This window comes from Physella acuta, unplaced genomic scaffold (genome assembly GCF_028476545.2).
Source record: "Physella acuta isolate Inbredline_101_S28 unplaced genomic scaffold, ASM2847654v3 ptg000305l, whole genome shotgun sequence".
In the NCBI taxonomy this organism is placed as follows: domain Eukaryota; kingdom Metazoa; phylum Mollusca; class Gastropoda; family Physidae; genus Physella; species Physella acuta.
Window position 1 is genome coordinate 166,747 of NW_026731824.1, and position 69,320 is coordinate 236,066.

The 69,320-nt window shown below is 34.2% G+C and overlaps 2 protein-coding genes across 3 annotated transcripts; one reads left to right on the plus strand and one right to left on the minus strand.

Moving 5' to 3' along the window:
• Nucleotides 1-8,348: 8,348 nt before the first annotated feature.
• Nucleotides 8,349-17,912, minus strand: LOC131939956 (uncharacterized). The gene is made up of 5 exons (XM_059298484.1): nt 17,774-17,912; nt 12,897-12,947; nt 12,144-12,262; nt 9,066-9,280; nt 8,349-8,833 (listed from the first exon to the last, which is right to left on the minus strand). Exons 1-5 carry the CDS (start codon nt 17,904-17,906, stop codon nt 8,590-8,592), a joined length of 762 nt encoding a protein of 253 aa, XP_059154467.1. The 5' UTR covers nt 17,907-17,912; the 3' UTR covers nt 8,349-8,589.
• A 22,904-nt stretch (nt 17,913-40,816) lies between these two features.
• On the plus strand, nt 40,817-59,353 carry LOC131939964 (uncharacterized). Of its 2 annotated transcripts, none has more exons than XM_059298493.1 (13): nt 40,817-41,074; nt 43,646-43,724; nt 48,186-48,301; nt 49,111-49,140; nt 51,180-51,230; nt 51,755-51,839; nt 53,819-53,934; nt 54,806-54,832; nt 55,042-55,132; nt 56,480-56,546; nt 57,120-57,168; nt 58,015-58,059; nt 59,181-59,353. In XM_059298493.1, the coding sequence occupies exons 1-13, from the start codon at nt 41,017-41,019 to the stop codon at nt 59,255-59,257; spliced, it is 891 nt and encodes a 296-aa protein (XP_059154476.1). In that variant the 5' UTR covers nt 40,817-41,016; the 3' UTR covers nt 59,258-59,353. The 2 variants fall into 2 exon arrangements, with proteins under 2 accessions (XP_059154476.1, XP_059154477.1); XM_059298494.1 differs by having other exon boundaries at nt 43,700-43,724.
• The last annotated feature ends 9,967 nt before the right edge of the window (nt 59,354-69,320 follow it).

Consider the following 69,320-nt stretch of genomic DNA (forward strand, 5'->3'; position numbering starts at 1 on the left):
TAATACTTTGAGTCTCCTTATGCAACTTGATTTACGCGCTTAGGCCCTATCTAGATCTAGATCTAAGTCTAGTAACTTTCAAATTAATTTTTTTCTTAAATTAGCCAATTCCATAGCTAAACAAACAAAGATTTTTATAAAATAATTAATGTCTAAAATAGTTTTAGAAACTCATTATTATCTAGATCTAGATAGAATTATCTAGATTCTGTGACTCGTTTGCTTAAGTCTAGTTTTTGCGTAACTCTTGCTAGATCTAGGTTAGACCTATTCTAGATCTAGATAGACAAATCACAAAGACTTATATCATATATTTAAGGACTAAAGTAGTTTAATAAAGAAACTCACAAGTGTATTATGATTTTAAAGTGGATTGTATTTTTAACTAATTATTCTTTGGGTTGACCTAGACTCCAGATCTAGATCTATAAATAACTTTCTTGGACAGATTGTAGAGCTAGAAAAATTTATTGTAAAACTAAATGAAAAAGACAGTTGAAAATGTATATAAGTGTTGGAACGTAATAAAAACAGCAAACGGACATATTGTTAAAGTTATAGCCGACATAAAATTGGCTAAAGAACGCATTAAAGATCTGAATAAGCAACGAAATTTTGTATTGGAGCCGCCATTTATTGTACTAAAAAGTAAGCAAATCACGTGACGTCACTATTCACTCAAAATAAAGTCGTTTTTCTAAACTTTTAAAATTAATGTGTATAATTTATTAATGAGTTAATCAATAAACTAATTAACGTCTTTAAATAAATTTGTGACAAACTGTCTGAAAACAAAAATTGTTCTCTACCTACATACTATTTAACAGCTCTACACATAGTGCAGATTCTCTCCAGTAGCCAATCAGACAAACAAACAAACAAATAAATATTCAAACATGTAAACACACTTGAGTTTTAGTAGTATTTATATGTGTCATTCTTTACAATTTATAACTTATATATGTAGCCGCACCTAAATGCAATCTGAGGTTTTTATTTTCGTTCATTCTGTAGATGAACTCTACACGGATTAGTTTATTCGAAATACTTAAACTCTGGTTTTGAAAAGAAATATTTTTTTTCGGTCATAGAAACAAGCTTCTGACATAGCTATAATGCGTTCTCTGTTTCTTTATCACATTGCAATAGAGCTTGACTATTTCTAGTTGCATGTGTGAAAGAACTGCAAGGTCGCGAGACTTAATTTCCTCCAAACCTCTTAAGGTAGCTACTAGACCGTGTAGACTTCTGCTTGTATGGTGTTGAATGGCAATCTAATATATAAAGCTCAATTCTGTATGTAAAAATAAATATGTTTGTCGTTGACATACTTCCATGGATTTAAGTGTTAGATAATTAAAGTCCTTACGGTCTAAATTTATGAGTTAAAAAATTAATATTGAAAGTTTTGGGAAATAATTTTCATTTATCAAACTGAAATTAATAATTTTCGGCATGTTCATTAAACACAAGTTTTAAAAACATATCATCTTTTACAAAAATTCTAATTATGTCTTTATTTAGTCCTATAGCACTTACCTCCCTTTGATAAATTAGGAAAACACAATTACTTCCCTGTATAAAACCATTGCATTAGTCGAAAAGAATTTACTTTTTATTACTTTGTTTTGGTGTTGGGAAAAAAATAATTACATAATTAGCGGGGATTGATCAATTGCAAGTGTTGTAGGTATTTTACGGATAAGCTTGGAGTATTAAAATTGTTCATTAAATTGAAACAGGCGCGTTCGTTTAAGTGAGTGCAAAAGACTATGAATACGTTGGGGCACTATAGTCGTTCATTAAGCTAAAACAGGTGATTCCGCCCCGGGCGTTTATGTTCGCGTTAGTGTTTTCTTTGTGTTTAGGTGGGTTTGCGTTAGTGGTTACGTTTTGATTTGGTTCGTTTTTGTTCTTTCTTTTTTCGTTTTTGTTTGTGTTTTTTTCTTTGGGTTTGTATTTGTGTTTTTGGTTGGTTTTGCGTTTGGATTTGGTTTGTTTTCGTTTGCTTTTTCGTTGTTTTTTTTGTGTTGGTACTGGTGTTTGTGGTTGTGGTTGGGTTTGTTGTTAGTTTTTTGTTTTCGTTTGCTTTTTTGTTTGTTTTTTCTTTGTGTTTGTATTGGTGTTTGTGGTTGTGGTTGGGTTTATTGTTAGGTTTTTGTTTTCGTAAGTATTTGTAATTGTGTTAGCGTTATGTTTGCGTTTTGTTGTTTTGGTTTTGGTTGGTTGTGGTTTGGGTGGGCAATGCCGGGTTTATGATGATTACTAAACACACAGGTAATGGTATTTAACAGAAAAGTTTTACACAGAAGCCAGAGCAGGGCCTGGCTGGGACGGCTAGTTTTAAAATAAACTTTAAAAACACAAAAGAAACGAGGCGTAAATTTTCAAAGCTGTTTGCGTGTATGGTTGCACTACTCCCGGGGTCGGGGGTAGGGGGTGTGGAAGAAATATTATTAATCAAAACCTAGAAAACAATTTTAGTTTTATTAGTAGTCATCATCCACAACACTCTAAGAATGTCGAAATAAATGACTAATCATTTATACCTAAGAGTCAGTGCCGTCGTCAGGTTATATAGCGCCCTAGGAAAAACTTATTAAAACGCCCCCTTTGACACAAATTAATTGTATGTATATGTATAAATATGTATAAGAAAAGAACAATTTTAAGGTGAAATCTTAATTTATTATCAATTGCAAAACTTTACAAGTAAATTCTAAAATTTAATTTTCGTGCCTTCTTCCTCGCAAAAGTTTCTAGGTCTTCCTTCAACTCCAGTGTCGAAGCTGAATCATGTTCTATTGAAATAGGGCTGGTAAATAGGTCACCAACCAGTACTATGGCTTATGCAGGTTTTATTGAGCCGTAGAACTGGTTGATGAACTACTTACCAGCCCTATTGTTGCTCAGTCCACGCGTCTACATTACGACATAGTTGAAAGCAAGTAAGTTTTGATTACTTTCATTATTGACGGACACTGGAAGTGTTATTATTATTCTTAAGGAAACAACAACATTGATACGCAATCTTCCAATGTCGGTTCTACTATGTAGAAAAGCACATCTGATGGTGACATAGGCTTTTGAAGCCGGGTCTAGGATATTATCCTCACCCCGTCAATTACCACCCGACATTACCCCTCTGTCAATAACCCCTAGCCCATCCTGAAAAACCCAGACACTAACCCTAACCCCGATATCAATTTCCCATTTTGGGCCTCCCTATATAGACAGCGCCCTAGGCGACCGCCTACTTGCCTTATGGGTAGCTCCGGCTCTACTAAGTGTTGTATCACAATTACAATTCGATATCAGCTATAAGCTTCTTAGTTTAACCTAGCGCTTTTCGCTAAATTAATGTTTAGGCATGCAGATACTTTTGAATAGGGGTGGTAAGTAGGTCACCAACCAGTTCTACTGCTCAATAAAACCTGCATAAGCCATGTAACTGGTTGGTTACCAACTTACAAGCCCTATTGATGCCTGCTCGACCATATCGAGGGTACGTACAAGTGGTCTATTTTAAGTTAGATATATTTTACTTTCCTCGCTGACTAAATACAAGCTTTCATTTATATGTTCAAATAAACTCCTCTTCCCTTGTATACTCAGTCTTCTAAGCAGTGTTTCTTTCAGACAAAACTTCGCGGAGAGGACAGCTTGATACTTTCTGGTAGCGGGGTGGACTTAAATTTTCAACAAAAGGGGGGCGGGAGGCTTAAAAGAGGATATTTAGAAAGAAAAGTAATCAGATATAAGTTTTCAATGGACATCTTACCGCACTTGACACAAACCTATCACTACTGGTGGACGAAACTAGATATAAACGGTTTGCACATCTCGTAATGGAAGGCCGCAATAAATGTGAGATATATTGTTTTAGATATATATCCCAATTTTTGTCTGATATATTTTATCTCATATATTTCTCAGGTCATTTGTCTTGTGATCACTTATCATCAAGAATATTTAGATCTATATTAAGATATGCATCAGAAATAACTTCAGTCAGTAGGCAAGAAGATGTTGGAGCCCAAAAATGGGAGCTGTTAAAATCAAGGGCGTAGCGAGGGGGGGGGGGCGAGGGGTGCGGACCGCACCGGGTGACACCATTTAGGGGGGTGACACCAAGGCAAAAAATAGCAAAATATATAGAGAAAAACTCGAGGGGGGGGTGCAAATCGAAAGTTTGAGGGGGGTGTAAATCGAAAATTTGAAAGTTTGTCCCTGGGAAGGGTCTCTATGCCTCTGGGGGGGGGGGGGTGACACCATTAAGTGCCGCACCGGGTTATACCCGACCTCGCTACGCTGGTTAAAATACAGTTACAGCTTTCGACGACTGCGTGCTCGTGTTGTTTTATATCGGGTGCGTTTGAGAAAATACATGTTTATAAAGAGATGGCCAAGCAGGATTTAATAGATGCAGATAATATACGCCGCTTAAATCAATGTGGAAAAATACCAATCATAACCGAGTCCATTGTTGATGTTAGTGGGTTATCCTCCATAGAATAAAATTACAATTCAAATGTAGGCAATTATAAATATACATTTTAATATGTTTTACTTCTAACGAATTAATAGTACAATCCAGCCAAAATAGCCCTGACGAAAGGACCCATACATATTGATTTCTGCCAAATAGGCTCCCGACAAATTGGTCGTCGACATATAGTGTTCCGACACATAGACCACCAACCAGGGGCGGAACTACAATGCCGCCAGACTTCGCAGTGGGAGGAGGGGGTGGGCACTGCCGACCATAATTAATATTTTTTTTTAATTTTTAATTTTTTTTTCTTGCATTTTTTCCTTGATATTTGTTTTGAAAAAGAAAAATACTGTAGCTGCGGTACGATTATCTTTATTTTACAGTCAATATACCACCCGCTTCCGCAAACACTAAAATCCATTACACAAACTGTAGTGTAAAATATATGCAAAACTTCACATTTTAATGAATTCTGAGACTCGTTGCTCCCCTTCGACTGTTAAATAGGGAACACGTAACTGTACGACCGATCCTCCAAAGTGTACTGTGGCATATTCGTTTGTTATAATTCTAAGCCACGTGTCTGTGGAATTCACAGCAATACTAAATAATTATATTCAAAGGTTTTCCAAAGCCAAAGAAATAAAAAATGTAAATGTTTCGAAAAAAATTCAATTTCAATATTTTATACAATAATATATATATAATTTATAGGTCAAGGTCATAATCACAAATGTAAAAATACTACTTCACACCCCTTAGTTAACATAGATAACCATTGTTTCACCATAAATAACCATTTAACATAAACATTTACGTCTGTGTTTCTTGCTAGTGTCCTATAAACGGGATTTGTGTGCAACAATCTACATTGGGGCATTCGATGCTAGCGTCCCATTTATTGTAAGCTTGTTATACACTTGATATAACAAAGTAGTTTAAAAAAATGTTACTCTAAAATTTGTATTGGATAGAACGATGGTACTGCTGCAATTTTAAAATGTATTTTTCACTTAAAATATTAATATTTAAGAAGATATGCACTTATTCGTGTGCGTGTTTTCTTTTTATTCCGCCATTCTGATAAATCTTGCTAAGCCGTTTTTTAAATTGTTTTCTAAATTAATTTTTTTCACAAAACATACACAAATTCAATAGTTCAACCATTTCCAAACAAATGGAAACATAATTTGTGTTTTAAATTGTTGTTAATACATTTTAGCAATTTTTTTCTCAAGCGTTCCAAAAGTGGAACGGCGCCCGGTTCTCACGGGCGGGGGTCTGCTAGTGTGTCAAGAATAATTTATGAGCTTTCACAGTCATGGACTGCAGCCGGAGACCGGCGTGACCGGACCCTAGGTGTGAGCATTTTTTTATATTTCGATTTAATGTCCTGTCTCCCCAATGGCCGCCTCCCTTAATTTATGTGTCAGATAGGGTCAAGCGGATGGTTTGAAAGGATGGGGAAAAGTTTGGTTGGAATCAGCCTATAAAAGAGGGAGGTTGGATAGTGTGAGGTCTCTTACACACACTTAGCCATGGCTAGAGGCTATTCGAGGCCTTATGGTAACAGCCTTAGGGCTGGCTGCAGTGGCCCAGCTGATGTATTGTTGATATGGCCTGGTGTTTACACCAGCGGCCGAACGTCGAGTTCTTGTAAATATTACGTGCTTCGTTCTTGTGGCTATTATGGTTATTTGCTGTGGCCTAGATGGTTGTGGTATGTGTGGCCAGATATTGTACCAGAGGCCGATGTCTTTTTCTCCAGTGGTTGAAAACCCTCTTGCCACTTGAGTACGATGTTTGTACCAGATGTCCGATGTCTTGTTTCCTTGATTGGAAATATTGCTGCTGTTCTAGTGTCAAACTAGGTTGTTTTGAGTATCGCTGAGTACTCATTTTTAGAAGGATTTAAACCAAGGATTAGTGGAATCAGAACTAGGGATATTAGCATTTTCAAATGAGATTTTGGCATTAATTAGCAGTGCAAGAAATAAAATTAAGACTAGTAATAATTACATTGACAAGTGTGATTCTGAGATTATGTAACAGTGCGAGAAATGAAATTAGAATTAGAAGAAGTAACATTTACGAGTGTAATTCTGAGATTACCTAAACAGAGCGGTAGTGTAGGACCTGAGGAAATGACGTTTACCTGTGTAAATTTGAGTTATGTAAATGTCGGTTCATTATTCACACTTACATGTTTTTTTTAATGTTATGTAACCAAGGTGAATAATTCTGTATGGCGTTGTAAGTTTAAGGATTTGTTGTCATTTTTTATTTGTATTAGGAATTCAAGTGATGTTTCCTTGAATATGATAGACTGGCCAGGTCTTATTTGTGTTGTGTCTTTTGCTTTTGCTTTTACATATAATATATTTGTTACGTCAAAATGAAGATAAATAAATGCATTAACTGTGTGAATAAGATCACCTCTCGGTTCTCCCCTAACACTTATAAAAAAATATGTTCAACTGAACTGAAAAGTTAGTTAAGTTATCGTGTTTATATACACACTGACAGACTGACAGGGTTGCAAAACTAAGCTTTCCGGCTTCAAAAGGTTATAAAACGTTAAAATTTGTCAAAATCTCGATTAAGAGTTTTGTACGATTACAAAGCATCCTTTACTTTCTCTATAAGATTAAACTGGAATGTGTAAAACGCCGAAAACAGTTGACATGTCATTTTCTTTGGTATAAGAGAAAGTAAATATATACTTTAACCACTGTCTGCCCCTCGTAAATTTAAGTGTTTCCCCCACCCCCAACTTGTCTAGTACCCCCAAAGACAAAATGTCTGTAAGAAACCCTGATTGTGACAGGGGGGTCCAGGACTGTGTGATCCTCTAGACAGACCGTTTTGTAGTTTATTTATTAACATTATTTACAACTAATCATGGTTATTTATTTCCGTAAAACTAAGTTTTATCTTGATTAATATTAATTTTAACGACAAAATTGTTTTGAAATAAAACTTATGTAGCGACTTCTGAGAGTAAGAAATGGGAGACTTTGCGTCATTATTAAAGACAAACTCAAAGTAACTGCGTCATCAGTTTTATGGCTACCTAAAAAAGATTATTTTAGTGTGGTGAGAGGAATTTAAGATCTAAAGCCTTTTGAATACTTCACCTTGTTTGGCACATAAAAGTAAATATTAAATAGCAAAAATAGGGTTGAAAATTGTTGGTTGTCAAGGAAAGCAAAAAAATAAAAACCTCCGCCATTTCGAATTTTTCGGTACTTTTAAAAATGGTAGGGTTTTTTTTGTTTATGCGCTTACATATATCAAATTTAAACTGCTTATATTTCAGTATATTTCAGTATATATTAAAACTTTTATCAATACATCTTTTTGAAATTGCTACTAGTAAGAACTTTACAAGTTCTAAAAAGGTGTACCTTTTTTAGTATTCAAAAGTTTCAAAAATATTATTCAAAAACTTATTTACCACAGACGTTTTTTTTATGAAAGTCTTCACAATTCCCCGTGACAAATGTATTTTTGCATAAAGAACAATTACTGAAAATATGGTGGGCATTGTTTAACAAAAAAAAAACGTAGTGGGCTTTTAAGTGTTAAAAACCCGCGAACTGAGAAAAACAGACAAAAGTAAAGAAAAGTAGGTGACGAAAATACAATATCCGTGTAAACTGCAAATGCGATAGTAATCGTTGGGTGTTTTCGTGATGATGAAATTTAAGATTATCAAATATATGAGAAATCCAGCTTTCCAATGATGCCAAAATATGATGATTGATATAAAACATTTCGTAGAGAACTTGTAAGATTGGGGAAAATTGGTTAATTTTTTAATTAATAGCATACATACATTATAGAATACAAAGCATATTCCTTTAAGAGGAAAGAACAATCTATGAGTTAAAACTTTCCAAGAACAGAGCGATGTCTTTTTACTACATGCTCTGAATCTACCTGCGAATGTAATGGACCTCATAACATTTACTTCTTAAGGTGGGAAAATCCGGTATCTTTATATCCCAATTTGCATTTTTATGTGACAAAAATCGTTTAAATCCAGCATTTTCCAAAAGCTGCATTGTTTTAAGCTGTGGGAGCAAACGAGATCAATATAAGTAAGAGAGGTGATACTCCACCAGGAGTTGTCGCACTTGGGATAACTGACCAGTGGTTATCATTTCGGGAATTGCATTCCACTCATACTGTTCTATGTCCATCTTAATAACGTCTATGATTTTGTCCTGATGTCCGAGCATTTTTCTCAGATCTTCGTGAGTGTAGAGCGTCCAATTTTTGACAACTTGTGTTTTTGAACCCAATCCAACTCTATAAAAGTGGACAAACTCTGACCTTCAAACGTAAATAATTATTTTTTTTAAAAGCTATCATCAATTAAGCATAGCTTATCATAAAATGGTAGATTATCAAATTACAAAGAGTGCTAACAAATCTTAATACAGTAGCAATCATCGAGGCATCAACTTAGCACAATAACTTGTCCTGACAATCCAAGTATAAAATGACCACTAATTAGCTACAATTTTTATCATTTTTTCTAGCTCTGCACCACCATTGCATTTACCTGTTGACCTGATTCCCCATTCTGGCCATGCTAGGATCAAAAGAATAAACATGGCAGCCGTACACTCTGGCTGCGTCATCGTCAAACGAGAAATCGTAGTTAATCCCGTAAGAATAGATGATACAGGGCGCCGTGGGGCGCACATCCGGGTCGTCACAAATCTCCCACCCTCCGTCTCCAAGGTTACCCATACGCACTTTTCTTTCACAAATCGTCTGGGTATAAAAAACAAAACAAAAAAAAATGTTGGTAAAGTTGTACAAGTTCCCTTTATAACCTCATTGAACTTGGCATACGAAAGTATATTATGGTGAGCAATACATCCACCCACCTCTTCTCTACCTAACGTGTGTCGTGTACCAGTCAGAGCTGGGTGGACAAATGGAGTTAAACAGACTTGAACTAGGATTCAATCTCTTGACTTTCTGGTACGACTTCCTACATACGTAATAGGTTTTAATAATTTTCTTATCTTAGCAGTAAATTACGTTTACTGATGTATTTCCTATAGCCGCAATGATCAAAATGATCCTTGAATTTTCAGTCGGGCCCTAGGTTATAAACCTAAAGGACATAAGCTTCCCGGACATAAACCGCCCGACATTAACCGTCGGACATAAACCCACGTCATATACCCCCCCCCCCGCCTGGACACAAACACCCTGCGACGTAAAACCCTTAGAAACTATCCCTTCCCCCACGTCTCCCTCCCTGATTGCCGTTTATATAAGGACATACCAATGATGAAGAGAACTAAAATATTAATTAAAAGCAAAACAAATAAAAATAAACCGGTAGTATCTCCCCTAAACTTTCTCGAATATTCTTATATAATGACAACTCGGGATATAGGCAATATTTTTAATCCCTTTTTAATTACTTAAACTTTTTAAAATAGAATAGAATCTCGTAGAAAAAAGAAATGTTCACGAAGTGAACGCCAAATAAAATGTGTAAAATAGTGCGAAATATTATTTGTACTTCATAAATACACATGAAAACGGAAAGAGCGTAAATTACTACTTCCGGTCAACGGAAGTTACTCACAATTTAATAGAAGGCAGAGAATTAGATCTTTTACTTATATGTGAAATTTTCATATATCTATCTGAAATAGTACTCAAGTTATAGGCTTTTTAAAAATTGAAAGTAGAAAAAGTTCCATTTCCGGTTATCAGAAATTGCTGAATACATAACAGAACTACAAATTTGATAAAATACTTATATAAGAAATTACATCAACCTAGCCGTAGCGATACTCAAGTTATTTTGTTTACAGACACACACAAACACTCAGACATACGGACAAGATGGCAAAACTATGTTTTTCCTACTCATGGAGGTATGAAACGTCAAGATTTATAAACATCTCGATTCTTTTTTTACTTTCTCGTATATACGAAGTAATGAGAGAGCATTGTAATCGTGCAAAAAAATCTCTTGAAATTTTAACAATTTTCACCGTATTACACCTCAGTCCTTCATCACATCCGAAGTATAGAGGACTTATTTTAATCGGGCAAAAATTATCAATCCAGATTTATCAAAATTAAGAGGTTTTATGCGTAATCCATTCTGAAAAATTGGGCTTTGCAATCCTGTCCGTATGTCTGTGTGTCTGTGTAACTGTGTGTGTGTGTGTAAACACGATTACTTGAGTACCGTTACAGCTAGGTTGATGAAATTTCCTATATAAGTATTTTATCAAAATCGTAGATCCATATCAACTTTTGAGCGATTTCAGATAACCTGAAGTGGTACTTTTTCTACTTTGAATTTTTCAAAAGCCTATAACTTGAGTACTATTTCAGATAGATAAATGAAATTTCACATGTTAGTAAAAGATCTAATTTTCTACCTTCTGTTAAATTTTCAGTAATTTCCGTTGACAGGAAGTAGTAATTTACGCTACTTCCGATTTCTCAAAAAACGAATGTAAATTTTTAAAGTACTAATAATAATACGCACTATTATGCACTTTTTTTATTTGGCGTTCACTTGGTGTGAGATTTTATTCTATTTTTAAAACTTTAAGTAGGCCTATTTAAAATGGATTAAAAATCATGTCTATAGCCCGAGTTCCCATCCCCTGTTGTTTTATATAAGAATATTCGAGAAAGTTTAGGGGAGATCGCTCCCGGTTTATTTTGCAAGATAACAATACTTTTTCTATTCTTTGTATGAGAGAAAGTAAAAAAAGCGAGCATTTTATTAAAATTGAAAATTATTATAAAGTTTTAATTTATCAAGAGCGATTGAAAATACTCTGATGTCGTTTAAATCATTAAAAACCTTGAACAGCAGTTGCAATTCAAGGGCTGCTAACAATTTATGCGTGTGTATGGTTTGAATGAACAGGTATCCCTAGTTGGCATACCCCGTTGTGTTATAATAGAATATTAGAAAAAGTTTTTGTTTTTCTAAAGTTAACGGATTTCCAAATATTAGGATAGTAGCATCCGATATTTGAGTGGGAAATTTTGTGTTGTTTTGTTGTTGTTTTTTTTTTTTTTTGTGCATGCATGTGTTATTATATATAGTATGTGGGAAAAAAACTGTTTATCTCCGATCCTGACGTTGTGACAGTAGTCATCGAAATAATCTGCAGTTGGTGATGGTTCTAGGAAAATAATATTTTAATTGGTCAAAGGCTTTACTAATGATTTGGCACAAAAGCTAAAGCAGGCAGAATTCTTAGCATAAAAACCCGCTCTTTCATTTAATATAAGTATTGTCACGCTTTGACGGCCAAATGACATTCTTTTAAGCAGAAACTGTTTTGTTTGTAAAATATAAATTGAATAAATTATATTCAAAATTATATATAAACTATACATCTTCTTATGGCTAATTTTTGTTAGTATTAGTATTTCTTTACATAAATATCAATCCGAGGGTGGTGGGAGGGGGGGATATTGTCTTGGAGAGTTTATGTCAAGGGGTTTTTTTTGGAGGGGTTTAAGTCACGGGAGAGTTTGTCCAGGGGGTTTATGTCCGGGGGGTTTATGTCAGATGGTTTGTTTCCGGGAATTAATTTATTTTTCAGGGGGTTTCCTGTAATTAAACTTGTTTACTTACATCAATGTTATCCAAATGACTGTGTATGGTCAATAACAGCTCTGTTGTGGTCATATTGTCCAAATCCAGCCCCACCAATCTGTTCACTCGACCGTGTTTCCGCACAAAAGCCAGAGGTCCTGCATTTTACAATGTCCTCACTAATTTAAATTAATTGCAATGTTAGAAGTTCGAATTTATGCTATTTTTAATCAATTATTCCGAAAATAATTTCTACATCATGTATAATATTATTGTATATTCGTTTGTGTTTTGTAATAAAAAACGATTTTAAAGACAAATTTAGTTGAAATTTGCTCAAGAAAAAAGACGAGACACCTTATTTTTTGTAACTTTACTTATGTATGAAGTTTTTAAATGTGAAAATATAACATGAAAGTATAAATTATATGAGAAATAGGTAAATTTTAGTATTTACTTTTAAGACCCTGCTGTCTATTATAAAAGATATTTAAAAATTTTTAATAATTATTTGATTTTCTCATAAAGTTTGTTAAAAATGTGTGTTTATAAAAACTGAAATAACAATATTTTATCTATAAATTTAGAGTAAAATCAATCAACAATCATCCAAATGTTGATTATTATAAACTGTTTTTTTAAAGTATCTTTTTCGAAGTATTTCTTTTTGTAAGGCCGTACTTATTGATTTTAACCAATTTTAAAGTGTCACTTTCATTTTTTTCGATACCAGAAATTACTATTCATTCTTAAGTAAACATTACAAAAAATATTATTTAATCAATGAATTACCTGATCCAAAACCATAAGATCTCTTCTGCTTATTTTCAAAAACAAAAGAATCTAAAAAAAAAGTATTAGTAATAATGATAAAATAGACAATTGACGATTTCATGTAAACAAATACTTACACATGCACATGCACCTGCATAAACACAAACACAAACACAAAAACAAACACAAACACAAACCTAAACCTAAACCTAAACCTAAACCTAAACCTAAACCTAAACCTAAACCTAAACCTAAACCTAAACCTAAACCAAAAAACCTAAACCTAAACCTAAACCTAAACCTAAACCTAAACCTAAACCTAAACCTAAACCTAAACCTAAACCTAAACCTAAACCTAAACCTAAACCTAAACCTAAACCTAAACCTAAACCTAAACCTAAACCTAAACCTAAACCTAAACCTAAACCTAAACCTAAACCTAAACCTAAACCTAAACCTAAACCTAAACCTAAACCAAAACCAAAACCTAAACCTAAACCTAAACCTAAACCTAAACCTAAACCTAAACCTAAACCTAAACCTAAACCTGAAACCAAAACCAAAACCAAAACCAAAACCAAAACCTAAACCTAAACCTAAACCTAAACCTAAACCTAAACCTAAACCTAAACCTAAACCTAAACCTAAACCTAAACCTAAACCTAAACCTAAACCTAAACCTAAACCTAAACCTAAACCTAAACCTAAACCTAAACCTAAACCTAAACCTAAACCTAAACCTAAACCTAAACCTAAACCTAAACCTAAACCTAAACCTAAACCTAAACCTAAACCTAAACCTAAACCTAAACCTAAACCTAAACCTAAACCTAAACCTAAACCTAAACCTAAACCTAAACCTAAACCTAAACCTAAACCTAAACCTAAACCTAAACCTAAACCTAAACCTAAACCTAAACCTAAACCAAAACCAAAACCTAAACCTAAACCTAAACCTAAACCGAAACCGAAACCTAAACCTAAACCTAAACCTAAACCTAAACCTAAACCTAAACCTAAACCTAAACCTAAACCTAAACCTAAACCTAAACCTAAACCTAAACCTAAACCTAAACCTAAACCTAAACCTAAACCTAAACCTAAACCTAAACCTAAACCTAAACCTAAACCTAAACCTAAACCTAAACCTAAACCTAAACCTAAACCTAAACCTAAACCTTAACCTAAACCTAAACCTAAACCAAAACCAAAACCTAAACCTAAACCTAAACCTAAACCTAAACCGAAACCGAAACCGAAACCTAAACCTAAACCTAAACCTAAACCTAAACCTAAACCTAAACCTAAACCTAAACCTAAACCTAAACCTAAACCTAAACCTAAACCTAAACCTAAACCTAAACCTAAACCTAAACCTAAACCTAAACCTAAACCTAAACCTAAACCTAAACCTAAACCTAAACCTAAACCTAAACCTAAACCTAAACCTAAACCTTAACCTAAACCTAAACCTAAACCTAAACCTAAACCTAAACCTAAACCTAAACCTAAACCTAAACCTAAACCTAAACCTAAACCTAAACCTAAACCTAAACCTAAACCTGAACCTGAACCTGAACCTGAACCTGAACCTGAACCTGAACCTGAACCTAAACCTCAACCTGAACCTGAACCTGAACCTGAACCTGAACCTAAACCTAAACCTAAATTTAAATCTAAACCTAAACCTAAACCTAAACCTAAACCTAAACCTAAACCTAAACCTAAACCTAAACCTAAACCTAAACCTAAACCTAAACCTAAACCAAAACCAAAACCTAAACCTAAACCTAAACCTAAACCTAAACCTAAACCTAAACCTAAACCTAAACCTAAACCTAAACCTAAACTTAAACCTAAACTAAACCTAAACCTAAACCTAAACCTAAACCTAAACCTAAACCTAAACCTAAACCTAAACCTAAACCTAAACCTAAACCTAAACCTAAACCTAAAGCTAAACCTAAACCTAAACCTAAACCTAAACCTAAACCTAAACCTAAACCTAAACCTAAACCTAAACCTAAACCTAAACCTAAACCTAAACCTAAACCTAAACCTAAACCTAAACCTAAACCTAAACCTAAACCTAAACCTAAACCTAAACCTAAACCTAAACCTAAACCTAAACCTAAACCTAAACCTAAACCTAAACCTAAACCTAAACCTAAACCTAAACCTAAACCTAAACCTAAACCTAAACCTAAACCTAAACCTAAACCTAAACCTAAACCTAAACCTAAACCTAAACCTAAACCTAAACCTAAACCTAAACCTGAACCTGAACCTGAACCTGAACCTCAACCTGAACCTCAACCTGAACCTGAACCTGAACCTAAACCTAAACCTAAACCTAAATTTAAATCTAAACCTAAACCTAAACCTAAACCTAAACCTAAACCTTAACCTAAACCTAAACCTAAACCTAAACCTAAACCTAAACCTAAACCTAAACCTAAACCTAAACCTAAACCTAAACCTAAACCTAAACCTAAACCTAAACCTAAACCTAAACCTAAACCTAAACCTAAACCTAAACCTAAACCTAAACCTAAACCTAAACCTAAACCTAAACCTAAACCTAAAGCTAAACCTAAACCTAAACCTAAACCTAAACCTAAACCTAAACCTAAACCTAAACCAAAACCTAAACCTAAACCTAAACCTAAACCTAAACCTAAACCTAAACCTAAACCTAAACCTAAACCTAAACCTAAACCTAAACCTAAACCTAAACCTAAACCTAAACCTAAACCTAAACCTAAACCTAAATCAAAACCAAAACCAAAACCAAAACCAAAACCTAAACCTAAACCTAAACCTAAACCTAAACCTAAACCTAAACCTAAACCTAAACCTAAACCTAAACCTAAACCTAAACCTAAACCTAAACCTAAACCTAAACCTAAACCTAAACCTAAACCTAAACCTAAACCTAAACCAAAACCTAAACCTAAACCTAAACCTAAACCTAAACCTAAACCTAAACCTAAACCTAAACCTAAACCTAAACCTAAACCTAAACCTAAACCTAAACCAAAACCAAAACCTAAACCTAAACCTAAACCTAAACCTAAACCTAAACCAAAACCTAAACCAAAACCAAAACCTAAACCTAAACCTAAACCTAAACCTAAACCTAAACCTAAACCTAAACCTAAACCTAAACCTAAACCTAAACCTAAACCTAAACCTAAACCTAAACCTAAACCTAAACCTAAACCTAAACCGAAACCGAAACCGAAACCGAAACCGAAACCGAAACCGAAACCTAAACCAAAACCTAAACCTAAACTTAAACCTAAACCTAAACCTAAACCTAAACCTAAACCTAAACCTAAACCTAAACCTAAACCTAAACCTAAACCTAAACCTAAACCTAAACCTAAACCTAAACCTAAACCTAAACCTAAACCTTAACCTAAACCTAAACCTAAACCTAAACCTAAACCTAAACCTAAACCTAAACCTAAACCTAAACCCAAACCCAAACCCAAACCCAAACCCAAACCCAAACATAAACACAAACACAAACACAAACACAAACACAATCACAAACACAAACACAAACACAAACACAAACACAAACACAAACACAAACACAAACACAAACACAAACACAAACACAAACACAAACACAAACACAAACACAAACACAAACACAAACACAAACACAAACACAAACACAAACACAAACATGGAATGTGAATGTGAATGTGAACGTGAACGTGAACGTGAACGTAAAGGTTAACGTGAACGTGAACGTGAACCTGAGCTTAAACGCGAACGCGAACTCGAATTCGAATGCGAATGTGTATGTGAATGATATTCGGATGTATTATTTGTTTTTAAATTTTTTTTGGAGATAAAAAAAATACCAAAAATCAGCTAATTTAAAATTATTTTTCTGAATTTGTAGTTAAAATTATATAATTTTGAGATTAACATTATTAAACAGTGTATTTCTTTCTGAGCAATCATCTTTTTATCAAATTATATTGTTTTCGATATCTTTGCTTCCTATAAGGTTTTTAATAACATTATACTCTACTTTGACACGATGTATGAATGTGTACACATTTACTAATTTGCATAATATTTGACTGATGGAGAGCAAATCTGGTACACATCGTGAGTACACCAAAAACGTAATGGTCCATACATTAAAAAATAATTTGGACAGAAATCCCGAGGCCGTATCGGAAGGAGATATGCAATTTAAACAAATAAACTCTACATTATCTGCCCCATGCGGCGGAATTCGGCAATGACAACATATTAATAACAAACCAAGAATAATTTAAGTGACAAGTTACTCGAATGATAGAGCAAGGAACACCTTATACTTGTTATGTTGAACCTCGCAACAACACACTTATTAAGCAGATACTGTACATAAATATTATCGATTTGTGTGATAGCTTAGCTACTGGGTGTTTTGATAACTCAATAGCATGTAGTTATTTTTTAAGTATACCTCTTCTAGTTCCAATCTTGGTATATAGGCACACCTATTTTAATTTAATTAATTTAGTTATTCATCACCGATTGTTCTTGCTTGTTGTAGACGCTACTAACAATATTAGCAAACACTTAAAATACAACTGTTTTTGAGGGTAAAGCCACATCTCTAACGGGAATACATTTAGCAAAATGTAGTAAGCTCTTGAATGCTGCATCACTGTTAGTCTATGTTTAACAATCAATAAAAAGTTGTAGCGTCACAATTTGCATCAACATAAAATATTATTATTTAATAATGACAAAAATAAATTAGGTTTTGGTAATATTAACGCGGACTTTGATCATAGTGATGGGCGTTTATTTATTTAATTAACCCTAACGTCGGATTGTAATTGATAGTATAAAAGGAATTTAAACAGATACTTAATCACCTTGAATCCCAACCTCTGTAAATTTCTGTTGTTCTACTTTGAAGTAATTCACTGTGTACAAAGTGACGATGACTACCATCGATGTAAAGGCAACCAGGGCGAAAAATTGAAGAAAACATTGTTTCCTGTTCATGGTTGGTTTTTGTCGAGATGTATTTGCTTTAGTAGACGATATGAAACAAGAGTATACCTTACAGATGTTTCACTATATTAAATCATAATAGAGAACGAATTTGCCTAAAAGAAACAAAAATTAGTATTAAATCATAATTACGAAAACACGTTGCATAAATAGAAAATACTAGAATACCCGTCATCCGTTGGATAACTGTGGGTTTCGGGGGTCATCCATCAAAAAACATCACGTCTGTCACTCAGAGGCATAGCGACCCTTCCCGGCGCCCGGTGACAAACTTTTCGATTTGAACCCCCCCCCCAAGATTTCGATTTGCAACCCCCCCCCCCCCCCTCAAACTTTTGATGTGCACCCCCCCCCACTCAAACTTTCGATTTGAACCCCCCTCAACCTTTCAATTTATTTTTTTTCCAAACCATTGTGGCGCCCCAACAAGTGTCCCCCCCGCCCCCCCTTCCCCCCTCCACCCGCATCCCCTTTCCCCCCCCCCACGCCTCCCCTACCCCTCCCGCCCCCCCCCCCCTCCTCACTACGCTACTGCAGTGTCACTTATCGTCACAAAAAACAGACCCCACATTCAAAAATATGTTTTTTATCTTTTAAAAACACCGAAAACACCGATTTCGGACTATCCCTTCATATACTGACGTCACATGTGACCTACTCAACTCTACTTCACCTGCCCAGTGTCCCGCCAAGTCTCAGACAACATGTTTTTATCGTTTAAAAAACGATTCCAGCCGAGCATGTCTCTGACCACACTATCCTTTCATATGCTTAGGACAAAGGAACAGATGAACTCTACTTCACCTGCCCTGTATCCTGCCAAGTTCAGATAGGCAACTTTATCATTCACATCTAAAAAAAAAAGTGAAAAAAAATATCATTGACATATTGGTCTAGAACCTGTGCCACCCGCATGAGAGCGGACTACGCTACCAACTTAGCTATTTACTCGTGACGTCACAAATGAATTTTTATACTATACTTTTGAGTCTCCGCGCATAGATCTAGATCTAAGTCTAGTAGTAGAATCTAGTAACTTTCAAATTAAATTTTATCTTAAATTAGCCAAACAAAGATTTATATAAAATAATTAAGGCCTGAAATAGATTCTAGATGTAGAATTTACATTAAGTCTAGATCTAGAATTTACATTGAGTCTAGTGACCTAGATCTAGGCTAGATCTAGATCTAGGCTAGATTCATAACTTTCCTTCGACAGCTGATCTTTAGATCTAGAGAAATTTATTGTAAAACTAAATGAAAAAAGACAGTTGAAAATTGATATAAGTGTTGGAACGTAATAAATACAGCAAACGGACGTATTGTTAAAGTTATGACCGACAGAAAATTAGATTTAGAACGCGTTAAACTTTTGAATGGGAACACAATTTTCTTCGATAGACGCCGCCATTTTATTGTACTAAAGAGTAAACAAAAACCTGTGACGTCACTATTCCCACAAAGTTTAGTCAATGTTTTAACATTTTTAAAAAAAATGGGTTACTCTACGTATGAATAAATCAATAAATTAATTAACGTCTTTAAATAAATGTGTGATTAACAGTTTGTCTGCATTAAAAAAATATTCTCTACCTACATACTATTTTACAGCTCTCCAGATAGAGTCGAACATATCACAATACTCGATCGGACAAACAAACAAACAAAAAAATAAATATTCAAACATGTAAACAAACTTGACTTTTAGTTGTATTAAGATAGATTAATTCGGGTTTTCATGACAACCGAAATTGTTTTTAACCCACTTTTTTTGCAGTTGTATACTTAATTTTATGTGACAAAAATGGTTATAGTATTCGAAAAGATTTAGATCTTAAATTTTAAACATAACATAAAAAACAATAGACCATATCACCTTGGTTTCCTGATATATTCGAATTTATCACAAGTTTGTTTAGATTTCCAACATTGAATCGCACTATTAAATACTAAGTCAGCCGCATTGTGCAAAAGCTAATTAAAAAAAATTCATTATTAGTATAAATAAGAAACATCTATTAGAATATTGATTTTTCAACCATTTGCATTTTTACATTTAGATCTAGTCCCATTTCAACCATTCAAATGTGTTGTTGTATTGTTAATTCTCTAAACCTTGGGGAAGAGGGGGGAGGGGGTGGGGGGGGGGTAATATTTTTTGAGTGGCCTTTATTTAAGAAACTAACTTGTTAGTTAAGCATCACATTTATTGTTTGTAAGAGCAAATTTGAAACCCATGAACATGCTGCTTGTATGAATGCTTGCAAGTGAGATATAATAAACAGTGTAGACCCAATGCCTAACATTTGCAATTTATTTTTAGTAACTGCCTCACTACAATATCAGGCGTTGTCTGACTAAATGACTTTACTGCCTTTTTTACTTTCTCGTAAAAATAGTGTAGAGATAGTATTGTAATCGTGCAAAAAAAAATTAAATCACATGATTTTTTTACAGTTTTTACAACTCAGCACTTCATCATATACGGAGTATAGGAGATTTATTTTAATCGGGCAAAAATCAAAATTTTGGCGTTTTAAGTGTAATCGATTCGAAAATAACTGGGCTTTGCAATTCTGTCCGTGTGTCTGTGTAGATGTGTGTATGTCTGTGAACACGAAAAACCCGAGTACCGTTACTGCTAGGTTGATGAAATTTATATATATGTATTACATCTAATTAATATTACTCTATCAACTTTTCAGCTATTTCAGTTAATTAAAAGTGGATGTTATTCTACTTTTGGTTTTTCAAAAGCCTACAACTTGAGTATTTGTCTGAAATAAATAGATCAAATTTAATATATCTAAAAGATCTACATCTCTGCCTTCGGTCAAATTTAAAAAAAAAATCCCATATAACGACAAAAACGCATATGAATTTATAAAGTACTAATATTCGACACTATTTTACACACATTTTTGCTGTTTACTTGGTGCGCAATTTATTTTTCTACGAGATTCTATTTTTTTTAAATTAATGAAAAATGAATAAAATCATGTCTAAACACCGAGTTAAAATCCTTCGTAGAACATTCTTCAAAGTTTAAGGGAGGTCACTCCCGCTTTATTTTAAATAGGGAACAATCGTATGCCCTAAACTTATTTGTCAGAAGTCTGCTGCTGTTCGTGGGTTTCTTTTAACTCTCATAATAAATCCACTATTATTGACATGAGCGAACTGTGGTCTATGTTATTTTAGGCTTAGAAAAATAAGCTTGTGATTTGAACGCTAAGCAATAATTATTATTTAAAAAGTAGCAATTAGGCTGTTAAGTGATATTTACTATGGTTTGTAAAAGAAAATTTGTGGGTCCCTAAAATTCGGGATCTCCCGCCTGCTGCCCAATCACCCTCACCCCCCTCTCCTAAATCCGCCACTGTAACTATAGACACTTTTTATTTAAAAGAAGCTAAATGTGTGAATTAATTTTTAACAATTTGTTTGACCTGATTTAAAGGTTAACCTGACACAAACTGCGATCTACCCTAAGCTAACAAACACATTTTGTCTAATAGTTACGGTATATCGCAAATACATTTATTGGTATTATTACCGCATATTTGAATTTTAGTCAAGTATAATTAACCAAGTCTATTTTAAATCATTTCGAAATTTTCAATGGAAAAAAATGTAAGATAAAGACCTTCAGCTAAGACATTTGTAAAATTCGTAAGAAACAAATACTTTATATTTAAAATACACTGTACAATGAAATAGTTACCGTTTATAAAGATCACTGAAGTTAAAACAATTTGGCAACAACAAAATTTTAAACATAAGTGTAAACGTTAATACATTTTTCAAGTTTTACTTACCTTTAGTAGATGCGAAATAAAGATTGTCTGCACCAAATATTTAATCCTAACAATTTAACCTGGATTAGGCCGGTGTCAGAAAAAATCAGCCAACCTTGTCAGTAGCTTGAAACATGAAAGCACAACACGAAGGGGTCTTGTGGTTATTAGCCAAACATCCAGCAGTACATTTAACAAAAAAAAATGTGTTACAGTAAAAAATACTTACGTCTACATGCAAATACAAGGAGGTTTATTTCGCTGGTTTATTTCCAGGGAGTTTATTACTGGACACCAATAAAAGGAAATTGACTATGATGGTATAAGTATAGATGATAAAATGTCATAGGATTACGGAACGGAAAAACATGTGTATAACAGCTCGAGCAATAATAGTGAAAAATAAGATTCGCACAATTACAAAAACAATGAAATTTAAACACATTGGCATGTAAAGAATGACGACGCGGTCTAATGGTAGAGCAGTACACTGTTATTCCGAAAGTCTCGAGTTCGAATCCAGGTTTTAGCCAGTAGATCGTCCTTGCGTTCACCCAGTTCTGATGGATAACCAACTCACGTTAGGGAAAGTTGGCTGGGTATAGTGCAGATCAAGCTTTCCCCTTGTACGCCGAGGTTTCAGAAACAAGTAACACTACTTGACGTGCTCCATGGTAGAAAGGTTCAAAAAGGGAACTTTACTTTTTTTTAGGGAAGGAAAGTGGTATTTTGCATGTTAACACAGAAAGCATTTTCTTAAATAAAATTTTTTTAGTGTGTAAAAACAAACGTTGGCGGCAATATTCATTTTGGCTTATTATTACCTGCGTTTATGCTATAACAAACACTGACGGCAAAAATTGATTTGTTTATAAGTTTATATATTAATTTGTTTGACTGTATTACTCGATCAGAGCATTATTTTAGTTGATAACAAACACGTCAATTATTTACTTATTTTCACAACAAACATGGCTTCCAATGAATATTAGACCATAGTTGCCAATTTAAACTTTAAAAGCACTATAAAACTAAAATTTCCTTGTTTTTAAATTTAATGATAATTATGATTGTTATTTTACTATTAAGTTCCAACACGATCATCAATTTTTAATAGGATATGTTTCACAGATAATCTAATTCGAGAATACAATGAATTTATCTAGAACTACCGATTAACTAGGCTTGAGCTAGGTTTAGTCTCTCGGTTAACAAGAAGAATTTATGTAGAATCTAGGTCAATCTAGGTCAATCACACAATTAAAAATTTAGTTTCTTAACTAAACTATTTCAGATCTTAAGTATTATATATATATATATATATATATATATATATATATATATATATATATATATATATATATATATATATATATATATATGTATGTATATATATATATATGTGTGTGTGTGTGTATGTGTGTGTGTATGTTTGTTAGAAAGGGAATTGGCTAAATTAGCGTATAATTTAATTAAAAATTACTTATTTGGCGTATATTTATTTTATAGTGAAGAGTGGTCTCGGAGAGTGTATAAAATAATACAAAATATTTTCACTCAATGGTGCCTAGCTGGCCGAGATGACAGTGCCATGGTGACGCTGTAGATGGTGTGGGTACGAGACACACGTTTTAGTGTTACATTTTTTTGTTTTAATTTTCCCTCATAGAAAATGCACACTGGGAAATCACAATGCACGCGAATAATTCTAACTCTTTATTTTTAGTTTGGCGTTAGCTGTAATAATACATTCATTTATTTTTCATATGAGGTTCGAGTTCAGAAAACATTATAGAAAGAAACCGCTGCTTTTAAAATATAAAAAATGAGTACGCTGAGTTGTGATATCCCGTTAGAATGACCAGAAAGATGCGTAACTTCAAAAATGCGCAACGTAAAATAGTGCAAGAAAAAAATTGCGCAACGGAAAAAGCGCAAACAGAAATTTGTGCACAAAGAAACGGGCGCACACAGAAAAATTCAATCAAATTTATATTGCTTACATTTCAGTATATATCAAAGCTTTTATCACGACAACTTTTCAATATGGCTTAGGTTAGGTTTGCCTGTCGTCCCTACTGGGACATTGGCCGCTGACAAGAGCTTTCCAGACGTCTCTGTCCTGGGCTAGTCTTAATTCTTAATTAATTCTTAATTTCGCAAGGGCGGCGCCACGGAATGGTGGGATTTTTCTCAATATACGGTATATAAAAATAAAAGACTATTGCGTTTCGACGCAATTCATCCCGGTGCCATAAAACTTGAGGGAGTTGATGAATACTCCCGAGAAGGTTTCTTGGGTGGGGGGGGGGGGGAATAGGGGTAAGGGTGTGGTGGGGCAGGGGATTTAATTTTGCCATGGTCTTTCCCGTGAGCGCTCTGGCGAATACGTTCGGTTTAAACAGTATGATAGACAATGGATAGGATGGGGCGTTACAAACGCTTACTAAATTGAATCAGGCGTGTCCTCTGGCGCCCTGTTAGGGTGCGATTAGACTGCAAATAAAAATGTCTGTTTCGGCCCCCAAAGGCTCACATGGGTCGCAGAGGGCCATGTAATACGTTTTATTTTAATAATCAGAAAAATTAACCAAGGTTAGATTATTAACTGGGGTGTTTCTTTTTGTCAGTAAAAAATCCAAACAGTTTGGATTTCAGTTTGGGTTGAAACTAAATTTTTTGTTTGCAGCCAAATCGAACCTACCAGGGCGCCGGTGGACATGCCTGTTTCAATTTAGTGAGTGTTTGTAACACCCCACCCTATCCATTGTCTATCACACTGTTTAGAACGAATGTATTCGCCATAGCCCTCACGGGAAATCAGGGCGCCAAATCGCATCCTGTCGGGGGGCCACCCATGCAACATTAACTCCTCCCACCACCACACATTAAACTATCGTGAAATGGTAAGTTTATCTGACTTGCTGCCCTCAACTCATCGCAACAATAGTTATGATTAGTGCAACCACCTTTACTGCCCACGTGTATCACGCTCATTACATAACAAAGCATATGATCAAAACAGAAAGCCGACAATCCTCAAAGGCTGTTATTGACACAAAACGTCCACAACACACAATATGTTGTGTGACTGAGGCCGACTGAGGAGAGACCAACCAGAGAATAGCCTACGGCAAAAGATATGCAAAACACGTTGTACCTAAAAAAAAAAATTATAATTAGCTTCTCTTCCGCGTATTTAACTAAATACTAACAAAAGTTGAGATTGTTGTGTAAATTATCTTAGAGTGTTTTACTTACAATTGTTTTAAAACCATAATGCTTTTAAAGGCTATAAATAATATATGCTATCAAAACATACAACCCGCAACAATAAACATAATTTTTTTTTTTATAATTTTCAACAAATAAATCAAAATATTTTTGAAAATATTTTTTTTTTTACTTTTTTTTGTGACTTTATTTCTGTGACATTTTTTCCGATAAAATTTTTCCATTGTGACTTTTTTCCTAGCAAAAACTGACTTTTTTTCGCAGTAGTTATGTGTGCCTAATGACGAGGGTATTACTATACGGGGGGGGGGGGGAAGGGGGGGTTGATATATGGTGATCTTGAGAGAACACGAAACACAGCTTATAACTTGTTCACACGAATCCATTCACCACTTGAAGATTACAGTGCTGTCAAGCGTAGGAAGCGGGCAAGAAGTCAAGCATGTAAAGCGACCGTGTGACACTAATACAGCAAGCGACCATATAAAACTCTGCAGGCCTGCAATAAAAAACCAAAATAAAACCACACTAGTCAATACACAATTTTTTTTAACAGAATTGCAAATATAATGTAACAGATTTCAACCAGGCAGACTACAACCTTGCAGCACGCGAAAATACAGTTGTACCTTGTATTTAAAAAAAAATGGTGAATCAATAAATTACCAGTGGCGTAGCTAGAATTTACGGGCTCCTATGCAAAAAATATCAGTGGGTCCCTTCGTCAGCCGTCAGGCTACAACGGAGTTTAATGTGGGCAGCGAAGAAATCGACTCGTACTTATGATGGAGGGTTTTAAATAATATAAAAATTATGTTCATTTTGTAATCTATACGTCCTGATTGTGTATTTATACAATATCATTATGTTGGCCTACTATTGCTAGTACTCTGTAGTTTTGTAAAATGTTACAGGCTTACAGTTCATTTGAAATTTAAGTAACCAAACACAGTAACACAGTAGCATCACAAGACGGGGCAGAGGTGTGTGAAACCTTGACAAAACGTTGTACAACTTACTGTCTAAACTAGAATAATAAGAGATTAGTGAGCGAGGGGTGACACCCCACCGAAAATCCTAAATTGTTGACACCCTTTGTAAACGCGTAGGGTAACACCTGACCTTTTGATTCCACAAACTAAGTACAATTTTTTTAAAAATGCTTATGATTTATTGAGATCTGTTTTTTATACTTTTAGTTTAGCAAAATGATTTTTTTAAAAAGTTCCTTGAGATCCATTTGAACCGTTTCTGTATGTTCAATACCTAGAAGTTACTGACCCAATGGTCATATCTACAATTTGTTTCATAACAAATCAATATCAACATAATGAGCAAATAATGAGATTAAAAAATTCCTCCACAGACATCAGAATCTCCTTCCCGATCACAAAAGGGAATGTTAAAAAATGTGTATACGTAACTAGCGTACCCGTCCGCGTTGTTACTTTTTAGTGATCTAACCCCACATACTAGGGCAGCGAAACAATTTGTAAAGTTTTCATCAACGCGTTATCAACGCCTTCTTTTCTAAACTGAGATAGTTCACACGTAAACAACGCCGCTGCTGTATATTTTTTTTTTGCTGTCTTTTGTACGCCGTGGCATCGAAAGCCATCCCTGTTTGATCGTCGAATAAGTAGTGCCCTTTACTCTTCAGGACGCGCAATCAACGGATTCCTTACACCTGGGTAGCCGCTTTGTAACTCATGGCACTCAACCGTTAGTATTGCTGATGCGCTGGAAAACAACCTTAATTCTATTTAGTAATCGATTTTAGTAGTGCTCCGTATTCCTGGTGTATGGCGCTCATTAAAACGAATATAAGGAAAGCCATGGCGCACCGGGTTATACGACCGCCGGGGTGCCAGCTGACTTGTCTCTGCTATTTAACAGCTGAATCAAGTAGTAGCGCAGACTCGCTGCGCCGCACAACCATCAACGGACCCCAGGTTAAAAAATAGCCACTGGGAAACTGAGTGGCCTTACTGACCTCGAAATAAAATAAAACTTTAATAACAGAAACGTTTTCAAAAGATAGAGTTTCTTTCAGGAACCTTATCAGAAAAATGTCTATTAAAACAAAACACTGAATGAAGTATTCTCAACTACTTTCCAAAGTTTCTTGGCGATTATAAAAATCAAACAGTTAAAAAAAATGTTAGTTGCGCCGTATTGATTAAAGATTTCTTAGATCAACACATGAAATGTTATTAAGGTAAAAATTAGTAGAAAAACAAATGTTGGACTTTCGGAAAGGGCAGATAATTGGGAGGTGCAAGTCTGTGGGGTGGGGAATTTCCCAGTCCGTTGAGATTTGTAGAGATGCGTGTAAATTTACGGGTGCCGGATGCCAATCTCACAAATGGGTTAACGTTCAAGTTTATGTATAGGCTTGTACGACAATGCGACAATGTTATTATTAAGGATGGGCCTTGTTTGGAACACCCTGCACCCCACCCCCTCCACTGAATGCCACTGCTTGTATAGTAAGAAAAGTGGGGGCCCTTTTGGAACTTTTATTTATTTCTATAGTAGAAAAGAAAATATATCGCCATTTAAAAAAAAACATTATTTATATAAAACAAATGTTAAAATTCCGATGTGAAAGTGTTAACTTTCTAAAAGAGGAAAAAGGTTCGCTGTTTTCCTTGGGCCCCTATGCCTTGTTTACGCTAGCTTTATGGTAGCTACGCCACTGGATTCGGCGCTGGTAGATTTGGTAAAATTCATGCGGCCGCATCTTATGTCAAAGATTAGTTTTCCCTCCATACATTTTTATATTAACGTTGTAGGGATATGCATTTTTTTTCAATGCAAGTTGTATTACAAAAATAGAACCCTTTTTATTCCGTCGCTGTTTTGAAATGAATACTTTACCAGCCACCGCACATACAATTGGGAGGCGTGGAGGGGGGTTGGCTTCATACATGTCAACAACTATTTTATCTTACGTGTGATCTTTTCTTTTTAATAGGTTACGAGGTATGTTAAATCGCCTATTTGAAATTAGTACTTTGATATATATTGCTGTAAAACAGTACGTAAGACTGGAGAATCAATAGCATTGGAGAATATCTTGGCCAGCCTACAGGACCATCCAGGCTGGACTATACACTGAAGGCAGTAGCTGTACCGACTTTAATCAGAGTGTTGTGTTTGTGTTGTGTTTGTGTTGTGTTTGTGTTGTGTTTGTGTTGTGTTTGTGTTGTGTTTGTGTTGTGTTTGTGTTGTGTTTGTGTTGTGTTTGTGTTGTGTTTGTGTTGTGTTTGTGTTGTGTTTGTGTTGTGTTTGTGTTGTGTTTGTGTTGTGTTTGTGTTGTGTTTGTGTTGTGTTTGTGTTGTGTTTGTGTTGTGTTTGTGTTGTGTTTGTGTTGTGTTTGTGTTGTGTTTGTGTTGTGTTTGTGTTGTGTTTGTGTTGTGTTTGTGTTGTGTTTGTGTTGTGTTTGTGTTGTGTTTGTGTTGTGTTTGTGTTGTGTTTGTGTTGTGTTTGTGTTGTGTTTGTGTTGTGTTTGTGTTGTGTTTGTGTTGTGTTTGTGTTGTGTTTGTGTTGTGTTTGTGTTGTGTTTGTGTTGTGTTTGTGTTGTGCTTGTGTTGTGCTTGTGTTGTGCTTGTGTTGTGTTTGTGTTGTGTTTGTGTTGTGTTTGTGTTGTGTTTGTGTTGTGTTTGTGTTGTGTTTGTGCTGTGTTTGTGTTGTGTTTGTGTTGTGTTTGTGTTGTGTTTGTGTTGTGTTTGTGTTGTGTTTGTGTTGTGTTTGTGTTGTGTTTGTGTTGTGTTTGTGTTGTGTTTGTGTTGTGTTTGTGTTGTGTTTGTGTTGTGTTTGTGTTGTGTTTGTGTTGTGTTTGTGTTGTGTTTGTGTTGTGGTTGTGTTGTGGTTGTGTTGTGTTTGTGTTGTGTTTGTGTTTGTGTTGTGTTTGTGTTGTGTTTGTGTTGTGTTTGTGTTGTGTTTGTGTTGTGTTTGTGTTGTGTTTGTGTTGTGTTTGTGTTGTGTTTGTGTTGTGTTTGTGTTGTGTTTGTGTTGTGTTTGTGTTGTGTTTGTGTTTGTGTTGTGTTTGTGTTGTGTTTGTGTTGTGTTTGTGTTGTGTTTGTGTTGTGTTTGTGTTGTGTTTGTGTTGTGTTTGTGTTGTGTTTGTGTTGTGTTTGTGTTGTGTTTGTGTTGTGTTTGTGTTGTGTTTGTGTTGTGTTTGTGTTGTGTTTGTGTTGTGTTTGTGTTGTGTTTGTGTTGTGTTTGTGTTGTGTTTGTGTTGTGTTTGTGTTGTGTTTGTGTTGTGTTTGTGTTGTGTTTGTGTTGTGTTTGTGTTGTGTTTGTGTTGTGTTGTGTTTGTGTTGTGTTTGTGTTGTGTTTGTGTTGTGTTTGTGTTGTGTTTGTGTTGTGTTTGTGTTGTGTTTGTGTTGTGTTTGTGTTGTGTTTGTGTTGTGTTTGTGTTGTGTTTGTGTTGTGTTTGTGTTGTGTTTGTGTTGTGTTTGTGTTGTGTTTGTGTTGTGTTTGTGTTGTGTTCGTGTTGTGTTCGTGTTGTGTTTGTGTTGTGTTGGTGTTGTGTTTGTGTTGTGTTTGTGTTGTGTTTGTGTTGTGTTTGTGTTGTGTTTGTGTTGTGTTTGTGTTGTGTTTGTGTTGTGTTTGTGTTGTGTTTGTGTTGTGTTTGTGTTGTGTTTGTGTTGTGTTTGTGTTGTGTTGTGTTGTGTTGTGTTGTGTTGGTGTTGTGCTTGTGTTATGTTTGTGTTGTGTTTGTGTTGTGTTTGTGTTGTGTTTGTGTTATGTTTGTGTTGTGTTTGTATTGTGTTTGTGTTGTGTTTGTGTTGTGTTTGTGTTGTGTTTGTGTTGTGTTTGTGTTGTGTTTCTGTTTCTGTTGTGTGTGTGTTGTGTGTGTGTGTTGTGTTTGTGTTGTGTTTGTGCTGTGTATGTGTTGTGGTTGTGTTGTTGTTGTGTTGTGTTTGTGTCGTATTAACTTTTGAAAGAGACAAAAATCTGTCCTAAAACTAAATTGTAAACAGGTTTTCTAAAACTTAAGCAATGTGTGTGTGTGTGTGTGTTAGTGTTTTATTCATTACTACTCCTTTATTCGATCGCCATAAAAGTTTGGGAAAATGTTGAGAATACCCCTCGCACGATTTTCGCAACAAAAAAAAACACATTTCAAATTCGCAGGGGTGGCGCCCCAATTGAGCGCGATTTCATTTTTCTCTATATACAGTATAAAAAGTCGATTGCGGTTTGACAACGTTCATCCGATCGCCATGAAACTTTTGGGGAATTGATAAGAGCACTCAAATGAAGGGTTCTGTAAAAAAAAAAGAAAAATTCGCAAGGGCGGCGCCCCGGGTGGGTTCGATTTGTCTCATTATACAGTATATTAAAAATAATAATTGGTTTAATTTATTTTGGGAAATTGTTGAGAATATTCCTTTGAAGTTTTTGCTAAAAAAAAAAGAATTTCAAATTCGCAGGGGTGGCGCCCCAGCAGGGGGTGATAGAATTCTTCTCAATATACGTTGTATAAAAATAAAAGTCGGATGCCGTTCGACACCGTTCATCCGTGTGACATGAAATTTTGAGGGAGTTGATGAGAATTCTCGGGAAAAGATTTCTGCCGGGAATAAATTCAATTTTGCACTGGCGGCCCCCGGCTTGGTGCGATTTCCCATGAGCGCTTTGCCGCCTACGCTCGTCTGAAACAGTGATATCGACTATGCATAAAATTGGGCGTTATAGTCTATCACTAAATTAAACCAGGCGCGTTCGCCCGGTGCAATTCCCCGTGCTATTCCGTGAGATATGGCGCAAACGTTCGTTTAAAAATATGTTATAGAATATGGATAAGAAGTAGTATTATAGTCGTTTACTAAATTGAATCAGGCACGTCAGCCCTCGTAACGGCAGGGTGCGACTTGCTTCGGGCTATCATCGGACTTTCTTCTAACCCCGAGGCAACGCGCGTGGACGGACACGCTAGTAATATATGAAAAATACACTTCTACGCAACTAAAGTTTGAAAAACGATAAATGAAAACTTATTCACGTTGCTTTTCATAAACATATCAATATTACGTTTTTAATGTATTATAAAATGGCATTTCAACATTTATTTCTGTTAACTTTTGAAAATTATTTCCATCCCAATGGCCTTAGAACATTTTTTAGCCTTTCCCTGGAGAAACTTGCACAAAGACATCTAACCATGCAGTATTAGCAAGTCAGTATTTCTTCATATTTTATATGCCTTTAAGCCTCACTGATTTTCTATCTCTTTTAGAATGCGCACCATGCTGTTTTATGATATAGCCGAATGTTAAAGTTTGCAAAGGCTACGAAATCTTTCTCATACCGCACCCTACTGCTGCCTTTACATTTATAGTTTCTTTTTATGACATGCCTGCTAGCCCGCATGATTAAATTTTCCGTGCTGCTTAACTTGCGTTTAAAATGCTTGGATCCATTTTGGATCCATGTTTATCCTCGTACTCCATGCCCCTTTGGTCAACAATGTTCAGTTATAAAATGTAACTGCAGAGGTCTCTTAAAACATTAAGGGGGTGAAATATGTTTGCATATAATTAAATGACGTCTCATGGTCCATAATAGAACATTCCATTACAGTCTTAATAAGTACTTTGGTCATCAATTTAATATGTTGCTTCTAGCTAATCATGACTATATTTTGTGAATAGTCCACCAATATAAAAACGAGTTTAAGAAATACAATATAATCAGGATCGAATAATATTATAATGTGTAAAGTATATAAAGATTTGTATAAAATAAGGTTCAATTATGTTAATTTTTAAGTAGCTTTTTTAACGGCGACAGGAAAATTGACCTCACGACAAATTATTTCAGAACAAATTATCTCAGAACAAATGATCTCAATGACGAGTGATCTCACAGATGAAAGATCTTAGGACAAAATATATCGGGACAAACGATACAGTGGACAAATGATCTCAAACAAAATATCTCTGACAACATTTTTTACAGCAAATTATGTAGGCTACTACATTTCCTGTTTCCCATAAGCCGATAACCTGATGACCTTTTAAGTTAGGTGGACATAAATTCATGTATAGCTATTAAATTTTACTCGCTAGTTTAATTTTGTCTTTCAATGTTTTCCGGCAACGGGTAAAATGTATTTTACTCAATTACGACGGGGCCACGACAACTTGAATGATATTTCATTAAGATAGGCACCATTTCATAAAAAATTTGTATACTCGGATTACCTTTACACTTTAAGTGACTTCCTATTTTCGGAAGTTATATTTTACTCTATCTCGTGTTCTAAAATATCGTTTACATGAATACTGTTTTAGTTAGATGGGTACAATTTAATATCTAATTATTAACTCTTGTATGTAGATGTCTCTAACACTTTTGGCGATTTCCAGTAACCAAAAAGGTTATTGTTTTTTTCATTTTCACACAGAGAAGTCATTAATAATTACAATATATATTATGACCTGATTTCTCTGTTTGTTGTACACGAAAACTTGAGAGCAAAATCTTGAACACTTTTATAGGACCAATTATCTTTTAAATTTACAAAATGTTTTCTTTTAATTCCTAGATAGTAATTGAAACAAATTCCTACTTAATTAGCCTGTTCAAAGGCTATTTAACTGCTTCATTTGTCATTGATTATTATATAAATCACATAAGTTTTATTCAGTTAACATGTAAACACATTAGCTCAATAGTATGAATGCTTGCTCTATATTTTATTCTAGTTTTAAAAAAAAATCAAATTCTACTGTTAGTCCCCAGGACAACCTAAAAGGATTTATTTTAAATTCAACAACGCCTGGGCTAATGTTTGCTTGGAAAACAAAATATAAAAATCTATGCTAACTAGTACTGCTGTTATGTTAACACAATCAAGAATTTGTAAATATAAAAGTGAAAGTGTTTTTTCTTAATTTTAGACTTATTATTTATATATTCTTATTTTTCTCTTTACAATCAAAATTTCCGGTTGGCCTACATTTCAATGGACTTTGGTTTGGCTCCATAGAATAGGCAGCAACTGGGACACGCCAACAGTCCCGCAAGGGTTAGTGAACGGTGACCCAGATTGTTATGAATGGTATTTTAGTGCAATAGTATGAGAGTATGTGTGCAGCGGAATGTGACTGTGACGAGGTACCTAAAGATGTGACGTATGAGAGTGGAATCTTGTTGCTTGGGGAAGTAGGTTAGGACAGTCTACGTGATGTTGTGCTAGGGTATGGAGGTATTCGTCCGTCGTCGTGAATGAAGTCAAGTCTTGCGATTTGTTGTGTTAGGTTGATGATGTGTATGTAGTCAGGTGTTAATATAGGTTGTTAAAGTGGTGTTCCGTATGATGCAATAAAAAAACTAATAAACCAGTGTGAATCTGTCGATTCATTTGTATCAAATCGTCATTGTTGATAAATCCACTATTTATTATATGATCGACCAGGACCTATATTCGCTTCATAACATGGTGGATGTAGCAGCTTGGGATAGTACATCAATATATCCTGCCACAAGCCGTGTGTGACCGGCCAATATCTGAGATCCACTACTGAGACGAGTGGTGCCATTACACAAACATATGGATTCGCCGAATGGCATTGTATGGTGAGCCAGCGTCAACGTCAATGGAGATCGGGAGTCAAAGAACGAAGAGTTGTCAGCAAAGCAACTTCTTCCTTCACCTTCGATGCGACTTTCTGTCTAATGTCGCGTTCGTTCAGTCAACAACTTCCTCATCGAAAGTATTATTCCTTGTCTTCTGTTTAGTTAACCCGGCTCAGTTGTAAATTTCATCTTGCATGGTCTATTCTACGTGTCATTTTCAAGCTTACTTTGTGATTGGTAGTATAATTAAAATCACCCGAAAGCTTCTTCAGATTTTATCTGGATTCACATCTTAGCCAGCTGTATTTATAGATACATCGTCTCTCGTCCCTGACCTTCATCATGTAAACTCGTTCCTGACCTTCACCATGTAAACAAGAATCTCTCTGATGATTGAGGACAAGTTAATTATCTACTACTACGTGACTATACTATTCAATGTTTACTACAAGTCAACACCTAAATCTGATGTGGCCTATGGAGTGTGAACTCTGCAGTTATGAACACCTGGCGTTTAGGATTTTTAAAATTTTAGTAGGCCTATACCTCATCCAATCTTTTCTAGCTACAAAACACATTTTTGGTTCATTTATTTTTATTGGGTATACTAATATTTACTAGATCTTTTTTAATGTAATATTCTAACAAGATCTAGTTAACATAGCTCACACTATTTGTGTAATTGTAGGTTATTAATTTCAGTATTAGTAAACTTTGGCTGATATGTTTAACTCTCTCCTGATATCACCATAGAATATTTTTATATTATTAAGTAGTTCGGCTATTGGTTATAATTAACGATTTTCATAGTATTACACTTTTTACAAGCTTTTATTTAACTCACTTCCTCGTCAGTCGTCAGTCGTAAGTCGACAGTCGTCAGTCTGTCTAGATCGAAACGGCCGAGCGAAATTGCAGGCACTTCTAACTGACAGATGCGGTTCATAATTGGTACGTGGGTAGGGACATGAAGACAAAGCATCATGAAATTCAAATTGACTTAATTGGTCGCCTGATTATTTTTTTATGAATTAGTTAAAAATTTGACCAAATTAGTAGGCAGTCCTATCCAACTACTCCACACGCGACATCACGTTCAATAGGTGCGCAATGTTTTTAGTCATGTAACTCTATTGTAAATAAAAACATGTAAAATACAAAAAAAATATTTCATAACAAACATTTTAATAACAAGCTTTTATGTAATAATGCACTTAAAAGGAGAAAATAAGTTATACACTACTATTTAAATAACTATAAAGAAAAGTGTGGGTCTTTTCCTATATATTAGTAAAGGTATCAAATAGATACTAAAGTGAACCACGCTTTTCTTTATATTTATTTAAATAGTAGTGTATAATTTTTTTTCTCCTTTTTAGTGCATCATTACATAAAAGCTTGTTATTAAAACGTTTTTTATAAAAAAAAATTATATTCAAGTGGTTTGCACCTTGGAGAGGGTTTTATTGAAATACAAAGACAGGGTCGGCGTAGTCGAGTCGGTAAAAGCTCATGGTTGCTAAACCGAATAGTCTCGAGTTCGAACCCTCGGGCAGATGAGGCTCGTTAGCTGGGGACATCCACTCTTCTAGGAGAGACAACTCCAAAATTAAATACCTGCTGCCTTGTAGTTTGTTCTTGGTTGGACAAAGGCTATAGAAGCAAATCCAAAAAAGAAAAGCAGGCTGAAATCGGAGTCAACGGCCTCAATGGCGCATAACCAGCTGACACGTAACGCTTAATTGTGTTGGAGGCGTGGTCGAGTCGGCAAAAAGCTCATGGTTGATAAATTCGAACAGTCTCGAGTTCAAACCCACTGGCAGATAAATCTCGACCCTCTTCAACACTAATAATTAAGAACGAAGAAGAAGAAAGAAGAAGAAATACAAAGCATTAGGATCCCTCATGGCGGATAATGATAATATCTATTTATCTAAAATTAGTTAGTTATTTAGTTAGTGCTAGATTTAGGTATTCTTTGGTGTATTATATTGTATCGATAGAGCATATATTTTCTAATGTGGTAGTTGGACCCAGTACTTTCCTGTTTCCCTTTTAGAATACTTTATCTTATGGTCGTTGTCACACTTACTTACTGAATGCTGTTTGTTTGCTATGTCCCTTAGTTAGCTGATAGATAATGATCATAATTGTATGGATCCCAGTGGTTTTCCGATATAGTTTTGTTTATCCTGCGGTAGAGGAAAATTTATCTCCACGAAAAATTCATCTTTACGTGATATAGTATTTTTATTGGAAGTTTTGATAGTTATTATTAATTAGTAGGGGATAAGGGGGTGAAAAGTCACAGCAAGCTTTTGCCTTGAAGAACATAAATTTTTATTCCTTAATCAAGAAAATAGTTGTTATTAGTTGTTTACCCTGCTTGGAGTTCACTTCCTGTTTAACTTTCTGTACCGGAACTGCGTTCAAAACCACATGTACCTGTTTTCATTGACAAAGTGGGGAATTCAATCCGCGAAAACTGTTACGACTGTGTGAGAGTCTTAAACTTCTTGTTCCCTACTAAGCAATATCAGACATTCTACGTAGTCATTGTGCCATTTCACATCCAGACGACCAGATGACAATTTATAGATAAGACGAACACATGTATTCCTCCTTCTGATTTATTCTGGTATAAGACTTGTTTATAATCTTCATCTACATTCAGATATCTCAATCCCGACTGAGTCACACCGGTCAATATACATCCTCTCACCATGACGATCCAGATAAAACTTACTCACACTCAATGCCCAGCATCCAAGCTTCTACCCAAAAACGTCACTGTCTTTCAATATGCGTCATCATTCCAATGCATTCAACATTCCTTTCGCGCCAACATTCACTCGCGCCTATCTATACTTGAAACATGCATTATAACATAAACCTGTAACTATACTTGCATCTTTCATTACCTTTGTGTTTTCATGCAATGTTTGTTTTCTCAATTGTTTGTACTTCTGAGAAATGTATTTGAAAGTGTGGATCATTTTGTATGATAACCACCTGCTGGGGTGAAATGTCACAGGCCTTGGGGTGAAATGTCACACTTTTTTGAAGCGTGACTTTTCACCCCGGTCATTAAAAAAGATTACTTGGTACAAAAAATGCAAAATATTTTTCTTTTTTCTCTCGTGAATTTCCGAATGATTAAGTAAAGTCATTATATTCCCCTAGCATGTATACAGTGAATAAACTAATAATATGCGAGTCAAGTAGTAATAATAATAATAATAATAATAATCATAATAATTTTACTCGATAATAACAATTTTTATTGTCTAATCATACGCATGCAATCACTGAATTTTTTGTGTGTATAGATTGTATCTTTGAATTTAGTCTAAGGCATTTTACTAGCTTTTTGTCTTCACAGAATCATGCCAAGACAAACCAGCGCAAGACAACACGAGGAACATTTACGAAACATGCCATTGAGAGGACAGATGCAGCCTATTTTGAAGGAAAGTCGCTCCGACTGAGGGGGTTAATTATTCAACGCTATTTTAGGCTGCATAAAACAGACGACACTATTGAGAAGGCAACTTTTGGCTTTTGCACGCAGAAGAAGCTCATCTTCTCAGATGATCAAGAACAAGTTTTGCTGGACTCTAAAGCCCCGTGCTGATGTCCAGAGACAACAAACATGTTGAATTGTTGATGTGACGATGCGTCACCACAGTTTGTGTGTGAAGACATCGAATACTTGCTGATGAATTGAACTTAAATTTGACTACAGATGAACTTTTTACTTTTTTTGTAAGATGCTTAGTTTAATTTTGTTTGCAGTTGCATTTGTTAGAATGTTTTTTGTAGCTTCTAATTGGATGGTTCTTGTATATATTATCACCTGGGGAAGGAAGAGGGATAGGTTATGAATGATTTCATTGTCAATTGCAAGGGAATGAGAGTATGTGTGTAGTGAAATGTTTTATATTAATAAAAGATTGTGACTGTGTGACGAGGTACCTAAGGATGTGACGTATGAGAGTGAAATCTTGTTGCTGGGGGAAGTAGGTTAGGATAGTATACGAGATGTTGTGCTAGACTGTGAAGGTAATCATCATTTTTTGTGTTTATAGTCAAATATTGCGTCTTGTTGTGTTAGGTTGATTTAGTGCATGTAGTCGAGTGTTAATATAGGTTGTTAAAGTCGTGTTTCGTATCTATATGGTGCAATAAACAATGCAATGAACCAATGAGATGATGTCAATTTATTTATATCAAATCGTCATTCTTGATAAATCCACGTTTTAATGTATGTTCGACCCCGTCCTATACACGCTTCGCAACATTGACATAGATGCTATTTTTAGATGTTCAAGGAAATCAGCATCCGCCATTCTAAATGTGACCTTTGATCCATTAGCCCCTCCTGTGATTATACCCGAGGGTGTGTTCAGCCCCTTCAACTCACAAAACACCCTGTTCCACCACGCCGCCTTCTGGGCTCTGTTTATCCCGACCACAACCACATTCCGTGTCTGCGACATCTGGCGCGGCTACTGGGCCCAGAGGCTCATGTGGGAGGTTGGAGGCAGGCTGGCATTTTTCCCGGCCAACGCCTTCCAGAAACGTAACTCACATACGCACCTCTAGAATTCTGACCCATAGAAAGACATCTACCTCCGAAGAGAAATCCTATGGCAGTTATTAAGAAACTTATTCTGTGAGGACACGTACTCTTCCTGTGTTATGGCAGATAACTATAATTCATCAGATAAAGTAGCGTCTTTGAATTATCAAACAAAGCATGCAGAAGAAAAGAAAATCGTCATGTAATGTGTTCACCGATTAAACAGCAGATTCAAGTAATAGAGTGATATAAGATATTGTCAAGGTGTTAACAATTTTATAACATAAAAATTATCGCTCTCCCAAGGTTATCTTGGCGAAATGAAAAACAAAATATTTCTCAGATATAGTTCTTATTTTATTTTTAACAATCCCCACTTCAGTAATTTAAGGTACCTTAACGCTATCCACAGTCTCGTATTTACATAGTTTCTTTACTACGGGGACAACCGAAACAAGTTAAACCATTGTTGGCGATGAATAAAAGCCATGGAGCTCTCACATTTAATACACTCCAGTCATTCGGTTCGTATATATCACTTTCCACTGCAAGAGTGTATTGGGGACATATAAAACCTGGTAGAGCAGCCATAGATGAATTAAACGTTTCCCCTCTATGTAAAGAGTCTCAGAGATTTTCAAAATATCACACTCTCGCACATAAAATATAGCGATCTTGTTTCTTATAGGTTGATGGAATTTTATTATTTCCCCGCCTTCAGCTATTTGGTACATGACCAAATTCCACGTGAAAAGTTTGGAAACTAGAGCCAAAATATTTCGGCTACCAAGCATGAATGTCGGGGAAGAAAGGAGAAGTAAGATAGTTAGCTTTAACAAAGACTATAAACTATTTATACACCCTGCAAATCTTTATCAAGAAGACATTTTGTCAGGATATTGCAGAGATTAATATCCTGAAATAGTTGAAAAGATGTATGATATTAAGTAGACTTTATGTCTTAAGTACACACTTTCGTATTGGCTAATGGTTTTAAAATATTCATTTATTAAAAATAAACACTTTATACTGTTTTAGTCTACTTTTCTTTATTACAAGCTTTCATTTAACTTGCTTCCTCTGTCTGTGGTCAGTCTGTCGTCAGTCTCGATCCAAATGCCCGAGCAAAATTTCGAGCACTTCTGACATATTCAGTTGAAAGTTAGCCCGTGGGTCAAGACATAAAGACAATACAATCTGAGATTAAATTAAGAATACTTGGATGCCTAGTTAATATTTTATGGATTATTTAAAACTGTGTCCAAATTAGCAGGTAGGCTGTTTTACCCAACTATCCCGCAATATTATACGCGCGTTTTCACGTTCATTAGGCGCGCAATGGATTTTAGTCATGGAACTCTATTGCAGATTTTTTTAAAATCAAAGCGTCGAAATTTGTTTTCACAAAAAACGTTTTAATGACAAGCTTTTATGTAATATGCACTAAAAAGTCGAAAATAAATAATAGCCTACTTTACTCTTTAAATAACTATAAGGAAAATCGTGGGTCTCTTTCTAATTATCAGTAAAGTTATCCAATAGATACTTAAGTGACCTACGTTTTTCTTTATAGTTATTTAAATAGTAGTGTTTCATTTATTTTCTAAATTTAGTAAATTATCACATAAAAGCTGATTATTTTAAAAAATTATGAATTTTTGTAAAAAAATATACTTAACCCAAAATTATGTTATTATATATTAAAATCAACGTAATTATGTAGCCTAAAATATTTTTGTTACTTTTAACTATATGCATGAGATTAAATAAATAGACCTGAAATAGTTTTTTTTTAAAAATTCAGTGAGCTTCTACAAAAGTAGCAATGTAGTTGTTAATCTAAAAGTAGCCACAATGTTTCTTTCATTTGGAACTTTTAAAACACATAATAAAGGTAGCATTCCTCTGTTCTCTGTTGCTTTTTCTTAGAGAGAAAGCAACATAAATGCGATTTAAAATATATTATATTATCATCATAAACGGTTTAAATTTGGTCCTGAACAAATTAGATTTGCAGAAAAGTAATAGATTTGTTTTAAGTAAATTGATCTCTATTCAATTATTAAATACCATCCGTTTTAGTTGACCTATTAAAAAAACTATTTGTAAAAAAAGTACCATTATTTGTTCATAACATTTATAGTACTTCTTAAAGGTGTAATCGCTTTTTGTAATCCCAATTGTAAACACACAGCTTAACAACATGTTAGTAATTGAAAGTTTACTTTTAGGACTGTATGTTTGACAGGGGTAGGGGGTATGGGCTCAAACAAACCACCTATTAAACCCCTTTCTATAACCCTTATCAGCTTAAAATGTTCATTCGATTTCTTCATTTTCGTAGTTGAACGCTGGATCACTCATCTTAAACAGAAACCTGTAACAATGCCAGTAATATATATATATATATATATATATATATATATATATATATATATATATATATATATATATATATATATATATATATGCCAATATATAAATCTTTTATTATTATTCCATGCTAAAAGCTGCAGCTACAATATTTTTTTTTTAAAAGTCAGTTATCATAATATATGCCGGAATCAACCGTGTATCAATTGCGTTTTACTTCCTTAAAACCTGCGTTTGCGCAGTGGTGTCCTCTGTGCGATCCCAGAAATTACAGGTTGACACAGCAAGCGACACTATTGTCGCCACGTACATTCATACGAGACTCGCAGTTTGATTTGCTTTTTGCTGTTTGTCTTACTCCTATGTAGTTTTCTTATGTTCATAAATCAGATCATAATATTGCTTGTTTATACAGATTTATTGATGTTGCAAATGATTATGATTTTATTTTAAATGCATGTGAAGGATATATATCTTGCTGAAGTTGTATAAACATTGTCACTTTTGTTTAATTTACAAAATGAATTTATGTGCCACATTTTTTATACTGGTTAATTTGTGTGCATTCATTCAAACCAGTAAGTATTTTTTAAAAATGTTGAATAGCTGCATTTAATATATTAACCATGCATAATAATACATGCATATTATAGATATGCCACAATGTAATGGGATATTTAAAATAGTAATGTGCACTTAAGTGACTTTTAGTAAAATTAGGACGTCAATTTTACTAAAATTCGAAATTTTACAAAAGATAAAAATATTTCGCATGAATTCGGAGAGTGCTAAAAAGGAAACAATTATCAATGTCAAAATGTTTTGTGGACCTCCTCAAATATACGTCACGCATATATATTAAATTAATGAATACATAAATACATGTATAAAGAATGAATAGAAAGATGGACGGACGGACGGACGGACACACATATACTTCCTTAGCCCTAGCCCTAGCCCTAGCCCTAGCCCTAGCCCTAGCCCTAGCCCTAGCCCTAGCCCTAGCCCTAGCCCTAGCGCTAGCCCTAGCCCTAGCCCTAGCCCTAGCCCTAGCCCTAGCCCTAGCCCTAGCCCTAGCCCTAGCCCTAGCCCTAGCCCTAGCCCTAGCCCTAGCCCTAGCCCTAGCCCTAGCCCTAGCCCTAGCCCTAGCCCTAGCCCTAGCCCTAGCCCTAGCCCTAGCCCTAGCCCTAGCCCTAGCCCTAGCCCTAGCCCTAGCCCTAGCCCTAGCCCTAGCCCTAGCCCTAGCCCTAGCCCTAGCCCTAGCCCTAGCCCTAACCTTAGCCCTATTATAAAAACTTAATTTGGTCAACCCTCTGATGTGGTCGATGCCCCGCCGTAGTCAACACAGCTATGGCCAAAGCCACTTTCGTCAAGCACAGGTGGACAAAGCTCCCATGACCCTTTAACAGATTATGCTATTTTGAAATATTAGTACAATTTTTTTTTAAATTATTGAATTAGATTAACATTTGGTAAAAAAAAGCAAAAAAATTAAAGAAATTTCGACTAGGTCAGGTGAAAAAAAAATATTTATAATAGACTTAGCAAGGACAATCGTGAGATCAGAGGCGTAGCGACCCTTCCCGGCGCCCGGGGACAAACTTTTCGATTTGCACCCCCCCCCCCTCAAGATTTCGATTTGCACCCCCCCTCAAACTTTCGATTTGCACCCCCCCCCCCCTTGAGAATTCCATTTGCACCCCCCCTCAACCTTTCAATTTATGTTTCCAACCCATTTTGGCGCCCCCTAAGGTCGGCGCCCGGGGACATATGCCGTCCCCCCCCGCCCCCCCCCCCCCTCGCTACGCTACTGCGTGAGATGCGGTTACTTCTACTTTACCAGAGCCAAAGACTTCGTTCCAGGTAGATTTTCGATTCCGGTTCAGAGGTTAATGTTAAGATTTAGATTAAGTTTAACGTGTAGGAATTGGTTTTGTTTGAAATGAGATAAAAAGAAACCCTTTCAGCATCTGTTCAATAAAAGGAGTCGATTACATATTGGTTTGATTGTTACTTTGTAATAGTTAGAAAACAAAAGATATTCAAATTTAAAGATAAGTATTCAGTTTTTTGTATACCTGTTGTTTCCATGAAATTTTATCCTTAAAATTTGACTTATAAAACTGAATGTCTACCTAACATAAAATTAAATTTTGTAGTGCCTGTGTTTTGATGGGCTGTGAAGATAGTTATATCATGAAAATGCAACTCGAAGGTCTATATATAAATAATACAAATGCGTAATATTGCAACAGGAGCATTGACGAGCTTTTTACTTTCTCGTATATACAAAGTATAGAGAAAGTCTTGTAATCGTGCAAAAAAAAAAATCGAGATTTTTACAAATCTCGACGTTTTACACCTCACTGATACGGAAAAACATAATTTTGCAATCTTGTCCGTATGTCTGTGAGTCTGTCTGTGTGTCTGTCTGTCTTGAGTACCCTTATAGCTAGGTTGATGAAATTTCATATATAAGTATTTTATCAAAATCGTAGATACTTATCAACTTTTGAGCGATTTCCAATAACCGGAAGTGGTACTTTTCCTACTTTGAATTTTTCAAAAGCCTATAACTTGAGTACTATTTCAGATAGATAAATGACATTTCACATGTAAGTAAAAGATCTAATTCTCTACCTTTTGTTTAATTTTGAGTAATTTCCGTTGACCGGAAGTAGTAATTTACGCTACTTCCGATTTCTCAAAAAACTAATGTAAATTTTTAAAGTACTAATAATATTGCGCACTATTATGCACTTTTTATTTAGCGTTCACTCGGTGTGCAATTCTTTTGTCTACGAGATTTTATTCTATTTTTAAAACTTTAAGTATTTAAAATGGATTAAAAATCATGTCTATAGCCCGAGTTCCCATCCCCTGTTATTTTATAAAAAAATATTTGAGAAAGTTTAGGGGAGATCACTCCCGGTTTATTGTAGATAGCTTTAATGTAGCGGCATATTTTGTTGTGAGTCATAATGACAAATATAAATATTCAAAATTACTCGTTACGATTCTGTAAAAGTTGTAGTAAACCCACAAGTAATCTGCAAGTTATAAATAATATTTAAAGCACGATAGCACACACTTCTTACCTTAATTTCTTACATTGTTTGAATGTTATTAATGAGCGTGCATCTATTTAGAATCAGTTTGTTGCAAAGATAAACACATCTGTCTAACATCATTTATGAATACAGATGAAACAGAAGACCAGATATGCAGGTAAGGCTTTTTTACAGAGTTGTTTTAATACATGGTTGCAATGTTTACAGTGGTTCTGCATTGGTTACAGAGCAATGCACTTTTTTTAAACAACTGGTGTTAGTTTCATTGTTTATATTTTAAGATATTACCACTTGATATGATTATTTAATGTCACAAGTCAATACTAATATAAGCAGTTAACATATGAAGAATTTGAATTTTTGGTGATTAAAATTGATACGTAATATAGTTACTAATACCGTAAAATTAGAATCTTGAAATTTAACTTGAAATGTTCTTTAGATTGATTGTTGTTGAAAATCATTGCATATACCTGTACTTTATTTTTGTATTTTTTTCAATACTTTCATACACTGACATTAACAATTAAAGTCAATGAACAAAAAGCATTTACCCACGAAAAGCTAAACACATTGGATTTTATAAATCTCTAACGTTTATTAACTAAATTAAGTATTACATTGTAGATTAAGTATTACATTGTACAAGGTATTTCATTTGTTAATGGAGCCAATACTTTTTTTTTCTTGAAACATACATTATTTTACTTGCTTTTGATATTTTTTATTCATAATTAATCTCACATACAGAAATCTTGAATAAAATCTTCTTTAGCATACATGTAACCCTCACTCACTGAGGTAAACTTTATTTGTTATCCCCCTTGGCTGGTAACCATATGTGTTACATACACGTTTTAGTTTCATATGTTTTGTTGATAGTCTTGGTTAGGTTTTCATGAAAGTTGTATAGGGTATGTTCTTCTGTTATACTAGATGAAGCTATATATCCACTGATTTAAGAGATGTAATTAGAAGAAAAAAAACATGGACACGAACTTTTTATACTCATTTTTTTCTAGCATAAGTAAAGTTGAAATAGGTATGCACATTAAGTATACCAATAATATAAAAATGCCCATTTATAATATAAATATGTGTAACGAAGCCCGCTGAAGAACGGCTACCACCCCCTGTAACGAAATATATTTTATAAAAAAAAAACTTTTTTCCAGTGTTCGCCTCCCTCTCTCGTAAAACTTAGTCCACCCCGCCCATGAAAATTTCAAGTCCCCCCCCTCCCCGAACCCACTCTTCGAGGAAAAAAATCACTGGTAATTGAAAATATTTTATATATAAATTGTTTTTCATGCAACTCTTTGGGTATGGGGTGGGGGGGGGGGGGCAGAGCCCCACCCTTCCCGCCGTATGTTCTGGAAATACGACCACTGTTACTTTCAGACATTTTTCTCCCCAAAGGGGTGGAAGGGGGTACTGGAAATTTTAGGGGGTGGGGTGGACTAAATTTTCTATATAAATTATATTTTGTGGAATGGGACGGTAGACGTGCTTCGGGGGGGGGGGGGGAGCCCTCTCTACCCACGACCCCTATGTAGTCGCCTGAAATAAACTTTAAATGAGACTTTTGTCATGTTTGAGCTTATGTGCAAGGTTTAGTGGAGTGGCAACGACTATTTAGTATTAATGTGCTGAAACTACTTGTAGATCAAGCTTAAATTAGATGAAAATGCCGATTTTGGATAAAAATCCGTTTACATTGACATTCTCGTTTTCGGTTGCATTTTAAGTTTAGGTGGTGATTTTGGTTTTGGTTTCAATTTACAGAAAAAGACAAAATTATCAACCTAGCGCCTGTTGTATCTCTCCCTTAGCGGGACATTAATCTCGTCTATAATAATAGTTTTGCTGTCTGTCTATCTATCAATCTACCTTTTGGGAACGCTGTAGAGAAAACACAAGGAAGGTAAAAACATACACAGTAATACGGAAAACGAAACGTGATGTCATATGGAACATATAGTAGGAAATTTTCTAAACCCGGGAAAGTATACACAATAACAGGAGTCTCCAAACTTTTTAGCCCGAGGGCCTCATTACTATCAAATATTAGTTCGGGGGCCAGAGTTTCTTTAAGGCATCTCTTCGGGGTTGTGGCGCCCCCCCCCCCCACCCCCCGAAGAACGTCTACCGCCCCTCCTCTCCTCACCCCCCCCCCCGAACGAAATATAATTTATATAGAAATATATACACATTTTAAGTGTCTACCCCCGTCCACCCCCACCCGAGGTCCACGTTTGCCCTCAAATTGTTCTTCACGTATTTCATTCTTGAAAATGTTTGTTCACACAGGTATGTTGTTTGAAAATTTGAAAGGTACTTTGATGTAAAAGTTTTAATGTTTGGAAAGTCTTCCTTGTGCAAAAACGTATGAAAACCCATCTGCCCTTCTTTGAACGGGTCTCTAAGGAAGTCATTTTCTTGCAATTCATTGACCTCCAGCTGCAGTTCATCTTTGCAACTGGCCACATTTGTTTCAAATGGGTTTTAAAACAGTCTCAGTTTTTGTGCCTTTGAATCCACGTAAGAGAACCGCTACCGAAACTGCAGCTAGAAGTCTTTGATGATCTCGTATGCAAATGACGTGGGGAACTCAGTGGTTGCTTCAGCCGTAAAGACCTTGCACTGCTGAAAATGCGTCAAGTTGTTGGCCTGTACTTGTTCCAAAAACATGTCAAGTTTGTATCTAAAGGCCTTTATGTGGGTTATAGATCAGAAACTAGATTTCACTCTCTTGCCGTTTTAGGTTCAGAAAATTTAAATGACTAGTTATGTCTGCAGCAGAGGCCAATTTCTATACCCATTTCTCATCAGACAATAATGGCTGTGACTTGCCTTTACTATCAGGAAGTCACCTATTTCTTTTCTTAGATACTCTGCTCAGAATTTTCTCGCAAAATTAGCAATCTTACTGATGTGAAATATGGTAAATCTTGCGATTTTGTGTTTGTCTCTGAACTATCTATGATTAAATATCCTCTCCGGTAACAGTGTCATACATTATTTGTAGAGAAGCCAGCTCTTGTGTTATGTTCAGGTCTTCACCCACACCTCTAATGAACACACGAATTTGATAGGTGGAACAACTGACCAGCGACTCATCCATTGCAATTGAAAAATGGCTGAACTTGCTTGAATTTTTCGCTATTTGAGTCGCAATGTTTTCACCAATGTCTGCAACACGGCGAGTAATTGTATTTGCACACAGCTACATTTTTCAAATAGTTTTGAATTTTCTCTGCTAAGCTCATCAGCCACCTCCAACAAACATTTATTCATTGGACAAAAAGATCGTCGCGGGCCGGATAAAATGACGTCGCGGGCCGCATCCGGCCCGCGGGCCGTAGTTTGGAGACCCCTGTCACAATAACATGACGTCATTGAGTAAACATACAATTAAAAAGTCATTGCCCACAAAAATACACAATAATAATGACACCATCGATACTTGATAATAAAGACATTATCATTACCGGGCGTCTTCTAGTGGTTTATGGATGGAAGGGGGGGTCATTGTCTGGACGGTCCAGCCCTTTTTTGTGGTTGGACCAGGCCGTAATGAGAAATGCACAGACTGGCGCAGGTGGTCGTAGAGGAGACGTTACGGTCAGTTAGGGCTGTAATTTATTCTCTGGCCAGAGATGGCCGATAGGTAGATCTAACACCTGCTTGGGCGGAAATTTCCCAAAATGAAGCACGGTGGAGGTTGTTGGGAGAGGTTAAACTTGGACACAAAGACACTAACACACTCGGTTAGCTAGGGTAGGAGTAGGACTAAGGGGACGTCTCTCTGTGAACTGGTGGCAAAGCTACGGGATGTCTGTAGTAGACTTAGGCTAATATTGACCGTTAAGGACATAGTTGTATTTTTCTGAGTGTTTTCATGTGGTGGCGGGTTAGTGTTATTGTGCAATAAAAAGAAATCATTGATATTTGTGATTATTTATTATTAGTTCATGTTCTTGTTCACGATTCCCAGCCTAGATCAAAATGATTAACTATGGGGGGGGGGGTCGTAATATATATATATATATATATATATATATATATATATATATATATATATATATATATATATATATATATATATATATATATATATATATATATATATATATATATATAAACTGATAAGGTTGAGTTCTGCTCCTAAAATAAGTGTTTGCAATGTATATGTGGAATACTTTATTAGTTCATGTTCTTGTTCACGATTCCCAGCCTAGATCAAAATGATTAACTATGGGGGGGGGGGTCGTAATATATATATATATATATATATATATATATATATATACATATATATATATATATATATATATATATATATATATATATATATATATATATATAAACTGATAAGGTTGAGTTCTGCTCCTAAAATAAGTGTTTGCAATGTATATGTGGAATACTTTATTTACTTTAAGTTAAGACATTACTCATCTTTAATTATTATAATGCTTTTTTTAAAATAAAAATTATGATCATATTATTTTTTTAAACTTTAATCTTTAACTACTTAAGTAAAAATTGCACTTTGTACTTTTGTACAACACAACACTGTTGAAACTTATTTGAAGTCAATGTTAAATATTTGTTATAGGGGAATTAATGAATACATAAAGTGCATCGTTAACCTGGAAAATGAAGATGTGGAAGAAATACAAAAGTTAATTAATGAGATTTCCAGTAAATTCTCATTTCACAATAAAAACTGTGGTGGGTCTATTTTATACACTCATATTTATGTTATACAATACTTCAAATTTCATTATATTTGTTACACTATATTCTAAAAATGTTACTATTCAAGCTGCATAACTATTGTACCAAAATTAACTTTACAAACATTACCTAAATTATTTTAAAAAATGCATAAAAACGTTTTAATAACAAGCGTTTATGTTTTAAGCACTAAAAAAAGAGAAAATAAATGAATTTCTTCAAATGTATTTAAATACTCTACTATTTAAATAACTATAAAGAAAAGCGTGGGTTACTATATTATCTATTGGATATCTTTACTAATACTTAAAAAGGTACCCACGCTCATCGTTATAGTAATTTGAATAGTAGTGTATTATTATATATTTAAAGGAAATCATTTTTCTCCTTTTTAGTGCATTATTACATAAAAGCTTGTTATTATAACGTTTTTATGCATTTTTTCATTACTTTAATTTTTTTTTTAAATTTGCAATAGAGTTGCATGACTTAAAACAATTGCTCACCTAATGAACATGGTACTGCACGTATAATAGTGTGGAAAGAGTCGTACAAATCTGCCTACTATTTTTTTATTTTTTTTATTTATCCATTAAAAATATTACTCTTCCAATTAAGTCAAATTTAAAGTCAAATTTTATTGTATCCAAGTCTTTACCTACTTGCCAACTTTGTAATGTGATTTTGTGACACATTTATAAAAAAATGATATCAAAGTTGTGTTTGATGATTTATATATTATGTTAGATTTAATTGTTAGAGTACAATTAATAAAACAATTCAATTTTTTTATAACTTCCAAGACATCGATGAAGAACTGCGGATAATGTTGGGTGAGCAATATTTTTTTTATCTTATATGTTGGTATTAACATTTTAACACTAAATTTAAAATACGCTTTTGTGTCGGGTGTCGGACGTTGGCACGAAAGCTATTTCCCCATAATAAACGTTTGTAGCAGCGTGTTTACAATTACAACATGTATACTAGACCTGACATCACGTATGTATATGTAGGCTTAAACTATACATGTTATGGGTATATGGAACATCTTCTGAAGGGCACAAAATCACACCCATTTTCGAGTTTTCGACTACGTTTTTGTTTTCGCACACTGAACACTTTCTCTAGATTTTCTATAGTTCAATGATGATCAATTTTGCCTTCAAATAATAAAGTTCCGTGCACATCATTTACGTTTTTTAATGATTATTATTTCTATTAATTTATAATTATCTGGTCAATATAGCAGACGCTCCAGGACAAAGGCTATGTTGATTTTCTAAAATGTTGTATAACATGTTCTGTAAGAGTGAACGCTTAAGTATACATTGGTCATGTTCTGTGGAGAAAACGTTTCCAGATAATCTTTTACTTTATTTCATCGCGTTCTGTCGGTAGAAATACAACTCAACAAAAAGAACATATTTTGTTTCTTATTGAGGTTATTATCATTGTAATAATTAAGAGCTTAGTTAGAGCACTACACTTCTCAGCTGAATCACTAAACAATTGCATGCCTTAAATATTACCCAAAAATCAGCGTTGTAAATATAATTTCAGATAAATAGGCCTACTTTTAGACAGGTTTTATGTCTGTCTGTATAACTAACTAATGCTTGTTAGAATATTACAAATAGTTTAAAAAACTAAAATTGTAAAATTTAGGGAGCATATATATATATATATATATATATATATATATATATATATATATATATATATATATATATATATATATATATATATATATATATATGAAGAGTTGATTTTCAAAATGCAATATATCCAAAATTTGGGATTTGAGAAAATCGCACTTTTCTCCTACACAAAGCCATTGTACAATATGCTAAAACTGTTTTTCAAAAACAGAAATAAAATGAAAATTTTGCGCCCTGAAGGTTAAAATTAAGTTTTCCTAATAGTAACTGAGTAGCTTTACAATATGGGCACGTTATCTAATTTTTTTCAAAAATGGCGCTTATCGCGTTTTGAAAATAAACTCTTCATATATATATATATATATATATATATATATATATATATATATATATATATATATATATATATATATATATATATATATATATATATATAGGCCTATGTAAAAAAATATATATACATAATGGTATCTTATGATTCTTGGTTAGACAAAGGCTACGGAAGCAAAATAAGAAAAGCAGGCTGAAATCGGAGTCCTTGGCCTCAATGGCGCATAACCAGTTGACACGTATACTTATTCGTGTTGAAGGGGATCCTTTCCAACATTAAAATTAAGAATGAAGAAAAAGAAGAAACCTCGGCATATTTAGGGTAGATAACTTCAAAATCAAATAACGGCAGCCTTGTATATCCAAAAAGTAAAATAGGGTGAAATCAGAGTCAACCGGCCATATTGAGCACAACACGTTTATACATAATACTAAATTGTATTGGTGTGGTTAGCCTCAAATTATACAAATAAGCCCTTAGAAAAAGAAGAAATGGTGTCTGCATTAAAAAAAAGTTAAATCGTCGCATTCAAGTATATCTAAGACTATCCGATTGATTTCATTAAAGTATGTTTTTTAGAACATTCTACAGCTCAACTAAAATTATTCCTAAAACACACCCAGATTGCATTTTGCATGTAATTATCAGGGAAAGAAATCATATTTTTATCTGTCCCTAGCAAGGTATTTGAGAGGCTAAAGGAAGGTTCGGACAAGAAATTAACACCCAAAAAAACAGAGTTCATTAGAAAATGTCATGTATTGACTAAACAGCCAAATGCGCGAAATTGTTCAACAGTTAAATGAGTCGCTACATAAAATGTATGTATAGTAGACTACAATTATTTGAATCATCTTTAACTTATTTTGTTTGTTTTCAGGAATAGATTCTCGTTATGTGTATACAAATTTGACTAATCAAATCACTAAAGGTTAGAACAATTACTTTCATATAATATGCGTATTGAATGAAAGTTTATTTCTTGGTGTATTATTATGGTTGTTATTAATTTATTCCAGCTTCCTTTTTTCTTATATTTAATTTAAAATAATTTGCATTTAACAAAGTCATTCTGCATTAATCGCCAATCATCGTATGATTTATCTTAAACTTACCAAAACATCTTTCAATTTTTCGACTTGTCGTTTTCACTCACACTTGTCGCTACAGTTATGACGCAGACAACTCATTTTTAGTTGTACGTAAAAGCATAATGAATTACTAATATTTTTTTTAGATATATTTAAAATTAACTGCACACTATTTACTTTTATATATGTATATCCATTTAAATTTTGCCTTCACAAAAAATAAAACCCGTGAGGTCAGAAACAAAAACAATTTGTGCATTGGGAGTGGTTAAAAAAATAGAAAACTTAAAATCAAACCTCTTCTTTAAACGCTCACCTCTTTGTGACAATAATACCTTGTACAAAGCTTTCGTAAACTCAACAGAGTTTGAGGAAAGAGAGGACAAATGCTTGAATACTTATCTGGACAGACTTCAGTTATATCTTTACACTCCTGAATTTATCTGCCAGTAAGTTAATTACCATTAAATAAACAATATTTTTGTTATATTTTAAAAGTATATATAATCTAATAATTAAATATGTATTGTTAATATATAAAGCCCAAAGTGAGGCAAACGCACAAAGGTCGGCCTTATTGGCCAATATAAAAGTAGCTTAAAATTAACAACATTATTCGTATGATTACCCGCTAATTCGCGAATTAGCGTGAATAACGACTAATGTCATATGTATGTATCTTGTGATGTCTGTTTTATTTTACTGGCTGCCGATTTTCGGTTTCATTCTAATGTATTTCTCGAGTAGTATTTAAATGAAGGGGAGTGATCTCGCCTAAACCGTGTTGTATAATATTCCATTGTTTAAATAGAATGGTAATGCTTAAAAAAAATAATTGTGCACTGAAGGACGCAATTAATGTGTGTTTGATAGAAAGGGAAATGAATGCTCTATAAATTATATATTGATTCATTTTAAAAATAGTAATTAAACATTTAATTCAGGCAGTTGTTATATCACAAGGCATTGACATGACGTTCAACCATGCTTGAAAAGTTTTGAAGAGATCAGTCAGAAGTGATCTTTTTTTCGGAAATTTAAAAAAACTTTAGTAATATCACACTTCAGTTTATCGGCAATCACTGAAAATGAGTCAGTATGAAGAGAATTCTATATATCTTACGGTCAAAGCCCGAAGTGCGGCCAAAGCACGCATTGGCCGGCCAATGTGCGAATTGGCCGGCTCTCTTGGCCAAAGCATTGAGAGCGTATTTCGTACATTGGCCGGCCAATGCGCTCACTGACCGGGATGTCCTGGCCAATTACTATCTAGACTAAGTTGTGATGGCGTTTTCATTATTCTGGGTGCTGTTTCATTGTGAGTAAAGTATTGTTTGGCTCGTGTTTGTATAGCATTCTATATGCAATGCGACATGGACCAAAAGGGCCGTCAGACCAAGAAATAGACATACCAGATGGCTACCAAAATATTTCTGAACAAAAGAACCTATGGTCTTAAACTAGTTCACGGAAAACCAAGGCATAGCCAAAGCCAAGGTTCAGAAGAACGTGTCAACCAAGACGTTCAAAGCATGATGATGACATGAATTTGAGACTCTCAACCCGTTGAGCTGATTCATTTGATTTATGAAAAACTGTTCTCTTCATCGAGTAATACGAAGCCTTATTTGAATGCAAAGTAAAAGTAGGACTTAGCACTTAAAATCTACCAAGAGAGGCTCTCGATTAAAGAGTTACTGGGGAAGATCTTGAGAACATTGAACAAGAAATGGAGGTTGCCATAACTGCAACGATATCCTCAGCTAACACATCTGCTGCCGTGGCGGAACGTCCAGACTAGTTGCGTGACAAGAATATCTTCAACAGATTATGTGTAGTTTGTGAAAAATATTGTAGTGCAGCCCATTCTTGTGGATCTTGTGGCAACGATGTCCATGCAATGTGCGGAATAGCCAATGAAGCGGACGAAGGGGACGGAGGGAACATTAAATGCTGATTATGTTACGATAAAACATCAAGATTTTTAATCTCTATTTGTTTGGTTTTTTTGTTTTTTTTTGCATGATTACTATACTTCCATGTATACGTATACGAATTAAAAAGTCTTTATGGAAAGGGACTTTTTACATTACTCCCTCTCTCTCAACAATACCTTTCTTTCCGAATATGGATTTCATTATTAACTGTTTCCAGTCATATATATATATATATATATATATATATATATTATATATATATATATATATATATATATATATATATATATATATATATATATGTATATATATATATATATATATATATATATATATATATATATATATACATATATATATAAATATATATATATATATATATATATATATATGTGTGTGTGTGTGTAGGTGCGTAGCCAGAAACAAAAAATAACTTACTGGTATAATTTTGTAAGTACGAAATTTAATAAATAAATGTTTTTCATTCTTAGGGAGCTAGCTTCCTATTTCAAATGTAACCAAGATAGTTTTAACACGACATTAGAAGAACTAGACGAGACAATGAATGTATTTAAAGATGAACTAGCTAGATTTGACCTAAACTGTGGTAAGTTTAGTGGGATTAGGTTTGTCATTGTTTTTTTTTTCGTAGAACAAGTAAGAAATAACATATATTATTTTAACTTTCTTCTGAAGCTAAATTATATTGGCAGTATCCGATTCCTAAGAAAAACTGTTGTTATGCATTGCTACTTTCACCTTTGACTTTAATGGTAGGGCATATCTTTGCTTGAACCGTTGATTTATTTTTATTCAATATTTTCCTCATACTATTTTGAATTTTCGGCGTTATACTTACTTGCTAAAATCCTTTGCATATATAATGATTGTAAGCACTGTTTAAAAATAAGTTTTGGAGTTATGTTCCAATTGTCTTACGTTTATTTATTTAGTTAATCGGTCTATCATTAATTTAGTCATTTTAGCCTTAGGTCATTCCGGCATTCAGTCATTCATTCTGTATTTTTAATCAAGCAATCAGTCGATCTGTTAATTAGCCATTCCGTTATTCGGTCGTTCGGTCTTTTAGTCATTCATAAATTTATTCTTTAAGACATTTTATAGTTTGTGTTATGTACTTTTGTCCAAACAGCTGTAGATAATATCTGCAGTTAGTCTATGCAAATAAAATAAATTCTGTTAGATTTATTACAAACTTCATCATTGCTTGTGTAAACTAGATGATGAACAAATAAACTCCTCGGCTCCGTGTCATCCTTAAAATTTCCTTTTTGACTAATACTTTTTTTTAATGTGTAGCTTAAAGAAAAAGTGTATAATATAAGGTACATGTTACTAAAATTTATAGTATAGTTTCCCATGCAAAGTTTTACATCAAACTTTTTTTAAAAAACTTCTTTTTTAACCATACCAAGGCTCATTTGTATTCTAAGAAATTACATTATTATTAATTTCAGACTTTAACAAAGACACTTTAACTATAGGTAAGCTTTTAAAATAATTTCAATGAATATTCGAAAAGTCCAATCAAAAGAAAACACAATAACAGGTATTTTTTAAAAAAAAGTACACACTAAATAGCAAAACATAGTAATCCTTAATCTAATTCCATTTTTTTAAATTAAAAAGTTAGTAGGAGAATATTTCGATAAAATACATGTATACAAACGTGTAAACGTAATGTACACTTCAGCCTGTGAAAAGATGGTTGGCAGATGCCTCGCGATGTATTTTGAGAATGTATTACAGCATAAAAACGATGCTGCCCCTACTTGGACATGTAGGTAAGCTTTAATGAAACTGAAGTGGTATATGATGATAAAAGAATAATGCTTGTAATTATTTTTTTCTAAATCAAATGATTTGAGAAAACATTAAATAAGTTCAAATGCTGTATATTATTGTATAGTGTATTAATTTTAAATATATTAAAATTTTGTCTGTAAAGAGATGTCGCATTGTGGAATTTATGCAAATACTAAAACAATTTTATGTTCATTAAAAAGTTGTGTTAAATCAGACACAAACAGCAAATGTCTTTATTTAATCGTTTGCTAAACGCGAGAACAAGATACCGAATAAAGCCTCTAGAATAGTCTTACTGCAAAAACCTATATTTTCGAAATCGGTGCTCAATTCAAAAGGGTACCCGATTCACGTTGTTTGGAAAAATACAATACGGAGGAGTGTAAAATGAGTAAAATAGAGTTATGGGAAAAAATATTACAGTATTAGTAAAATATTTAGAAAAGATTAAGCTAGAGTACAATACAGTTAAGTAAGAAAAATGTAATGCTAAAGTGTAGGGTTACAGTCAGATTTAGTTTAAAGATTGTTTGCGTTTATGGTTAAGCTTATCCTTAGGCTTATAAGTATGAGAATGGAAACGGGTTTTGGTAGAGGTATGTGTAGGAGTAGGGTTAAGGACAGGGGTAGAGGTAGGCTAGGTTTCAGGATTAAATTTAGGTGTAGGAGTAGGTGTAGGTGTAGGTGTAGGTGTAGGTGTAGGTGGAGGTGGAGGTGAAGGTGGAGGCCCAAGAGGTATTTTTGTAACAAATTTTGTCGTTATTGCACAAAACATAAAACATTTAATTCAATTAAAAACTTACTCAACCGAATCAGAGATTGCACTATATATTATTATACATTTATATATATAAATATATATATATACGAGCCGACCCGCAGCGTATCATACGCCGCTATTTAGTTGTTTTATTTTTTACTTTTCAGTAATTCATTATTTGTGAATTCGACAGTACCAATGCTGCCACTGAAAATATTTGCTTTAAAACACTAACCCCCCCCCCCCCCCTTTTCCCTAACCCCGACCCTACACCACCCCCCCCCCCCCCCCGTGAAAGCAGCCTCCTCTTAGTTATTTCTTAGTTACCTCCTGTAAGTTTAAAATCGAACTAAATTATTTGCCCCTAATAGAAACCCTGCTCTACGGCTCTACGATTTGTAAACATTTAGAGTTAACACCGCTCACCAGACAATGTGGGGGTGGGGTGTAGTGATAGTGATAGAGAGAGAGAGAGGGGACTGCAAGGAGGCACTTGCAGCTTGTTTTCTAACAATGTGAATGTATGTGTGTACGGCTTCAAATATGTTTTTGCATCTTTCTATAGCTATACTCAAGCGTTCAACACCTGCATCGCAAAGTCAACCTGTTGTTCAGATACAGTGACAGAAATGGTATGATGACGAACTATTAAAACAAATTAACTGAAAAATGAAAACGATTGACATGACTCTATCTATACATCGACACAAGGTGGTGCGGCGCCCTGTAACACGATTTAGGATGTTACACCGAAGAAAACTATTTTCAAAATATATAGAAATAATTCAGTTCAATTTAAAAGTGATTTGTGTGAAATAGATTTTGAAGCACAAAAAATTATGATCCCGACAAATGGAGGGGAGGGGGGGTGACATTATTTCGTAAATCTGCAAACTATTGAGTAATCAAAGCTTCATCCAGCTGAAATAATAACCGAGTATGGATACATTTTATTATTAACTGTTCTCAGTCATATATATATATATATATATATATATATATATATATATATATATATATATATATATATATATATATATGTATATGTATATATATATATATATATATATGTATATGTATATATATATATATATATATATATATATATATATATATATATATATAAATAAAAAATATATATATATATATATATATATATATATATATATATATATATATATATATATATATATATATATATACAGATACTTCAAGTTGAAGACATCGAGTTTAAACGGACAGGATATAGCTGTGGTATGTTTCATAGATCTCTCGTAAACATTAATTTCTTTACAATCTATCTATTTTTGGTACTTTATTTATCATTAAATAAACTTTTTTTGATTGATTATTCCATCAAAGAAACCACACGTTGCCGGTACCTGTATCAATCATTGCCTTCTCTATTTATTTAAATGGATGGTGGGTGATAAGTAAATAATTAGTGTAGGGTTACGTTAAGATTTAGTTTAAAGATTGTTTACGTTTAAGGTTAGGCTTAGGGGTAAGGGTATGGAAACGGGTTTCGGAATAGGTTTGGGTAGCAGCGGGGTAATAAATAAGTAAAAAATGTATTTCGAAAGAATCGCTGCATTGTAGAACCTTTTTAAGATTAGACAAAAAATTAGGCGGTAATATTAGTGTCATTATTACCACGTATCAATGAAGTCATTATAAATGAGTAAAGTTTTCGGAATTAGAATTTAAATTATATAATTTACTCTAGAATCAATGACGTCATATTATTGTGTATTCTTTTTCGACGTTAAAACTTTTAAAGTTTCGTATTATATAGATAAATACCTTTTCGCTTCAAATCATGATACTAAGCTCCCTGTGAATTTTTATTTTTATTTTTGTAAAAATACGTAAATACAGTATTTGCTCTGAATAGTCTGGGATTGGAAGAAATCGAAGGAAACGGTGGAGGCCCTATTTTCTATAAGGAGTAGCGAGGACTGACTTAGTCAAGTCATTTAGCACGGTTACAATATTTCGTCTATACAATTGCACGGGAGTCGCAATCTCCTTGTTTTGTCTAAAAATATTCGAGAACGTATTATTATTATTGTTTCAATAATATTTCGCTTGTTTTTTTAGAATCATCAAGAATTACAATGAAGACGAAAAAAAGGAAAATCATTAGTGAGTAATTTCTTAAAATACACTAAATGTACTAATTTTAAGCTATTAATTAAAGAGTCCATGTTGTACAAAAGAAAATTACCTTATGAGTCTAAACTGAGTAAGCGCAGGGTCTCACGTTCATTGTATTTGCTTATAGAATTAAATCCCATCAGTGTATTTTTTTTAATTTGTTCTATAATTTAACTTTTTTGTTAATATTTTCATACTGATTTATATCATTTTATTGATTTTTCGTGTTTAATACTTTTTTTACACAATAACTCATTGAATTCATATTACTTTTGTTGTGGCCAAGTTTGATTCAATGTAAAAATGTATTTTTAAAATATTTTTAAAAGATTTTGTTCTCAAAATACATACCCTTCTACTAAGTTAGTATTTTTATTCTTCTCTAGATTGAAGAAGAAAAAATTCACTACCATGTGTTTCCAATGAATTCGTTTAAGTCTTGAATTAGTTTAAAACGTTTCTCTATATGCTTAAAACTATTTGATTCTATCATTATCAACGAATGATTGTTTCTTAGATAAATGGTTTTAGTCATATGTGCATATTTTATAATGTTGTGACCGTTAAAAACATTTTATGAATACAAATAGACAAATTAACTTAAAAATTACTTGGCAGATTTTGTAAAGTTATACAAAACTAGTTTAATCATGCTAACTGATAATTACATTTTATATCAAATAGGATCTCGACTTATCAATATTATTTAAATATGACAAATTTTAGAATGCGGGATTAAACATTTGGGCCTGTAAAATTAAGCATAACATCATCTACAGTTAAATTCTTATTCTCGTTTTTTCTTTTTTATATTATGGTAAAATGATATTTTAAAGTTGACTTTTGAAATCAGAATTCAAATACATGTGGTTTGAGCACATTGTTGAAAATGAATAATTTTAGGTAACATAAAGCAACAACTTGTTCAGAAACATAAGCTGAATCCATAAAAATTAAGTTATCAATTTTTTAAAAAATATTTATAATTTACTGTATGGATAGACGTTGGACGCAAAAGTGAGTTTGTAAAAGAAACTTCATAAAACATAAAATTGAAAATTGATTTATTCTAACATTTTATTTTTGGTAAATCATATTTTTTGCCACAGGGAGTCTGGCGGAAATTATTGCTGGTTCGTATCAAGTTGCACTCTCTGAAACGGTTAGTTTCTTGCTTCAAAATTAATACTGAGAGAAGCTGGTTAGCACATGATATAATGTTCAAGCTAACAAAATAAGTGTACTGTATACATACCTAAATTACAGCAACAATAATAAAAATTGCAAATATTCGTTCTTGTTATTCTCTGCTAAGGACTTTAAGAATAGTTTTATAATATGATTAACGGGCTGGTGATGTCACGGTATACAGTAACGTAGCATCATTGTGCGATAACATTGGTATTCTGCTCCTCTCCCCCGCCCCACCTGACGCTTCTGGCTTTTGAAGTTACTTTTTGATATGGTGAGAAAAATTTAGACTTTAAGAGTCTTTTTTTTCTATTGTAAACACTTCATGGTCTCAGGTTAATCATTTTGAATAGAAGCCTTTAAATACATCAGCGTTTAGTTTACTTTAGACCAAATCACTGCTCGACGTATACAATAATTATTTGAAAATAACAGTAACAAAACCGTAGCAAACATTTTCATCAGACATCACTACCATTGGTAGCTGAGAGGTAATGTTCCTTACAGGATATTCGCATTTAAAAAAATCACCAAAATTCTGATTTGTCGTCATAATGTCCATTTTTGTATTAATATTATAATAACTTTAATGAGAAAAATTGGATGTGCATACAATACAATTTGATAACCCATTAATTAAAAAAATCATTTTTGCCACTCGTGTATGCTTTTTACGAAAAGTTCAATATCCGTCATCATATTGTATTTGGCACCATTGGAAAGCTGGATTTCTCATATATATGATAATTGTATATTGCGTCTTCTCGTAAACACTCATAGCTTACAATCGGCTTTACAAATTGCACAGAAATGCAATTTTCAATACCTGGTTTTCGTTACTATTTGCTGTTTTCTTATTTCGACGTTTATTTCAACACTAAAAAGCCAACTATCTTTTTTTTTTATTAATAATACAATGATCAACACATTTTCAGTATTTGCCCTTTATTAAAAAAAAATAAAACTTTTGTGATTGCTTTTCTAGAAACAAGTTAATAAAAAGTCTTTTGACAATTTAAGCGCAATTTCCTTATGTTATCCATAACAATTTTAAATCGAGATAAATCATATATTCAGCAAATAAATAATGCAACACAAGTAGTTTTAATAATTCAAAACAAAATAGAAACCAGTATGGAAATTGCGCTTAAAAAAGACAACTATATTAGCCTATATCAACGGAAATAATTTTATTTTAACGAGTAAGCCTACACGATGCTCAGTTTAAACATCATCCTAGGCCTACACGATGCTCAGTTTAAAATATATTAAAAAAAATGTTGTGACCGAACGAAAGGATATTTTTGAAAACTTTCATCGGCAATATTGTTCTAAATTATGGCAGGAATCGATTGGAAAATGTTTGAAGTCGCTAAAAGGTCTGGTTGCCGAGATATGTGCAAAATATGGCATGTTTTCGAGGTTTTTTGGCTTTTCCGTGAAATCCAGGAAGGAATTCGGGAATTATTTTGGCCCACAATCATCCTCGGAACTTGCTTAACATATTTGCTTTGGAACTAGTCCTCGATATTGCTTCGTTGAGGAGGAGATACGACTTAAAGCTGCGGAAACACATCCATTCATTCATCCATCCAGAAATGACGAGTTAATAATCGCAATTGTCCGTATGGAAATTGCGCTAAAAAGTTCTTATTTTCTATTAAACGTGTGCATACTAAAAACAGTGCTATTGTTTAGAACTTGTGGAATTCTGACTAGTAGCTCTATCAAAAATTTGTCGCGACAAAAGTTTTAATATACTGACATATAAACCGTGTAAATTAGATTGCTTGGTGTTTTTTAAAAGTATCGGAAAAATCAAAATGGCTAAAGTTTATTTGATTTCCATAACTACTGAAATTGTTTTTTAACCTCTTTTAGCTATTTATTACTTAGTTTCTGGTGCCAAATATGGTAAAAGTATTTTAAAAGCGTTATATCTTTAACAGTAGAAAATAGAGCATATCCTCTTATATGTGACATAAGCTTGGAATGCTATTCTACGAATTTCGTGTTGGAGATATCTAAGAAACATTACAAGAAAAGACATGTTAACGCACTACAGACAGGATTACACAGGAAAAATCGTGTGTATGTTAATAAATCTTCGGGCCAATTCTCAAATGAGGTTAGGTAGGGTACATTGGTTTTAACACAGGACACACACGTATGTGGCCTCTGTCGTCGTACAAGCGGCTAGGGTAATGCTATTACCTCGCTCTGCCGCACACCATTTGTACTTAACAACAGATTGAAGCAAGTAAGAAAACCTCTATTCCGTCTTTAATAGTTTCAGAGTTTCTTCCAGGCATCATTTCGGGGTGGGGGGGTCTCTGCCGAATAAAGTGTACCGCCCCCTCTCCCCCAAGAACGAAATGGATTTTATATAGAAAATATATAGTTTTAACAGTGTCCGCCCCCTACGAAAATTTTAGTCCGCCCCCCTTCCCTCGAAAGTTTCAAGTGCCCCCCCCCCCCCCCGGAGAAAAAAAAGTCTGGAAGAAATACTGAATACTTTAGTGTGACTGGTTCGGGTTACTTTTAAAACAAAACCGAGACAAGGACGGCCTAATGGGCTAGAACTTGAGCCAGGGTCAACGACGCATAATCCTGATTACTATAAATATTTTACTGTGAGATATTTTGTCTGAGATATTTTGTCTGAGATATTTTGTCTGAGATCATTTGTCTATCGTGTTTAGATACAAACATATACATATACATACACAAACAAACGACATTGCAATACTAATTGTTTACGCCAATGGAAAGTTGAAAAACTGCAAAGTCTTGATTTAGATTTTGTACCACAATAACAATGCAACATATTTTTAACCTTATCTTCCTAGGGCGTTAGGGGGGGGGGGGGGGGGAGGGGGGTTGCGAACAACCTATTTGCTATCAGATTTTTAAAAACATATTTTAAACTATTGTTATTTTTCTTCAGTCTGAAAACAGCAGAAACAAAGCTTTATTTTCAGCAGTAAACATATTACGGACAATATCCTAAAAGAAGGAAATATATAGTACAATTGATATCCTTTCTTACATTTGATGCCCTTACATCTCTTATTAACAGACCATCATCTCCGTCTCAAACGGGCAACTATCCAGAGACTAGTTAAATTACTTAACCCACCAGCTTTTGTTGTTTACCAGACGGTGCACACAGCGTATCACAGTAACGATATCATTGACATAAACTTAGTAATTTTTACTTAAGCTTGAGATAAATTGTTAAGAGGTGTTAGGGTAAAGAGTCATGCTAGCGCAAACCAGGCCAGTGACCACTGCGGCTGAAAATGCAGCTCATCGTTCTGTTATAAATGAGCAATTTTTCAAATTGTACATGGGTGATATCTGTGGAAAAGAATAGCACTTCAACTACTGAGTGTGTTATATTTTCAAAGTATGCCGAGCATAAACGAGAATATCATTTAAAGATGTTTTTTATTAGTGTATATCCATTTAATTCATTTATAACAAATGTTCAAATGTCAATCATGTATATTTAATGAATAAAGAATGCGAATTATAATTTGTTTGGCTTTATTGAAAAAAAAATATAAGCGTTGGCTTCAATGTGAATTTAAACGTTTTTGAACAGATAAAAACTCATTATTTTGCCGCTAAATAAATACAATTTGTGTTTAATACCACACCATATTCACCGTCCCATACCGATCCACACCAAAACATACTTCCCAGATACGTTTTATCATAAAACACACCCAACGATTTCAATGTCTCACACAGCACAACACATACACACATCACACATCACTACCCTAGCCTATAACATCCAATAACTCATCTCACACATACACACCACTTTCCACACACAACAAACACTACCCACTTCATCACAAAACACATGTTGTAAGTCCTTAAGGTTCTTTCTGCTTCTGTCCCGTCTTGCTTATCAACAATGATTCTAAGATGACTCTATCCACTTCTTTTAGGGCTTCCTCTCTCTATGTTTTTAAGGGTGCTGCTTGAGGACTTTACTTTTACCACTATAGATGTTCAGGACCAGACGCAAATAATAATCATTAAAAAAGTTTTTAAAAACCCACGTTTTCTAATTGAACTAAAAAGTAGAAAATAAATGCTATACATCACAATAATGGAAGCGATCACTCTACTATAAGCGATGAAAAACGTGGGGCGCCGAAGTAAACGTTATATTACTATTGATTAGATAATACTATTGACTTTTATTAGGGAGCTTGTAGAGAGTCAACAGTATTAGAAACTGTAAGAAAATCACGGCGCCCCACGTTTTTGATCGCTTATAGTAGAGTGCTCGCTTGCATTATTGTGATGTATAGCATTTATTTTCTACTTTTTAGTTCAATCAGAAAACGTGGTTTTTTTAAAACTTTTTTAATGATTATTATTTTCTACTTTTTAGTCTTTGTCTGTTTGTTTGCATTAAAATCTTGCTATCGATTTTATCAATTCACTTTTTTTTTTTGGGGTAAACGAAGACAACTCGTAAAAAGACAACTCGTAAAAAGACAACTCGTAAAAAACACGTTGTGTGAATACGTTACTGACTAGAACACATAGATTTGAACCCGTGTCGAGTGGGATAGCAATCGTGTGCCCAACCACTCGACCATATCGTCTCCCCCATACTGGCCACCAGTTGTTACGGTTGTTTGTACACAAATTACAGTTACTGGGTTATGTCCCTTTTCCCCACGTTTTTACTACAACGAGCCGACCCGCGGCGTATCATACGCCGCTATTTAGTTGATTTATTTTCTACTTTTCAGTAATTCATAATTTGTGAATTCGACAGTACCAATGCTGCCACTGAAAATATTTGCTTTAAAACACTAACCCCCCTCCTTTCCCCTAACCCCGACCCTACACCCCCCCCCCCGTGAAAGCAGCCTCCTCTTAGTTACCTCCTGTAAGTTTAAAGTCGGTTCAAACTAAATTAGCTGCCCCTAATAGCCGTCACTAAAACTGGCTGTACGGTTTGTAAACATTAACGTGACCACAGCTCAGCAGACCATGTGGGGGTGGGGTAGGGTGGTAGTGATAGAGATAGAGAGAAAGAGAGGGGACTGTAAGGAGGCGCTTGCAGCTTGTTTTCTAATGGCTCGCAGAGGAGAATTATATATATACGAGCCGACCCGCTGCGTATCATACGCCGCTATTTAGTTGTTTTTTTTCTACTTTTCAGTAATTTATAATTTGTGAATTCGACAGTACCAATGCTGCCACTGAAAATATTTGCTTAAAAACACTAAACCCCCCTCCCTCCCACGTGAAAGCAGCCTCCTCTTAGTTACCTCCTCTAAGTTTAAAATCATTTCAAACTAAATTATCTGCCCTTAATAGCCGTCACCAAACCCGTCTCTATGATTGTAAAATGTAAACAGCGTGACCACAGCTCACCAGACAATGTGGGGGTGGGATGGGGGTGGTAGTGATAGAGAGAAAGAGAGGGGACTGCAAGGAGGCGCTTGCAGCTTGTTTTCTAACGGCTCCCAGAAGAGAATTATATATACAGATAGATTATATAGCGGTTTAAAATGCTCAATAAAATGTTTCCATGGATCAATTTAGTAATAATAACAATTGAATATTCTAATGTCATCCAAAACAAAGCTTCCCTGAAAATTTCAGCGCGCTAGCTAACTGGGAAGTGCCAGAAATTTCGATCGCAAGATTTGATTGGAAAGACAAACAGAGACGAAAGCAAGTTAAAGAAAACGTGGGAAAATGAGCAAAACTGTTGTTTTTGTCTTGTAATTGATAGCTTGTGAGAGATATAATGGCCAGGTCATCAGCAAAGTCGATGTTATCCACCTGGATGAATGCCCGAAGTGTCATTTTTCGCTTTCTTCTTGTTGACATCTTGATAATCCTGTAAATGGGCAGCAGTAACAAAAATAGTGAAAGTAGGTTACCTTGCCTTGCTCCGGTATGTACAGGGATAACTATTGTAGTCTGTTTGCCATGCAATACTATAAAGTTTAGGCCTACATTTGAGAACATAGGATGTTGAGTTGTTTTTTCGACACCCCAAAGTGCCTCAATAATTTCCACATTGACTGTCTTTCTCGACTATCAAATTACTTTAATTTATGAAGTAAATGTAAAAAGATAAGTTGCACTCTTGAGTCTGTTCAATGCTAATGGTCAGGTTAGCAATTTGATCTATGCTATATCGTTCCTTCCTGAAGCCCACCTATAATCTCGAAGTCGGGGTTCTATCGATGCCTTTATCCCGTTTAATAATATGTTGTGAAGATTTTGTATGATATGGACAAAAGTGTTTTCCCTCTTAATGCAGATTATGCAATAAGATCGCATCTAGTCCCTCCTTCCACTCCTCTGGTATTTGTTCATCTTTCCAGTTTTTTCTGAACAGCGTGTAGTAGTGCGGTGCTAGTTTCATTATGTTGCAATATTTGTTGTCAGTGCTTCAGCCGGTATAACTTCTAATATTTAGGCTGCTTTATGGCTTTATATATCTCGTCTTTTGAAGTTGGGGTACTGTGGATAAAAATAAATCCTTCATTTTTCACGCAGGTTAATTTGGTTTTTATTACCTTTCTATTCATCTCTCCTTCCGCATCTACAACCTTCACACGTTTGATTCTAGATTTAATATCCAGGCCTATAAAAACCCTCTGGCTTACTGAATTTCCCAGATATCTTTTTAATTGTATTTTTAAGTTCCCTATGGTAGAGCGCTTCTTTTGCCTCGCTTGCCAGCAATTATATATAACTAGCAGAGCGTTCGCCCTGAGCTGCGCTACACGCTGGTGTCTGTAGCAGGTCAGTTATGTATGGGTCGCATTGTGTGGACAATCCTACAGCGCGCGGTGCTACGCACGGGTGGTGGTAGCACGTTCCTAGTGTATGCGTCACATCAGTTTTTGAATATTGATATTTCTTCAGCTTTGCATTAACATTTTTAATATTGTAAAACAAACTTTAAAAACAAAAACCGTGATTCACTTAATCTGAGTTAGTCATAAAAATTACGAGGCGGTTTCTTTCTATAACGAGCCTCATATGAATCTATTAATATAAGGTCAGCGTGTTAGGGTGAAGCCGAATTACAAATAGATCATGTATCATGGCTGCGCAACGAGTTCAACAGCGGTATCTATAAAGAATGTTTAATAATAAACTATTAAACCAAACATCTAAAAATCGCAATCATTTAGTGCCATTCGCGTGCTTTGAGATTTCCCTTTGTCAACTTTCTGTGTGGGAACATTAAAACAAAAACATAATTCACATTGACTACTTAGCATCCGTTTATGGTTTTAGTTAAACTATATCCTAATTTGACCTATTTCAAATGTTACCTTATAGCATCAACAAACAAAACAACCAACTTTTAGCCGGAAACCAATCTATGTATAATTATATACTACTAAAACTCAACCTTGTTTACATGTTTAAATATTTATTTGTTTATTTTTTGTTTGTTTGTTTGTCCGTTTGGTTACAGAAGAGAATCTGCACTATGTGTAGAGCTGTAAAAATAGTATGTAAGTAGAAAACAATTTTCTTTTTCAGACAGACTATTAATCACAAATTAATTTAAAGACGTTAATTAATTTATTGATTTATTTTTTGGTAGACAAAACACATTAATTATAAAAATTCTGAAGAATGACTTTACTTATAGTGAATAGTAACGTCACATGATTTGTTTAGTTTTTGCTACAAAATCTCGACTTAACAAAACCAGTCGTAGAATCTAGATAACTCTATCTAGATCTAGATAATAATAATAAGTTTCTATACTTAACTATTTCAGACCTTCATTATTTTATATAAATCTTTGTTTGTTTAGATATGGAATCGGCTAATTTAAGAAAAATAATAATTTAAAAGACACTAGATTTAGATTCTAGGGCCCATTCGCGTAAATAAAAAAAAAACGTCAATGATATCACTAGTCTAGATAGCTAAGTTGTTAGTGTAATAGGCTTCAATGCGGGTGGCACGGGTTCTAGACGGGATCTGGACAAAAGGCCGACAAGACAAAAGGCCGACAAGACAAAAGGCCGACAGCCAAAAGGCCGACATCCGAAAGGCCGACAATACAAAAGGCCGACAAGTTTTATAAAGTTTTTATAAAAAAACTACATTTACAGACATGTTTAATTTTTTATTGAAAACCAGTTACGTAATGATGAGGTATATTACAAAATAAGAAAAAATAGGGCCTAGTATGACAAATTGTGTATTTCTGTTTCCCCTTTCTGCAATTACATTTGTTATCCTGTTCTCTTTCAGTATATATTGATTTTTTTCGCATTTTTGCTGGCTCTCAAAGCAAAATTGCCTCCAGAGTTTCTTCCAGGCATCTCTTCGGGGGTGGGGGGGGGGCGAAGCCCCCCCCCCCCCGAACATTTTTTACCGCCCCCCCCCACCCCCCGAACAAAATGAAATTTACATGATTTATATAGAAAATATATACTTTTAACAGTGTCCGCCCCCCCCCCCCCGAAGAAAGTCTACCGCCCCCCCGAAAATTTCAAGTGCACCCCCCGGAGAAAAAAGTCTGGAAGAAACACTGATTGCCTCCATCTCTACTTCAACCCTATCTTGTTCCTGCTTTAGTCAGTATATGAAGGAATAGTGTGGTCAGACCCATGCTCAGCCGAAATCAGTGTTTTTAAAAGATAAAAAAAACGTCTTTTTGAATGTGGGGTCTGGTTATTTTGTGATAAGTGACAGGCATGATGTCTTTTATGTATGACCCCCGAAACCCACAGTTATCTTCTAACTAAATAACGGGTAGTCAAGTATGCTACTAAAACACAAGTTTGTTTACATGTTTAAACATTAATTATTTTTTTTGTCCGTTTGGTTATAGGAGAGAATCTGCAATTTTTTTTTGTTTTTAGACAGACTGTTAATCACAAATTTATTTAAAGACGTTAATTAATTAATTGATTTATTCATTGGTAGATTAACCACATTAATTTTAAAAGTTCAGAACAATGACTTTACTAATAGTGAATATTGACATCACGTAATTTATTTACTTTTTACAACATTAATGGCGGCTTTCATACAAGATTGTTTTGCCATTCAGAACTTTGACGCGTTATAAAGCTAATTTTCTGTTGGCTATAGCTTTAACGATGCGTCCGTTTGCTATTTTTATTAGGTTTCAACACTATTATCAAATTTTAACAGTTCTTTTTATTTTTGTTTACAATACATTTGTCTAAATCTACAGATTAGCTGTCGAAGGAAGAAAAAGTTATGAATCTAGAATCTAGATCTAGATTCTATATCTTGATCTACGATACTAGACTTTAAATTCTAAATCTAGACATAATGTAAATGCTACATTTAAAATATCGATCTAGAATCTATTTCAGGCCTTAGTTACTTTATATAAATCCATGTTTAGCTTCAATGATCATCTAATTCGAGAATGCATCGGATTTATCTATCTAGGTTCTAGGTCTAGATCTAGAGTTACGGCAAAATCTAGAATCTAGGCTCAACGTAAATTCTACATCTAGATCTAGATCTAGACGTAAATTCTACGTCTTGAATCTAGAACTAGAATCTATATATTAAACTATTTCAGGTCTTAATTATTTGATATAAATCTTTGTTTGTTTAGCTATGGAATTGGCTAATTTGGGATATTGGCCCCTAATTAAATTTAAAATAATACTAATATGACCTATTCGCGTAACTGGTTTCTTACTTTGCAGTACATTATAGGACTAATTCTACATAATTCAGTACATATATATCTAAGATAATAGTGTTATGGCTACCATGCGGGTGGTAAGGGTTCGAGACACGACAGTTTTTTCTTTTTTTCTGGTTTAGAGGGATCATTAAGTAGTCCAATATTATACCGGTATAACCTATTATTTTCTAACAACTTGAATTTTACTTAAGCAATAAAAAGGTGTTGGTTTGAAGCAACATCAGCTCCTCTATAGACACGCACACCTTCAAGGGATCTGTACTTTTTATTATTCTAATATGGCCTATCTGGTTTTCCCTATACAAGTCAGGTGATATCCATGTAGCTTCATGTA

What these genes read in the sequence shown, in the direction of transcription:
- LOC131939956 (XM_059298484.1), bottom strand. Translation starts at nt 17,906, where the DNA reads ATGAACAGGAAACAATGTTTTCTTCAATTTTTCGCCCTGGTTGCCTTT. An exon ending in TACAGAGGTTGGGATTCAAG is followed by an intron (nt 12,948 to 17,773) that starts GTGATTAAGTAT and finishes CTTTTTTTTTAG; the next exon opens with ATTCTTTTGTTTTTGAAAAT. An exon ending in ATCTTATGGTTTTGGATCAG is followed by an intron (nt 12,263 to 12,896) that starts GTAATTCATTGA and finishes TGTAAAATGCAG; the next exon opens with GACCTCTGGCTTTTGTGCGG.
- LOC131939964 (XM_059298493.1), top strand. Translation starts at nt 41,017, where the DNA reads ATGAATTTATGTGCCACATTTTTTATACTGGTTAATTTGTGTGCATTC. An exon ending in GACTAATCAAATCACTAAAG is followed by an intron (nt 51,231 to 51,754) that starts GTTAGAACAATT and finishes TAAACTCAACAG; the next exon opens with AGTTTGAGGAAAGAGAGGAC. An exon ending in GAAAAAAAGGAAAATCATTA is followed by an intron (nt 58,060 to 59,180) that starts GTGAGTAATTTC and finishes TTTTTGCCACAG; the next exon opens with GGAGTCTGGCGGAAATTATT.